Source organism: Carassius gibelio, chromosome A12, assembly GCF_023724105.1.
Source record: "Carassius gibelio isolate Cgi1373 ecotype wild population from Czech Republic chromosome A12, carGib1.2-hapl.c, whole genome shotgun sequence".
NCBI classification, from domain to species: Eukaryota; Metazoa; Chordata; class Actinopteri; order Cypriniformes; family Cyprinidae; genus Carassius; species Carassius gibelio.
This window is the reverse complement of record NC_068382.1, coordinates 10,684,118-10,756,014: the sequence shown is the minus strand read 5'-3', so window position 1 is coordinate 10,756,014 and position 71,897 is coordinate 10,684,118. Positions and strand designations below refer to the sequence as shown.

The 71,897-nt window shown below is 37.1% G+C and overlaps 2 protein-coding genes and 2 long non-coding RNA genes across 4 annotated transcripts; 2 read left to right on the top strand and 2 right to left on the bottom strand.

Moving 5' to 3' along the window:
• Window positions 1-13,869: 13,869 nt before the first annotated feature.
• On the bottom strand, window positions 13,870-21,131 carry LOC128025748 (uncharacterized). The gene is made up of 5 exons (XR_008186215.1): window positions 20,938-21,131; window positions 20,607-20,665; window positions 20,453-20,518; window positions 14,344-14,478; window positions 13,870-14,228 (listed from the first exon to the last, which is right to left on the bottom strand). It is a non-coding gene; the product is annotated as an uncharacterized LOC128025748 (long non-coding RNA).
• LOC128025749 (uncharacterized) lies at window positions 15,742-18,688 on the top strand. Its single transcript, XR_008186216.1, has 3 exons — window positions 15,742-16,169; window positions 16,543-16,710; window positions 17,213-18,688. It is a non-coding gene; the product is annotated as an uncharacterized LOC128025749 (long non-coding RNA).
• A 12,502-nt stretch (window positions 21,132-33,633) lies between the features above and the next one.
• On the bottom strand, window positions 33,634-54,082 carry LOC128025635 (1-phosphatidylinositol 4,5-bisphosphate phosphodiesterase delta-3-A-like). The gene is made up of 7 exons (XM_052612129.1): window positions 54,074-54,082; window positions 53,436-53,586; window positions 52,916-53,032; window positions 52,639-52,817; window positions 44,028-44,163; window positions 37,522-37,671; window positions 33,634-37,439 (listed from the first exon to the last, which is right to left on the bottom strand). The coding sequence occupies exons 1-7, from the start codon at window positions 54,080-54,082 to the stop codon at window positions 37,315-37,317; spliced, it is 867 nt and encodes a 288-aa protein (XP_052468089.1). The 3' UTR covers window positions 33,634-37,314.
• A 748-nt stretch (window positions 54,083-54,830) lies between these two features.
• Window positions 54,831-59,882, top strand: LOC128025707 (uncharacterized). Its single transcript, XM_052612216.1, has 2 exons — window positions 54,831-56,341; window positions 59,135-59,882. Exons 1-2 carry the CDS (start codon window positions 55,223-55,225, stop codon window positions 59,561-59,563), a joined length of 1,548 nt encoding a protein of 515 aa, XP_052468176.1. The 5' UTR covers window positions 54,831-55,222; the 3' UTR covers window positions 59,564-59,882.
• Window positions 59,883-71,897: the final 12,015 nt, after the last annotated feature.

Here is a 71,897-nt window from a genome sequence, read left to right as displayed (position 1 = left end):
GCCGTGTTTCAGTTGATGGACGTTTGAAATCAGTACTGTGTCAGTTGAGTTCTCCTTCACGGAGAGAAGACAGATTCATAATTTCATGGATTAATAAATTAAATTCTGCTCTGTACCCTATAAAAACTATTACCTCCAGAGAGAACTGCGACTGGAACTCATTATCATTTGAACTACTTTTGTTACCACTTTTGATATTTTCGCAAAAAATAAATGATTAACATTACGTTTGTCTGTTATTCATTTATTTATAACAGTAACGTTATGTAGTTTTAAGAAATGGTTATGGGTAGGTTTAGGGGTAGGTGCAAGATTAACGTTAGTGGCTCAAAAGAACGTTTTAATGTTATATTTTTACTAAAATTGTCATTTTCCTACAAATTTCTGTCCGTTATGTTTTATTCTTTTAACATTCTGTATAAAATGAGTAGGTTTAGGTTCGGGTGGGGTTTAGGGATCTTACATTTATCAAAAAAAAAATATAAAAAGGGAAAATATACATAAGTATTAAACAAATTAATCAGATACGCATTGAAAAGCAGCTTCATTAGCAAATTTCTATGGATAACTGACCGGTCAGAGAACACGTTCTATCTGTACCTATTTGAGGTTTTTTTGTAATGTAAATATAGATATGTATCTAACCTTTAATTACGTCCAGATAGTACGTAAACGACATTGTAAATACGTAAAGGCACATATTATTGGACAGTGTTAATTTACGTCTAAATATGTACGTTTTGATTGTGAGATCAGGCTTCAAACTCAATTGTTGCACTTGCACTTTTTCCCATTTTCCAACATTCATAAAAAGGGATCCTTTATAGGTTTGCTCATTTTTTCAAGTCATATGTATTCAGTGACCCTGACTATCACTGTATTAATTTTCAAGGCATTTTTTGGAGAAAACTAAAAGCAAAATCACCCGAAACATCAAACTGCATTGTTGCACTTGCACTTTTTCCCATTTTCCAAAATTTATAAAAAGGGTTCCTTTATAGGTTAGCTCATTCTTTCAATTCATATGTATTCAGAGTGACCCAGATTATCTCTGTCTTCATTTACAAGTCAGTTTTGGAGAGAATTTAATGCAAATTCACCCCAAGCATGAGTGCATAAGCACTTTTACATCACGTCCCATTTTCAAACACTCATAAAAATCTTTCATTTATAGGTTTGCTCATTCTTTTTTCAAGTCTTTTTACTGTATGGTTTTGTAGAAAATTACTGGCAAATTCCCCCTTTATACACCATGTCCCATTTTCAAACACTCATAAAAGTCTTTCTTTATAGGTTTCCTTGTTCTGTCAGTTGATTACTGTTCACAGTCCCCCTTACTATTACTATATTCATTTTCACATATTTTTTCATTCATAATTTTGGAGAAAATTAAAGGAAATTCACCCAGAATCTAAGTGAATAAGCACTTTTACATCATGTCCCATTTTTGAACCCTCATAAAAATCTTTCATTTACAGGTTTGCTTGTTCTTTTGATTGATTCCTGTTTACGGTCACCCTGACTATTACTTTATTATCATTATTATTATTTAACATTTACATTTAGTCATTTTGCAGATGCTTTTATCTGAAGCGACTTACAATTGTGGGATACATGAAGTGATTCTTCTTAGAGGCAAACAGACACAGGAAGTGCTTATAATATTAAGTTTTAGACATTGTTCAAATAAGTACAAGCTAGAAAAAGAAGGAATATATAGAGTTGTTGTTGTTGTTTTTTTTTTACGATGAAGCCAAGTAGCTTTGAAAGAGAGGAGTTTTCAGCTGTCACTTGAAAATTGTCAGGGATTCAGCATTCCTGATAGGGGTGGGAAGATCGTTTTTTTCCCCCTTTTTTTGACTTCATGGTTTTGAATAAGATTAATGGCAAAATCACTTAAAAAAAACTAAGTGCATTCTACCAGTTGCACCATTACCCATTTTCAAACACCCATAAAAATATTTTCTCTGTAACTTTGCTCGTTCTTTCAATTGATTACTGTTCATGGTGATCCTGACTATTACTGTGGTAATTTTCAAATATTTTTACTGTAAAGTTTGGGAGACAATTTATGGCAAATTCACCCCAAGTATCTATGTGCACCTTTGCATTATTACATCACGTCTCATTTTCAAACACTCATAAAATTCTTTCCTTTATAGGTTTGCTCATTCTTTTATTGATTCCTGTTTAAAGTGACCCTTACTATTACTGTATTAATTTTCATGTCATTTTACTTTACAGTTTACAGAAAACGCAAACTCACTTCAAAAATGTTTTTTATAGTGTATTTTTGCACTCATAGCCCATTTTCCAACGTAAATTTTCAGTTTCTGAAGGAATTATTATGCAAATGTACCATGCTTATTACCACATGAAACTGACTCTTATTTCATACATAGTATTGGTAAAAATTGCTAGGAAATACCCTCCTGATACGCTCAACCTCTTCTTAAATTTTAATTTTTATTGTCACATTTAATTAAGTTAAAATCTTCATTTTAATCGTAGGAAATTATTAGGTTAATTACGTCTTTGATCAGTCCTTATTCGTGTCCATGGATTATAATTTTTAGTTACATTTCTTATGTCTTTGCTTTTATAGCCCTGAGATTGATGTATTTGTTAATGGTGATTATGCTTGAAAAGCTATTATTTGTTTTGCTGTGTTTGTTTACCATAATCATAAGTCTGTTGAATAAGCCTGCTTAGCTGCAATTTCTTGTTTCTCCTTACCTGTAACTAATCAATTACAATTGTATCAATTACAATTGATTTTAGAATAATCAATCTCAATTAAAATCCAGATACAACAAGATTACACTTGGTAAATTGGTTGACAACACAAAGTAAAAATAAGTAAAATAGTATCAGTGCCGTTGTTTGAAAATGATCAAACTTTTATTTTAACTTTACTAAACTTGATTATCCTATTCTATGTACTTTTAAAAACATGCATTTTATATAAATACATGCCATTTATATATATTATATATTTATTTTATTTGTGTATTTTTTTGTTTTGTTTTTGTTTTTGCTTTTCTTGTTTCTTTCAGAAAACAACTTTGTGCATCTTAAGGAATAAAAGCACTTTGGGAAAACTGTTGTTTATACCATCAGACTGCACAACAGTGCCTTCAACACCTGTGAACAATTATTGACTCTATTCTGCACACTGATGCATACACCTTAAATCATCTTCTCATATTAGGCTTTTGTTTCATTGCATAAATATTTACATATTTGCATTTGTATCTGTGAAATGTCATAACACAGGTTACATAGTCCTTATCACATCTTATTTCTGTATTTCAGTCTTAATAAAACTCTTGTTTAAATTCCATTAGGTTGTATTGCTGTCACGATCATTAGCTCAGGGCACTCCACTCAGGACCATTCCACTCATCAACCAACAGATGTCACCATATCACTTGGACACTAGCACCTCTCACCTGTTGCACCACACCCAAACTACATCTCCCATGAGCCTCTGCATCACTATCACCTTGCAACACCTGCACCTCATTCATCAGCTAATCTCCTTGCCACACCTGCACCTCATTTACACACACATATAAGCAGCACTCACACACAGCCACCTTGCGAAGTCTTGTTTAGCCTGTCTGACATTTCAGAGTGTTTTTCCTTGTGTTTGTTCCTGCCATACCCGACCTTTGGATTGTTTTACCTTCTCTGCTGCCTGCCCTGACATTCTGCTCGTTTCTGTTATTGATCCTGGTTATCCCTGACATACCTGACGCTGTTACTGATTATTGCCTGTCTGACCTTTCTAAATAAAAGTTCTGAATATGGATCCGAACGTCTCTGGCTCATTGTTACAATTGCAGTCGATCAGTCAATAGCCTACTGTTATTTCAAGGTGTCATTGAGTATTGAAAAGTGCCTAATAAATTAAGCAGCAGCAGCAGAGACTGTGGAAGAATGACGTCAGGGAGTTCTGCAGAGGCATGAGGACTATAATTGGTTACAAGCTTTTTGTACAATAAAAACAACAAATAAAAATAAAGGAAAGGAAACCTCAACAATTATTCCCATCTAAACATGAACATAACTGTTTTCTACAATTCACACTGAAACAATGATAGACTAATATTAATAATAGCAAATAATGTTTGTTATATAATACTCAATGTGACAGAGCCGTGGGAACAGAGCGAGACCGGTGGAGTGGTTGGAGAATGAGCGACATCTGCTCCACTCACCGGTCTCGAGTCCCATGGAGGAGATCGGAAGGATACAAAAGAGGATCGATGACAGTGAAGGACAAGAGAGGACCAGGCCTGGGCTTTATTTTGTGTTTAGTTTTTGTTTATGCTCGGCAGTACTCCACAATGGGCTGTCGAACTGTTTTGTGTTTATTTTATTATTAAAACTTAATTTGAATGTCCGCCGGTTCCCGCTTCCTCCTTCCCAGGATTGTGAATTTTTAATAGTGTTACACTTACTATGTGTATCTAATCTCAAAAGATAAGGTAAATGTTTCAAATTAGGGCATTTAACAGGATGCAAGAGCTAAATTAGTTTAGCTAGGTCTCATTTTAAATGTCATCAAATAGAACTTCCCTGACTTCTTTTTGTGCTCTTAATTACTTATTATTATTTGAATTGATACAGTTATAATAGTCAGGGTGACTGAACAGGAATCAATTGAAAGAACAAGCAAACCTATAAAGGAAAGATTTTTATGACTGTTTGAAAATAGGACTGTCACGATCATTAGCTGGAGTGTCCATAAACTCCAATAGAGGGCACTCCACTCAGGACTCAAACATTTTTTTGTCCATCCCCTTTTTCGAACTCCATTTCCTATCCTGCCTCATTCCTGGGACTTATTGCACACACACACACCTGCATCTCATTACACACACACACACCTGCAGCTAATACACAGACACACATATAAGCAGCACATTCAATCTCAGTCTAGAGAAGTCGTGTTTGGTTCTGTCTTGCATTTCCGAGCGATTACCCTGTGTTTGTTCCTTCCGTGTCTGATCTTGGATTGTAATACCAACTCTGATTCTATGATGCCTGCCCCGACCTCTGCTTGTGACTGTTACTGATTCTGGATATCCCTGATGCCGTTCCTGATTACTGCCTGTCCGACCGTTCTTATAATAAAGTTCTACATATGTGACAAAATGAGAAAGAAGCGTTTTTTTTTTTCAAAATTGGTGATTTTCGTTTTTTTGCAGAATCTGTTAGTTGAGATCACAAAGAAGCCTCTCCGTGTTTGATATAGCAGTATTGATATATTTAAAAGCGTACATTTTGAGGTTGAAATCAGCTTGTTTGTCGCAGACATTGTCTGTCTGTATTTCCATACTGGATAAGCCGGCTTTTTTTTCTTTTGTTATTGCCCCCGCCCTCCGAGGGAAGCATGGCTACTTAGTATGCAGCGCTCTGGCCGGCTCTAGCTGATATCAAAATTCAATGAAGATGGATGCCGCAAAGATGAACACAGACGAGCTGAACCGTGGCCGTTACACCAAAAATGTTTTGAAGTACTTCTTCGACATGCCGGATGCTTATAAACAAGCACTCACTGATTCTGAAGACGATCTGAGCGACGATGAAAGCGGCATAATAAGACTGTATAATATCCCTAATCTACAACTGAGCGAAGATGACGACGAGGAAGAATGTATTGGACTGGCTGGCATCAGACGAGTTGGACCGTAAGATATCAGAGGCTATATCGATAGTAACATTTGATGGGGATAAAGACAGAGAAATGGGGAAAATCCGTAACATTTAGAGGCAAACAGACGCACAGTGCAAACTTCGGAGATGGTTACATCCACAAAGAAGACCCCGACAAAGAGAAAGTGTGCCAGAACTACTTATTTCATTGGGAGGCATCGAGATCTGCAAGAATACTTTTGTTTCCTATGGGGTGAGTTTCCATAAACATCAAAGTTTGTCGTTTTGTGTTCATTCTAAGAACACGTACACGTTATCTCATGTTTAGACCTTCCCATATCTACCTATTGTTATTAACTAGCTCATCGGTTATCACAGAATCCTGTTAAAAAAGTCCTAATGCTACACAATGAAATCAATTCACCAAGTTTTATGTAGAAAACCAGCAAATAACAAATAAAATTGGCATCAATATGTACTTTTTGTTTACATAAACATTAAAATAATAACATTAAAAATGATGGCCACATTTGAAAGATTAAAGTCACATATTTCAGCCTCTAAATCATTTTTATAAGTCAAAAAAGATAAATTACTGACATTTACAATGCACATTCTCCTTTATTATAAATAGTATGCGGTCCGATTTTTCCCGTTGTGTCTGTCGTTGCTATGCAGGGGGTATGGCTTATCTAAATGAGATGTAAATGACCCCCATTGTCACTCGCAGCAGTGAGAACAGGTGAGAACTGCACAATCTTTAGAGGCTATTTTCTGCTTTTTGAGCTTTTTTGAGTGCCTACCTTCAAATGGCCACAACTTCTCCAAATATTATCAGATTTCCATGTGTTCCACATCGTTGGAAAGCTTGGAGACTACACTTTCAGAATCTGCGAATAGCTCAAAATGCCCCAGAACCGACTTGTGTCCCTACTTTCCGTGATTGGTCACATATGGATCCGAACGTCTCTGACTCTCATTGTAACAAAGGACAGTGTAAAAGTGTTTATTCACTTAGACACTTGGAAATTGTGAATTTGCCTTTAATTTTCTCAAAAATTATACAATAAAAATATTTGATATTTTTTAAAGTGATAATCTGGGTCCCTCTGAATACATATGAATTGAAAGAATGAGCTAACCTATAAAGGAACCCTTTTTATAAATGTTGGAAAATGTGAACAAGTGCAAGTGCAACAATGCAGTTTGATGTTTTGGGTGATTTTGCTTTTAGTTTTCTCCAAAAAAATGCGTTCAAAATTAATACAGTGATAGTCAGGGTCACTCTGAATACATATGACTTGAAAGAATGAGCAAACCTGTAAAGGAACATTTTTTTATGAATGATGGAAAATGGGAAAAAGTTCAAGTGCAACAATTGAGTTTGATGTTTTGGGTGAGTTTGCTTTTAGTGTTTTACAAAACTATATAGTAAAATGCCTTGAAAATTTATACAGTGATAGTCAGAGTCACTCTGAATACATATGACTTGCAAGAATGAGCAAACCTATAAAGGAACATTTTTTTTTATGAATGATGGAATATGGGAAAAAGTGCAACTACAAGAATTGAGTTTGATGTTTTGGGTGAATTTGCTTTTAGTTTTTTTCCCCAAAACTATACAGTAAAATGCCTTGAAACTTAATACAGTGATAGTCAGATTCACTCCGAATACATGTGACTTGAAAGAATGAGCAAACCTATAAAGGAGTGCTTTTTTATGAATGATGGAATATGGGGAAAAGTGCAATTGCAACAATTGAGTTTGATGGTTTGGTTGATTTTGCTTTTAGTTTTCTCAAAATACAATACAATACTAATATATATATGTAACCCTTTTCGTCTGTGTGCTCCCCCAAATGGCTCTGCGTTGTGTTTGGGTGATGATTGAATGAGGAGGACACAAAGATCGTTGTCGTCACAGCAGTGAAGCTTATTTATTGGGCTCTTTATCTGCATCAGCCACTTTTTACAAGGAAAATAGAACTGTTAGTTACTAATATCAAAACTAAAATGCATATAAAATCATAAAACAAAACAATATAGTTTTAGCTGCTGTTATATTAAACCTTAAATCAGGGGGGTTCTCAAAGACTGGAAAAATTGCTTTCCACATAGAACAATCAATGTTGAATGCCACATGCATCCCAAATACAAAGAATAAAACTCATAATACTTAGATAAATGTTAAATACAATACAATATAAAGAAAAATATACCACACCACATGGAAGGTACAATCCATTAAATGATATCATGATATATATATTTTTATAAGTGCCCTTTATAAAAAATAACAATATATGACATTTTAATGTGTTTCTTTGTATACAGTCCTTGAAAATGTCATACGGTAAAACGAAGTGATTTTTAGAAATAAATTAATATTGATATTCATGACAAAATAAATACAACCAAGAATGTAATAGTTGATCTGTAAGTATTCTATAACAAGTTGCAAAATATAAACACCTACACCACAAATACTACATATTTTGTTTTTTAACGACTACAGCATGTCATCTATGGAAATTTGTTCTATTTTTTTCTGCTAGAAATTAGTCAAAAATGCCTTGAAGTTATGTATATATATATATATATATATATATATATATATATATATATATATATATATATATCATACTAGCTCTCCTCCATTATTTTCATGAACCATGTAAACAAACAAAGTATTTATTTTTATTTCTTTTAAAATTCGATGTTTTACCATATGACATATTTTGTTTTACTGTATGACATAGTACAATTTCAATGTTTCATTGCATTTTTAATGTAATAAATTGATGTAGGCCAATTCAGAATGATTTCAAAGAAACACAAGGCAACTCAAGTGAACCTTTTATTAACAGTAGAATATATATTCCCAACACTTGGAACATTTCTTTTCTCAACTCTCTTTCAGAACAAGGAACACATAGGCGGTGCTATACAGTCATGCCCACAAATATTGGCACCCTTGGCAAATATGATCAAAAAAGGCTGTGAAAATTCATCTGAATTGTTAATCCTTTAGATTTTTTATTTAAAAAATTCACAAGAATGTATCCTTTCATTGGATAATAAGAATTTAAAACGGAGGGGAAATATCATTATGAAATTAATGTTTTTCTCAAATACTCGTTGGACACAATTATTGGCACCCCTAGAAATTCTTATGAGTAAAATATCTCTGAAGTATATTCCCTTTCTTATATAATTTCTTATATAATCACAATTTTGAGCACTCTAGCATGATTATAAACATGAAATTATCCAGCCATTGCTTCCTGTTTCACAGAAATATAAAGTGGAGGGAAAACAAAGCCCAATTGCCCTTAATCATCCATCACAATCAGAAAAACCAAAGAATATATTTCTGATGTGCAGCAAAAGATGATTGAGCTTCAAAAATTGGTGAAGTGGCTTTAAGAAAAGAGCTAGAGCAGTGACAATTCCCATTTCCACCATCAGGACAATAATTTAGAATTTCCAATCAACAGAAAATGTTACGAAACTGCCTGAAAGAGGACGTGTGTCTATATCGTCCTAATGCAAGGTGAGGAGGTCAGTTTGAGTGGCTAAAGACTCTCCAAGGATCACAGCTGGAGAATTGCAGAAAATAGTTGAGTTTCTGGTTCAGAAAACCTTTAAAAAAATGTTGTTTGGGAGGGTTTCAAGAAAAATTCTCCTAGCTCATCCAAAAACAAACTAAAGCATATTCAGTTATCAGACACGACTGGAACTTCCAATGGGACTGGCTTCTATGATCAGATGAAACAAAAAATTAGCTTTTTAGCAGTAAACACTCAAGATGGGTTTGGTGAAAACAGGGATAAAAAGTACCCCATGTGTACAATGAAATATACTGCTGTATTTTTGATGTTATGGGCCTATATTTCTGCTGGAGGTCCTGGACATCTTGTTTAGACACATGGCATCATGGATTCTATTAAATACCAACAGATAAAAATCAAAAAGTGACCGACTCTGTTAGAAATCTTATAATGGGCCATGTTTGGATCATTCAACCGTACAATAATCCAAACACAAACCTCAAAAACAACACCGAAATGTATCACTGAGCTCAAACCCAAGCTTCTGCTATAGCCATTCCAGTCCTCTGACCTGAACCCTACAGAAAATGAGAGGAGTGAACTGAAGAGGAGAAGCTGGGAATCTGAAGGGTCTGGAGTGATTCTGGATGAAAGAATGGTCTCTGATCTCTTGTCAGGTGTTCTCTAACCTCATCAGGCATTATAGGAGACAGTTTTGAGCGGTTAAACTGGCAAATGGAGATTTAAAAAATAATTCAATAAAAGGGTGTCCTTAATTGTGGCCAATGTGTATTAGAGAAAAACATTTATTTCATAATGATATTTCCCCCCATTTTAAATTCTTATTATCCAATGAAAGGATACATTTTTGTGAATTTTTCAAATAAAACATCAAAAGGATTAACAATGCAGATTAATTTTCACAGCCTTATTTGATCATATTTGCCAAGGGTTCCAATATTTGTGGGCATGACTGTATGTAATACATGACAATATCAGATTTACAACAGTGAGATAACTTGTGAAAAATTCTGTTTTTTAACATTCATTTAAAAAAGAATTCATCAAAAGGTTATGAACAACCAAATCTCATATAATTTACAAGTTAGATAACTTGTGAAAAATTCACAAGGGGTCCTCTGAGTGATGTCATCACATGTCACATGACTTAAGTCATTAATATTCAGTTCCAAAATGGCTTCCAAACTTTGTTTTACCGTATGACATAGGGAAAATGTGTTTTTGCGGAACAATTTGTTTTAGATACTAATGACATTTCTTAAAGGTCTATCTTACTGATACTTTAATATGCTTATCTTAAGACTTGAAAAAATATGCCAAATGAAAAATTTTATCATTTTTAAATATTTTTAATCATTTTAAATGCAATTGTCTTAAATAACTTTAAGTGAATTCCGTTTGGCCGTATGACATTTGACCACATTAATAGTCTAAAAGTTACCTATTTTTGAATATTTCACACAATTATGAACAGTGAGGAGGACAAATGATGTGAGATTAAAGCATATATATAATTTTAAACCTATTTTATATAAATATATAATATTTATTGCTTGTGGAAGTCCAAATCAGTGCGGCACGTCACTGACCCATATATATATATATATATATATATATATATATATATATATATATATATATATATATATACAGAATCTGAATTAAAATGTGTTTGATTTAAGCCTACATTTCAAAATTTTTCTATTCCCAGTTCACCAGCCACTTACGTTTAAGTAGTTCGGGAGAAGTGGATGAATTCACCTGTTGTAAACACAGAGGTTGTAAATCCAACAGATCCGATTCTCTGAACTGCGTCTGCGGCACAAACTAACATGGCGGCGCCCGTCGCGCATACAGCTCAACTAACGCGAATCGCGATCGTTATAAAGGGAAAAATGACATAAAAGCAGATCATCATTCATTCAGCGCTGTTGCTGCTGCAGTGTGTCACGTGACAAGCAATGACGCGTCACCATGGAAACGCCCCCCCCCCCCCCACACACAATATAGTTCCCACGTCCCTTTCTAAAAACACATATTTGTGGCCATTATTGGAAATGAAAATGTTTTAAAATAATAAACGTGAAACAAAAATAAACAAATAAAACCAAAAACACACATGATCGTTGTCATGTGGCGAATCTGGCCAATTGTGAGACAGCTGTTTCATAATCAGCACTCCTGCAGTTGCTCTGGAGAAACTGCGCCAGCGAGGGGGAGGCCAAGGTGGCAGCCGGTGTTCTGTCGATTTGTCCTACGCTGTCAGATTTTCCTACCTCCCACCAAAACAGTGGGTAGTACAATTCCACAACGAAAATTCTACTGTAAAGTTATGGTTTATTAATGTCTACACCTATCACAACCCTAATCATACCCTTACAGTACTGCAAATACAGTAATTATATGTTATATTCACGGTTGTAGCTAAAATGGATACAGTTACAGGAAACCAACAATAAATATTATTTTCTACCAATTAGATTGCGTTTTTATTAAAGTCTACAACTACCCCAGCCCTAAACCTACCCTTACAGTAATGCAGATACATTAAATATCGTTGTTTAGCATGAGACAAAGGACGCTATATTGATGTGCGCGTGCGCAGTAAACCCGCGTAGGAAAATCTGACAGGGTAGGATAAAATGTCAGGACACCGGCGCGGTCGCAATTTCATGCATCTGATTCAATTGTAATTTCTATCCCCTACATTTTAACTCTATTTAAACCCGGACGCATCATAACGTTCAAATTGCATTAGGGCACTTTTCTGTTTTGTTTAAGCGAAGTAACTTGTTATTTAAGTTTAATTTCCTCCTTAAGTTGGCGATCGTTAACTGATCTCAATGTACATGGAAACCAAGGATAGCACGATGAAACAAAAAGGAAAAAATAAGAATTCTACTTCAAACTTGCTTACAGAAGAAATGGAATTAGATGTTCATGTTGCTGTTGTTGGGTCTGCTGCACAAATCGAGGTACACCATCAATAGCCTACGGCAAAAAAAAGTCCCGCTGTCAACCGGTCTGAAAGCCCAAGTTTCGAGATTGTCCATGACTCTGACTTAGATACGCCTGTGAAAAATCAGCTAAAGAAATCTCGAGGTGAAATTTCTCTGACAGAATTGCAAGATAATGTCACTGAGGCATTGACATCCAGGATTAAAGAGTTCAAATGATCTTGGCAAAATGATTACCAGCAACACGGTGAGCATTAAAGGTCTTAATAAATCAAGTGACTTTGTGTTTGAAGAAGTAAATGCTTTAAAAACAGATTTGAAAAGTTGCAAAACTACCACCAACTCAAACTGCACCAAAATCCACAAACTTGAGCAGAGACTGAACGATGCCGAACGCTATCAGTGAAGATGGAACCTCCATTTATACGTTTATACGGTATTCCTGAACATCATGAGGAAAACGTCAAGCAAAAAGTCATTAGGTTTTTTAAGTTGTTCCCGACTCAAACATTTCTTTCAAAGATGTCATAGATGCAGTGCATCGACTGAAGCTAGAAAGTTTGAATAGGAGATGATAATTTCTAAAATTACGTCTTTTAAATCACCAAACTTGTCAGATAATTAATATATTTAATTATTCACATTTCAAAGCCAATTAGATGATATGTATAAAAGGATGGCAGAGGGTGCCTTCATTAGATCTAGACAGAGATGGTTGGAAAAAAGGTGAACAGAATTCTGCATTTTTCTTTCAATTAGGAAAAAAAAAAAATACAGTTGTGAAATTGAATATTAATGGTACAATAAAATGTGATTCAAAGGACATTGCAGATTACTGTTCAACCTTTTTTAGCACTCTTTACAATTCAGGATTTAATGAGGATAATTTGTCTGTTTTTATAGAAAACTATGAATGAAGATCAAAAAGAACGTTGTGATGGTTCTATAAAGGAAGTCCTTCAAGCTATTACAGAGCTCAAGTTGAATAAATCCCCTAGTATAGATGGCTTAAACTCTGAATTCTGTAAAATTCAAAATGGTTACGTAGATAGTCATGGAGTACCTTGATTATATATCAAAATTATATATACATACATATATATATATATAAATATATATATATATATATATATATATATATATATATATATGTGTCTGTGTGTGTGTGTGTATATATATATATATATATATATATATATATATGTGTGTGTGTGTGTGTGTGTGTGTGTGTGTGTGTGTGTGTGTCGTGTGTGTAACAAATTGTCACCAGTCTCTGAACGTCACCAATAATATTCTGAACATTCCCTTGGCCCCTACGAAAATTTACCATGGTTCTGCTACAGTAACTATAGTAAAACTATGGTGTTTTTATAATTACAGCTCACAGTAATTAATGTGCCAACAAATATTTTTACTACTACTACAATAAATCCATGGTTACTTTTGCAAGGAAGGAACTATACAGGTTCTAAAGAACTTGCCCAAAAACACTTGTCACTTTCTGTTATTTGTTTTCTGAACTGCACTACTGAAAACCTCATTAATCCTCACAATCCTGTCACAACTAAATTAAGAATCCATTATGAGCAATGCATAGCAAATTATGTTATCATCAAATATGAGAAACCTTAAAGAATGATAGACTGATGTAAATGACTGAAACCTGTTGTCATGCACGTGTTTTCCATAGCTTTTTTATTAAAATATTATACAGTGCAAAGTTTAACTTTAAATTACATCAATTAATACATCAAAACCAGTTGATCTTAGCCCATTCTCTATTTCCCTTCAATGAACTTAACACACAAATGTGTTTCATGCCGCAAAAAAAAAAGAAAAAAAAGAAAAAACAGTCCTTGGAACAAAATCCTGTGTAAACAAAAGCCCAGAAGATCACCACGCCGGTCTCTTCCCTGTACCCTGGTGGGTTAAACTTGAAAAGGGCTCTGCACTGCAAGTGTTCCCTGATGCTGTACATCCGTCTGAACTCGTTCCAGTCAGTAGACAGGAGGACAATTCTTCCAGTTGGCCACAACTTATAGTGTAAAGACAAAATACATGAAAGATAATAATAATAATACAAAAAAAGTTTAACAGCCTTCTACTACAAAATTCAATTGGAGAATGAGCATTAAACGGGGAAATCTTACTGTCTAGCCAGGCAAACTGCCGCTTTCCGAAAAACTTCGGAGCACATCCCTAAACCATCTGCAAACCAGAGAAAGTGTCAAATATGCAGAGTCACCCGCCGACAAAATAACTTCCCTGAGGATTTCCAGTGGAAGCTGTTGAATCAAAAACATACATAGGTTTATTTATATATGTATATAAAAGTTATTAAACATTATATAAACACTGAATACAGACAACCTTGCTTTAAACAAACTCTATACACTCTTAAAAAAAAGGGTTCCTCAAGGTTCTATATTGAACCCTTGGGTTCCGTACTTGGCCAATAGAACCTTTTACCAAAAAAATGGTTCTATTTAGAACCCTTGCATGCAAAGAACCCTTTTTTTTATTAAAATGGTTCTATTATTCATGTTTTATGACTGAAGTGTAAACTAAAGATTACACTATAATTATCCTTACTCAACACATTCACAAAGCATTTTGAGTCAAGACCCATGAGAATGACTGCTGTAGTCAAAAAGATTAATATCTACTCAATGTATGATTTGAGCTGTACATTAGCATGAAAATTATATTACTTTACATTATAGTTTACCTTTTTGACGAATCAATTTGTGAAGAAAAACAAACTAACCAGGAGTTTTCTTTATTTTGTTTACCATATTGTGATTGTTTTAATCTACCTAAGGGAACATTAAAAAACAAATAATCATAAAAAGACCCCCTCCCCGGTGGCATATATGCGTTGCGTCATCCTTGATTTCCTATTGGTGGATGGGCGAAGATGAATCGCGAGAGGAGTCGGGGCAAGTGACAGTTAATTTTTCAAACTGAGGAGTCCGCCATTTCTGCTCGTTCATACCCTAAGGTAAGTTAAGTTTTTACATTTTTGAAATGATTTTACCGAAATATTTTGTATTACAGTTAATATTTATATTTGTTAGAATAGCCCTTGTGTTAAACACTGATACTAGAAGCAAATTTGACCTCAAAAACACTGGCGTGAAGCACTGAAGGGCTTCGTCAGCCATCGGTTCTAGCCCTGTTAAATTAATTTTGCTCCGGTTTTTAATTTAATTAAGATACAGTCTTCCTTTATTTCCTTGTTAATGTTAATGGAATTGTTAACTACAGTAAGATAGCTGTGTTATAAGGAGACGAGCTTCGAGTCAGAAGCGTGAATTTGAACGTTCATTTCAATGAAGCGAGCGCTCGTTGTTCAAATAAACGGCTCCGATTCAAATAAAAGTCAGCCGGGTGGAAGACGGAGGTGAATGATTATGTGAAAGTGTGTCGCAGTTTCACATACAGGCCTACTCATTTTGCGGTGAGTATTTTCCCCAGGCCTATGTTAACAGGTGTAACGTTAGAAGTTCTTAACTTTGGCCGGCAAGATACTTTCGTGCCGTTTTTTAACTCCAACCCAGACCAAACGAGGATCTTGATTAGCTTGTTCAGGTGTGTTTTATCAGGGTTGGAGCTAAACTCAGCAGAAAAGTGGACACTGCTACAGTTCAAAACTTCCGGCCGGTCTGTCGCTATTAAAACTGTTTAAAGACACAGTTGCAGTGCAGCGGTTTTTTATGTTTACTGTGACGCATGCGCTGGATTAAAGTGATGATAGCACAAGGTTACATTTTAGTAATCAAATATTCTAAAGCCAAAAATGTTACGTGTGTGTTTAACGTTAGGTGTGTTTAATGCATAGTTGGTTTACGAAGTGTTATTTATGCTTTGTTTTTTTTTAATCCCCAGATAACCATGGTTGATAAATGGTCAGTAGATGACACGTGCCACTGGCTTGAAACTATAAACCTCATTGATGCAAAAGAAAGTTTCAGAGGTAACGTTACAGATGAAAATGTATAAATGTTCATTTTGTGATGTTGTGAAGTTTCAACTCACAAAGTTTCTAACTCACCTGCAAGTGCAACATAATCACCAAGCAGATTTTAGATTTACCTGTGACATTGAGGGATGTATTAGAAGATATAAAACTGTTGCAAGTTACAGAAACCATATCTATCGAAAGCACAGACAAGTTTTGCATCATCCCCTATTTGAAAAGGCTACTTTATTTGAAGAGAACAATGAAAGTGAGGAGGAGGTTCCTGAAGATGATCTGCTAGAGAACAACTAAAATTCTTTGCTTGGAATTGATTTAAAAACTGTGTTATTGGGACTGAGACAGCATGTACTGTTGTTTTGTATTTAAGATTCTGCATGAAATGACAATGAGGTTTGAACCGACTTGGCGAAGAACATGGAAACATCTCTGAATGAAATGGCCCCAAACATCATCAGGAGTGTAAAAGAAGGAAGTCAAAAAAAAAAACAAAAAAACTACGCCAATCTCATTGGACTAGCAGAGGAAACCACAGAAGGTAACTACACCATATATCTTTCCCCATCTAACCTATCTGTTCCATGCCCAGTGTAAAGTTGCATTGTTTGCATTGTCAATGTAAAGGTTGTATCTCCTATAAATTGTATAAGTGAAAACATGTATTAAAATAATGCAAATATTAAAGGAACAGTTGACCCCCAAATAAAAATCGTCATCCTTTACTCACCTCTTGTCATTTCAAATCTTTATGGCTTTCTTCTTCAGAACACAGTAGAAGATATTTTGAAGAAGGATGGTAACCAAACAACGACGGTGCCCATTGGTTTGGTGTCTATATAATAAGAAGTGAATGAGTACCAGCATTGTTCGGTCACCAACATACTTCAAAATAATTTTTTTGTGTCATGCTGAAGAAAGAAAGCTATATAGGTTTAAAATGACAAGAGTGAGTGAATGATGACAGAATGTTCATTTTTGGGTAAACTATCCCTTTAATTGATTTCTGTACCTAATATACAATAATTTGTATCTGTTTGTAGGTCTCGTTAGGAATGCTGCACTCATTTTATTGCCAGCACTATTTAAAGAAAACGCCAGCTTCCTCTACTGTGTAGATAGTGTAAGTATAGTCTTCTGTAGTTTCATTAATATTTGATGCACTTGACTTGAATTAAAGGAACTGTTCATGCAAATATAAAAATATTAGTCCGTTTACTCACCCTTATGCCAAATTTGTAACAATTAAAAAAAAAATTACATTTACCCTATAATTTACTCACTCTCTTCCTTAGTCATAAACTTTGTACTGTTTGCACTGCTTTGCAATGTCATTGAATGGCACCCCAATTTAAATCATAAAAGAAATCTGTACAACTCCAGGGTTTAATACTTGTCTTCTAAAGCAAAATGGTATGTACAAATGGTACGTTAGTGAGATTACATTTGCCAAGATAGGTTGCTATAATTAGACTATAATTACTTATAAAGCCCTGAATGGTTTAGCACCTCAGTATTTGAATGAGCTCCTTTTACATTATACTCCTCTACGTCCGCTACGTTCTCAAAACTCAGACAATTTGATAATACCTAGAATATCAAAATCAACTGCGGGCGGCAGATCCTTTTCCTATTTGGCTCCTAAACTCTGGAATAACCTACCTAACATTGTTCGGGAGGCAGACACACTCTTGCAGTTTAAATCTAGATTAAAGACCCATCTCTTTAACCTGGCATACACATAACATACTAATATGCTTTTAATATCCAAATCCGTTAAAGGATTTTTAGGCTGCATTAATTAGGTAAACCGGAACCGGGAACACTTCACATAACACCGTACTTTCTACATCATTAGAAGAATGGCATCTACGCTAATATTTGTCTGTTTCTCTCTTGTTCCGAGGTCACCGTGGCCACCAGATCCAGTCTGTGTCCAGATCAGAGAGTGACTGCAGTCACCCGGATCCAGTACGTATCCAGACCAGATGGTGGATCAGCACCTAGAAAGGACCTCTACTGCCCTGAAAGACAGCGGAGACCAGGACAACTAGAGCCCAGATACAGATCCCCTGTAAAGACCTTGTCTCAGAGGAGCACCAGGACAAGACCACAGGAAACAGATGATTCTTCTGCACAATCTGACTTTGCTGCAGTCTGGAATTGAACTACTGGTTTCGTCTGGTCAGAGGAGAACTGACCCCCCAACTGAGCCTGGTTTCTCCCAAGGTTTTTTTCTCCATTCTGTCACCGATGGAGTTTCGGTTCCTTGCCGCTGTCGCCTCTGGCTTGCTTAGTTGGGGTCACTTCATCTACAGCGATATCGTTGACTTGATTGCAAATAAAAACAGACATTATTTCAACTGAACAGAGATGACATCAATGAATTCAATGATGAACTGCCTTTAACTATCATTTTGCATTATTGAGACACTGTTTTCCAAATGAATGTTGTTCAGTGCTTTGACGCAATGTATTTTGTTTAAAGCACTATATAAATAAAGGTGATTGATTGACTATGTATAGATAAGGGAATAACATCCAATGGGGTGGCACATCAGCTTTACATCGATAATTATGAGTCTTGTTGGTTCTTGCGTGTCACGTTTTTAGCTGTCATATCTGTGTTGTGTCATGAACTATTCATTTAAAAGAACGAAAGAACCGATGAGATTCAAAGTAATCAAAGTGGAACTGACGTGGTAATGTTGACATTCAAACACATTACAAAGCTTTTTATTATTAAATATATCTCAGATTGTGTTAAACTGGAGAAACAGTCATATACATCGGTTGTTTTTTTGGTAAGTAAATTATGGGGTAATTTTTAAGTCTATTTGATGACTTCTGTTAATTGGTGAAAAGCACTCAAAAGGTGAAATGTTTGTTTTACAGGAACCCAAAGGTACACCAACCATAGTGTTTAACGGCTCTCCTGATCCCCCAAGGCTGAAAGTGTCAGCATTATAATGGACAATGTGAACATCATAAGAGAGGCAGACATTGACATGACACAGGCTGTGGAATGCCTATTTGCAGTCTATTTTCTCTTCAATGTGCAGTACCCGGTTGACATTAAGCACACAATGACTTTTATTTAAAAATATATGCGCAACAGCAACAGCAACAGCACGGCAAAAGAACACCAATACCTGTACTGAAAATGTATAGTCAACTTGTGTAAATTGTAGAGCTATTTAATAGTTGTTTTAACTGTTTATGTATTGATTTTTATCTGCACTGTTAAATATAAAAAATGATTTGTTTTTCCTCATTTCAGAGATATGTAAAAGTGAAGTACTGTATATGCACGTAAACAAGCTTATGTATGTTTATTGCAAAGTGAAAATGCTTAAATGAAATAATTCAAACTAAATGGTTAAATGTAATTAAACATCTTAAATGTGAAATTTGCTGTCTAACACAAGAGTATACAGAGGTGTAATTTTAAATGACACTACATTTTTTGTATAAACAGTTGAATAAATTGAAACATTTTAAATTTTCTGGATTGTTTATATTTTCTTATTCAATAATAATTTTAACTTGTTTAATAATAAAGAACCCTTAAATGGTTCTATATAGAACCATCTAACTTGGATTCAAAGAACCATTTGGGGTTCTTTTTATGGAACCCATTAAAGTGGTTCTATATAGAACCATTTTGGAGTTCCATATATGAAGCGGGTGATAGAACCATTTTTGGTTCTAAATAGAACCATTTCTTTTAAGAGTGTAGATTGTTGTCACAACTGCATACTCATTCTTTTATAATACCACTAATAAAATGTTAATATATACAGTACTGTGCAGAAGTATTAGGCATGTTAGTATTTTCACATTGAAAAAAAAACTGTTTTAAGCCAATTATTTATATCTTTTGCTGTTGTGTGTCAGTAGGATACAGTATATTAGTTTACATTTCCACACATTCATTTTGCCATTAATTGTAATAATGATCCACATGAAGATCTTTTACATTGAATATAAATATTCCTATCTTATATGGTGAACAAAATCCACATTAGATCGCAAACAGAAGTTATTTAAAAAACTTGCTGCTGTCTGAAAATGAATTAAGCTGAAATGTTTTTAAATGTCTTTGATGCTGATGTTAACTGATAGTTATATATTAAATAATCCACAGTATTGACCAATATAGTACTTGTACATAATACCAATTTCACATCTGAACAACTATGTAGCTGTAATAACTAAAATACCTCTGCATGTACACACATATGTAATTATTAGTTCTTAATGAATGTATGTGCACAAATAACCTGCTTTGCTGGACTCTGCCTGAAGACATGGTGAATGGTGAAGTTCCTTCCCTCAGTGGTTGAGCTCTAAAAGAACAAATGTCAAGAGGTAGGTATATTGCTAGATATAGTACAGAGTAATGTTTCATGTAGCAACATTCAAACAGCTACATACATTTGCGGAGTAAAGCTGTCCAGGAGAACAGAACACCACCACCTCCTGATCATGTCATCCTGAAAAATAATAATTATAATAATATACACACAAAAATCATGCATGTCTGTTCAAATAACTTGACAAATATGATGCCATACCTCTGTAATATCGAACCTATGAACTAAAGCCATGTACAGAGTGTACTGTTACAATCCAAAAAGAACAATAAAATGAGCAATTTATAACAATTATTAACAATAATTATTCAAATTGAACGTACCATGGATAAATAAATGATCGAACATCGCATTTCATATTATAAGATATTTACACAACCACTTTTACTCACCTCAAGCAATCAACGGAATAGCGTTATTACTCTGCTGCTGTAGTTGCCACCGTTCTGTTTGTTTCAACGCAAACTGCCCCTGCTGGCTCGGAGGAAAATGTCAAAGGCGGGGAAAACAAATATGGGCGGGGCGACACGTGTCGCTCCGCCTCGAAGTGTCGCCCCGCCCCATCGTCCAGACTGCACTCTGGGGTTACTCGTTCCAACACACGATCGTGACCCTTTTTCATTGGGATTGCATCATCCTTAAGAAATAAACTAGGGGTGTAACGATTCACTCGTTTTCTCGATGCATCGATTACAAACCCTGTCGATTCATATGCATCGATCTTGAAACATGATTTTTGAATCGTGAATCGCCCAATCTTGAACAGCAATCGATTCAAAATGCTAAGAATCGAATGAATCGCGATTTCTATAGCGATTCAATGCTTTCAAAATGTATACACATTAAATTACTTCAGGCACAAATTAATGGAGACCTTGAAGAGTGTTCATGAATCGTGCCTCTTATCTGTCCTTCACGCGCTCCACCGTTTACCGCCTGAGAGACTGTCACAGGATTGCGCTCGCGCTCCGTTCGTCTCTGACGCAGCTGACGCGTGATCTAGGACTCGTGGCCAGTGCCAGAGCCGTCAACAGCTGTATTTATTGCATGGACGGAGCAGAAATGTAAGTGTCTAAATCATACGCACAGATCCATTGAATGATAAATGTTTTTAAACAATGCGGATGAACCGAATATACGAAGGAAACTTTTAAAATTAACCACAGCATTAACAACGACCTTGAAATAAGAGCGCGAGATTTATCTGATAATCAGATGCATGAAAGTAGCGTTTGTTTCATTAGCGTTTTCTCTCAGAATCATTCGCTGATGGAGAGGAAAAGTTAAATAGAGATGAAGACGTTTTCACACTGAAAGAGAAGCGATCTCGCTCTTATAGACGTGCCAGGCTATATCTGCAGCTAAACTGAATAAAAGCAGAATGAACTGATGAAACAAACAAAAAAATAAAAAACACAAACAATTTATGAATGATGCAGTGCTAATTGACATTTATTACAGTACAGAAACTATAAAGTATATTTTCTACCTTATTCTGTGCAGACAATTTAAATAATTGCCAATTAAATGTAGCCTAGTATATAAAACAATCATAAAATTGCCATTAGGAAAAAAAATATCGATTACAAATGATTGATTATTGTCCAGCAGTGTATTTGATTTATTACAGCTAATTAAAAGTAATTAAAAAAGAAGATAATTCCTTGAAAATAAAAATAATAATAATAATAATAATTATTATTATTATTATTATTATTATTATTATTATTATATAGGCTACATACATAAAATGATTGTATTTGACATTTCTGTCACTTCTGAAATTATGGCTATAATACTCTTAAAGCTCTTTTTAAAAAACTTGGCTTAGATACATTTTTACGTATGCAATGTCGCATCATTAAACTAGCATTTAACAATGGACAAAAGTTTTTTTTTTTTTTTTTCTAACCTATGGTTCTCTAACCATAAATGCTACTGTAATTTGCCCCCTGACTAAGCATTTAAAGAATTTGGAAGAAACATTTAAATAATCCCGTGAATGCACTTAAAGAATGCAGAATCGATTCGTTATAATCGAATCGAATCGAATTTAATTGTGAATCGAATCGAATTGAATCGTTCTAAATTTGCAAAAATCGTTCTTGAATCGAATCGAAAACCTATGAATCGTAATCGAATTGAATCGCTGCCTTGACAAAGATTCACAGCCCTAAAATAAACGATATGCAAATCCGTCGTCAAACTGGGCCTTGTTTGTAAAACAAGCATCTTCAAAATGCAGGGAACAAACACAAACACTTGCACAACTCCGTTGATGCTCTGTAAAAATAAACTCCATCCACTGGTCCCTTAATGCTGTTTTTTTTTTTTGGTAATCTGTGCAGGGTTGTCTTGCCCTGGCAACCAAAAATACACTTCTTTTGTGACATTTCGCGACGCTCTTGCTCTGATCAGTGAATGTCTGTGCTCAGCCTCTCAGTGCTCTGCTATACGGGAGTGCGTGCTCTTCTGGCAGAAGTGCCCTTAGGACCCATAAAAAGGAAATTCCGCTCCATCTAACGTCACACAGAGCCATACTCGAAAAAAACTTTCCGAAATTTGTGACAAACCGGAAGGAGTATTTTTGGAACAGAAATACTCCTTCAAACGTACAACTTAATTTTTGAAACTTTGTCCATGTTTAGCATGAATCCAACTCTTTAACAGTGTAAAAAACTTAGTATGCATGAAATAGCATTTCACTCCCCCCTTTAAAAAAAAAAAAGAAACATTAACAAGCTTACTGTTCAAAAACTGTTGAGTGGTAGTATAGGCAACTTTCATTTTTCTATAATTTCTAGCTTTTAATTGGATTAGAAATCTATAACTGCTGGACAAAAACAAATAATAATGATTTGTTTATATACTACAAACACTGTTTATCACATAATAAGGCAGTATAGTTTCTATACTGTAATAAATGCTATGTCAGTTATCACTGCATTGTTAATATACTTTATTTATTACCTGCTGCAGATGACTTGAAAAACCATATATTGTTATAATAGTATATTAATGTCTTTGTGTTTACAAAAGTTCTGTTTTTCTGTGAAAACAACTGTTTTGATAAAGCGAGAGCTGGACACTTTTGTCCATATTAAGAATTTTCTGATATGACTTTATGCACGAGAGCGCCTCCGGCTATATATATAAGATGGTATAGATGGTTTAAACTCTGAATTCTATAAAACCTTCTCAGAAGAACTTGCTCCTTTTCTTTTAAAACTCTTCTTACAATCTATTAAGTATGGTAAGCTCCCGCCTACCCTGAAAAAAGGATGTGTCAGACTATAGATGAATGAATGAAACACACACACACACACACTGCAGGAGTGTTTAGCGCTCTGTGATGTTCATCTCGCGTTATTCTGGGTCTGAATAAAATATCAGGTCATGCGACTACTCTTGTCTCTTTGAGTTGAAATCTATATTTATTCACAACAGCACTTGAAAACCTCTATACGAACAAACTTGACCGACAAAGTGTGGGAAACGAATTTCCGTGATGATAAAAGTGGGGGGACATGTGCTTTCCGCTTCAATCTGCTTCAGTGTTCTACTTTTCTGGCATTTAACCAATAGCGATAACAAATAGGAGATCACCAAAATGGGGTGTGAACTCCAAAATGGGGCTGGGTCTCCTTTCGCAAAGACTTTCACCATAGGCTGTGGCTTCAGCCAATTGTTACTGACTTACATTTTAAAATAAAACGTTATAAATTCCACATTGTTTCTAGTTCATCTAAAATAAAATATACAATATAAATAAATATTCTCCATGAGAGCAGAGCCCAGAGCTTGTGGCCAGTGGTGTTTGGACCCAAGTTTGAACCTCTGCTTCATGATGTAAACGGGAATCACTCAGGAGCCATCCAAGCGGAAGGGAAAGATTTTACTCTATTGCTTTATTCCAAGCAACAGGGCTGTCCCGGGACACGAAATTTGCAGGCTAGGAGGGGGTAGTGATGCTTGGTGTAACTAAAAAGGTGCTATTGTCCCGTGAGTCACATATAGCATAATCTTATTAAATGTTTATCTCTTGAACTTTCTTTAACACACTATTCAGCGCCAATCATTCAGTAAATTTCACTGGTTAAGGTAAGGTGTGGGGTAGGTTTAGGAGTTAGCATTTTATGTTGCATATTTTAAGAAAGACTTTATCTGAAACAACCAATAAAAACTTCAGAATCAGCTGTGGGGGCAGAGTTTGCACTGAAAAGGATTGGGGGAAAAATCTTGAATGCGTATCATGTTAAAATGCCCAACTTTACAGCAGAAAAAAACATGTTTACAGCCTGGTGCAAAAAATTATTTTGGTCTATGTAGCTAATCTGGCCCTTAGTGACAACTGCGAGGGGGTGATTTGTTTTATAACTCATCCGTTTAAATTATATTAAGCCTTAAAGTTCTGCATAATTAAGGGCGTGACCACTTGAGTGACAGGTGGATTGCCACTGCTGTCACCGCTGTTGTGCTAGGTGGGCGTGGCTTCAGCAAGCACCTCCCTCCCCTTGGCCCATTTTCGATTGTCCGGGAGAGTTGCCCGGTATATATATATATATATATCTGAGTCCTGATCGGGAGGTAACGTCCGATACCGTTGAGTCTGAAACCATGTGATCGGGCCCGATTTCCGATCACATGATCAGATCCGGACATCTCTAATAATGATTATAAAATGTTTGCCTCTATGTATATTAGCTTCTAGAATTAAGACAACCCTGGATTCTATTATCGATGACACACAGTCAGGTTTTAATGCGTAATAGACACATTTCAAATAATATTTGCTTGGTATTAGACCTCGTCCATTACCCACATCTATATCCAGATGAGAGTTTAATTATTTTTTTAGACTTCCATGAGGCCTTCTATACCATTGAACATCATTTCATATATTCGGTCCTTAACAAATTTGGTTTTGGTGATTTCTTTATTAACTCCATTAAAACTTTATATTATGATGCAAATTGTTCAATCAAGCTGCGTAATGGCACCTCACCCAGATTTAATCTCAGTTGTGGTATCAGACAGGGATGCCTTATCTCTCCATATTTATTTTTAATTTGTTCACAGCTTCTTGCAGACCATGTTAAACAGAGCACTTTAAGAGGAATCACTGCAGTTGGCAGTGAAATTATCAATTAGCAGACGATACTGCAGTTTTTTTAAAAGATGCAGGAGAAATACCTTTAGCCCTTAATATTATCCACACGTTCTCTAAAGCTTTAGGGGTTAATGTGAATTTAAATAAGTGTGAGTTAATGTCTCCTAAACACAGTAATCTTCTGACAATTTGTAATATTCCCATTAAAGATGATATCACATATTTATGCATTAAGATTGTAAAGAATGAAGAGGAACGATGTAAAATTTTTCACCAGTCATTGACAAAACAAAGAACAAGTTAAATCAGTGGTTACGACCTATCCTTGAGGGGGAGAGTACTGATCACAAAGGCAGAGGGTATATCAAGACTTACGTATGCAGTGCTATCCCTGGCAGTTAATGATAATACTTGTAACATTATTGATAAAATGCTATTTAACTTCTTATGGAAAAATAAAACCCACTATATAAAGAAATCTGTGGTTATGAACTCAACTGAAAATGGAGGCCTTCTTAGATTTTACCACCCTTAATAACACCTTCAAAGTTAACTGGATTAAGCAATTCCTTAAAAAAACAACATCGATTTGGAGTATTATTCCTCAATTCATCTTTTCACAAGTTGGTGGTCTTCAATTCCTTTTACTTTGTGACTACAATATTACCAAACATCCTTTAAAACTATCTAATTTTCACAAACAGATGCTTCTTTCTTGGAATTTAATCTATAAACACAACTTCTTTCCAAACAGGTGTTTTATCTGGATTAATAAGCACATTCTATATAAATCTAAATCTTTATTTCTTATGAATTGGTTTTGTAATTATATAATTTTTGTCAGACAACTTTATAACCATGATGGTCTTATGTTGACCTACTCTGATTTTTTTTCTAAATGTAATATTCCAGTTACTCCTAAGGATTTTGCTGTGGTTATGGATGCCCCCCCCCCCACCACTGGTGTAAAAATTCTTCTTAAAAATACCTGTCCTCTGCTCTCTCCATATTCATTGGATCCTGCTGATACTGAAATAGGCTGGTTCTGTTTCTCTATTCCCTTTATTAAAAATAATAATCATTGTATACAGGCTTTTATCCAAAGGGATATTGTCTCCAGACCCGCTATTATATCACTATGGAATGGATGTGCTGATAATTTGTTATGGTATAAAATCCGGAAACTCCCACATAAATATTTAATTACAAATGAAATCAAAGAAATCTCGCTTAAACTTATTAATAAATATTAACCATGTAATTATTTTCTTGTGAACAGATTTAATTGTGATATTGATTGTGTACATTTTGTGATCTACATGATTAAACATTTTATCATTTATTTTGGAGTTGTCCTCATTCAGTTTGTTTTTGGTCAGATTTATGTTCCTTTAAGGCTTATATCATGCCCAGCTTTCAACTGTGTATTTATTGGGATTTTTCTCTTACGACAAATCTTACCATAAGGAATATTATTTAATTAATCTGCTTCTTTTGTTAGCTAAATTTAGTATTCATAAATGTAAATTTGGAGGAAATAAGCCTTTATTTGTATAAGCCTTTATAAGCTGCAAAATGTGTTTCAATCTATAAACATTTTCACATCTTTGTTTAACTTTTAAATTTGTTTGTGCGGTGCTGCATGAAGTTCAACACACCTATTGATTCATTCAATTATCAATTCCTCAGGTTTGAGTCGTTCCTTCATCACGTGACAGCCCCATAAGCTTTAACTATAGACTGTATAAAAGGCTTTAACCTATCTTTCATTCTTTTGTCAAGTGATGTGACAGCATTGGATAGAGAAATTAATTTACAAGGTTCCTTACAAACATGTCCATAGTTATTATTATTATTATCATCATCATCATTTTCATCATTATTATAATTATTATGTACTCTTACAGTTACTTCGTTTCTGGTATCAAATTGTAGCTTTTAGTTTATAAATGTATAGTTTATAAATGTGTGAATTTCTGTCATGATGGTTATTTTCCATACACTGAAACAAAGGTAACAAAAAGTTATTGTTATTGTTAAGTCTCTTTCTGAATCAGACTGCATAGGTTAAAGCTGATGGGTCTGTCATGTGATGAATGAATGACTTGAGATATGAACTAATCAATTCTCTTTCCGACTCAAGACTGCATTGGTTATGGGTTTGTCACGTGATAAACAAATGACTCTGAAAAATCCGAAGACTCGAGAGATGAACAAATCATTTCTCTTTCCGGCTCAAGACTGCACTGACTGAAACAGGTGCTATTGGAAAAACTACACTAATTCCAGTACAGAACCTATAGAATTTTGCACATGTGCAACTAAACGAATCACTCCCCGAGATGACTCGTTCTTCCCGAGTTACATTAAAGATTACTTAAAAATGAACGAATAGTTCAAGAATGACCCATCACTATTTTGTTGTCATGGAGAGAAAAGCTACTGAATGCATTACTTTATGGATTATTAAATATTATCTGGATGCAGTCATATGTGCTAAAAGGTCTCCATTGTGCATGTATAGTGCTGTGATTTTAATTGAAGCATGTTGCAAAATGGATCAAATTCAGTGTAAATTTCAATAAAGGCAGACAACCGCAAACTGCTTGTCTATTTTTTTTTTTATTATGTATTTAGTCATAATGAAGAACAATGGAATTATAAAGCAAAAACATGAAAAAATAATACAAGTAAAAGCATGACAGACAAGAAGAATGCTCCATAATTAGATGCATTCAAAAAAGGTGAATCAAAAGTTTAACTGGAATTCATGACATTTATTAGTAGGTTAGATTATATTGTGTATGGATTCAGGTTTACTTGTGTCATTATGGCAGCTTGTTTCCACCATGGAAAGAAAAATAAAGGTAATTTGCAGCCTATACAAATCCTTAGCTACTGATTTTACATGTGTACATTTGTAAATAAAGGCTAACACAATTTAATCCACAGCACACACATCTGAACATTAAGATATAGAATAGGACAAAAGCCTTATATGAGTCCTCTCTGGATAGTCTACCAATTTTACACATGCTCCGGCTACATTTTTATTTCCATACATTTGAATTACTTCTGTATAAAACAGTTTAAAATGACATAAAAAAGACACAGGACCTTTAATCGTACAACTCTTAAACCAAATGGTGGATGACAACAGTTTCCAAGCTAGGATTGGATAATAAAATGTTTAAGTGGGGCTTAACAAAGGTGTATTTGCATTAACATTTTAGATATCTACAAAGGAATTTTGTATAGATTGTTAATTCCAGATATCAACATTGAAATTCTTACTAGTCACAAAGCTAAATGCAGATATCTTCAAGCAAAGCTCTCCCTAGTCAAAAATCAGATTGTGATATATAAAATTAAATTGCAGATATATTTTAATAAGATTTGACAAGGAAGAATGCCAATTCAGTATATCTCTTAAGTTCTGCCTTTTCAAAAATCCAATTCAAGATATCTACAACTGTAATTTGGCTAGTCATAAATTACTTTCAGATATCTACAGATGTATCTGGATATAACTTTAAGAAATCATGAATTTATAATATCTGTAATATGATTGTGACTAGTCATACACCAGTTATAGATATATTGTAATTTTAGATATCACTAATTAGAATTATGTGTAGTACAAAATAATCTTTAATTACAATTTCTACTAGTCAAAACTCATTTGTAGATATCCGGAAATGTTTTCCAATAGAAGTCAATGGAACAATATGACTAGTCATAACAGCATTGTAGATATCACAAATTTATATTATGATTAGTCAAAATAACATTGTAGATATCTCATCCGATATGTATCAAATTACAAATATCTTAATTCTAATTATGACAAAATTGCAGAATAGATATTTGGAATAGGAGTTTTGACTAGTCAAAACTAAATAATGACTAATACAGTAAAGGGTATTAAATGCTAAAACAGCTTGCAGTATTGTACCTTGTTGTCTAGCCGCCATTCTAGGCACAGCACTTGTCATTAAATTATGCATATATCCAAAAAGGAATTCATGATCTCAGAAATAACACTAGTGAAATTACAATTACATATTTACATGTAAAACTTATGTTATTACTAACTGTAATTTCATTTTTTATATCATAAATGTATATTTGGGAGTGATGACGTCATTTTTATATCAAGAATTTGTGTAGGTACTAGTGGAAATGTAATTCCTGTTATCAACAATCAACAACTGATATCCTATCGAAACCGATAACCTATCGAAAATCGCTTTCTTACTAGTAACAATCACATTCATGATATCAGAAATTAACATTGTCACTAGTGACAATCGAATTATTGATATAAAATAAATAATATTTTTTACTAGTAACAATTCAAATTTTGATATCAAGAATAGTCATTTGCACTAGTAACCATATAATTACTGATATTTTTACTAGTAAGAATTGTATTTCTGATATATCTTTTCTGGTAGTAAGAAATATATTTTTGATGTCAACAATTGAATGTGAATGGAGGCCTAGACATTGAACTAGTGAAAATAAATTACATATCAACAATGATAGTTTTTACTACTTGGAACTGAATTCCTGATATCAAGCATTTTTAATAGTGGAAATGTAATACTTGGTATCAAAAATAGTCATTTTTACTAGTAAATTTCCAATTCCTGATATCAAAAATTTGCATTTTAACTTGTGAAATTTGAATAGTTGATATAAAGAATTATTCCAGTGAAGGATTAAAAGTCAACACGGCTTTCCATACTGTGGCATCACTTCCTTACATTTATGAATAGCCGTTGAAATGGTCTTATAAAGTAAAAGGATTGGTAACACTTTCTATGAAGCCTGTATTTATAATACATTATAAGGGTATTCTTGAGGCATTATAATGAATGCATGATGCATAGAAAAATAAAATAATATTATTATATGTTGTATCATCTCATGACTATTCATAAGAACAGTAATATTTACTTATTTGTGGTTATAGCTTTTAAGAGTATTATGATTTATAACAATGAACTTGTTGCACCAACTTTTACAATGGATTATATTTCTCATAGTTATGTGTTATGAGTCTCATATCTTGCCATTTTTCTTATGCTACTTAAAGCAGTCAAAGACTGTTTATAAGTAGCAATAATAATAATAATAATAATAATAATAATAATAATAAATCTCTCAAATAGCCATAAGATCAAATATTAAATCAGATGAATGTGTAATATGACACCTTTGCTTTGAACTTTTTTTATTGTAATATTAGTATGATTATTTTGATGGGTATACCCTTTAGACAGCTGTTGATAAGTAACTGCAACTACATATGAACTAGCGGTAATTAGAGTATTAGTATGTCTGTTACTGTAAATATATGCTAACACTTTATTTTGATGGTCATTCAACAGATAAACTGACTATAAGTGTCTTTGCATGTACATCTACCATTAACGAACTACTATTCTAATGAGGGTTAGTTGGCATGTAGTTACAAAGCTGCTTATAGTTGATTGATTAAGGGGACCATAAAAATAAAATGTAACCATAAAAACATTCAATTTTTTTCAGTTGGAGTATTAAGCTCACATCAATTAATTAACATTAGCTCCACAGAAGCACTGAAATAACACTCAATATCTAACCACTCACAAGCTGTAATAAGATACTGTGCAGATCTTAAATAAACAATATCAATATATGATTCAGTCCATTATACTGTATATGAAGTAGATTTAATATGCTGTTGTGTGTTATAAATAATCATACTCATAAAAGTTATAACCACAAATAAGTGTTTAATGTATCATAATTGTTGTTATTTATTAATTATTTTTATTTGTATAATGCATTATGCATTCATTATAATGCCTTAAGAAAACCCTTATAATGTGTCATAGAAATGGGCTTTATAAAACATGTCACCAAAATTAATTTTATATAAACCTGCAGCCCTCCTCATCTTTCTCCAGGAACCACTCTGTGACAATTAACAATAATACATTTAAATTACGCTACTAGTGTCATTTAGCGGAAATACAAAAATAAAGTACATTTTCAAACAACCTTTGCAAATGCCTCTTTGATGTGTAACACTTCAACTAACTCAAACAACATAGCCCTTACTGGTCTATAAAAGTAAAGGTATGCCTCAACTTTCAATAAAAGGAATACTTTTACCTTAAGTTTCCTGTTGAGAAAAATAAAAATAAACTAGAAATTCAAACATTTCATCAAATCCCTCAATCTTTGTTTACAAAACATGATGTTTATGAAATACAGTATCAGACTTTTATTTAATGTTTCTCTAGGTTAATTCATATAATGCACCTTATACTGCACCAAATGGGAGTTTCTTTACCTAACAGTAGTATTGTGATTGATGGACAGAAATAAGTTGTTCAGAACACACCTTCTTGATTACATAAGATGATGACCCAAGTTAAGGGGTGTGTTGAGGATAATAGTGATGTCACGATTTCAGAAAGGTCGAAAATAAGAATTCTTACTTGGCACTTAGTATGAGTTCTGAAACTTGCATTGTGTTTTTAAAAAAATCTTTTTATTTTTCATTTCATGACACTTTAGCTTTTTTTTAAATACTATATGATAGAGCACTTGGCATTGATTATGTTCATTAATATTAATATCAAATTGGCCAATCAGGTAACATGCATATCAAAATAAACAGATCATAGCATTTTCAAGCATTTCTAAATTGACTAAAATGACTAATGACTTGTCCTAAAAGCCAGAATTGCACTTTGAGACCGAGAAATATGGTTAAAATAACTATTCTAAAAATGTGTGATAAAAAAAAAAAAAATTGAGAAACTAAATAACTTTTACACAAGTCGATTGTTGTAAATATTTTAACATAAAAGTTTCAAAGATTTTGGAATTAACTTGGCAATATGACACACATCAAAAAAAAAAAAAAAAAAAAAAAAATATATATATATATATATATATATATATATATATATATATATATATATATTAGAGGTGTAACGGTTCACAAAATTCAAGGTTCGGTTCGATACGATTCACTGGTGTCACGGTTCGGTACGTTTTAGATACAGCAAAAAGAAAATATTGGCAGATAAATTTCCTTGATTTTTAAAAAATGTTTTATTTATTAAAACTAACAAAGTATGTTTTTTTTTTATTTTTTACATTGAACAATGATGGAGCTATTCTTTTCCCATATTCTATGGTGTTTTCTTAGCAGCATACTGTATAAACAAAAACAGCTCCTTATAAAAAAAAAAAAAATGTTATATTGTTGTAGTAGTTATGAACAAATACAAAGATGTAACTTTTTATATGGAACTCTATAACTCTTTATATTGAGTGTGTTTTTACTCAATTGGTTCTCTAAAGGGCTTATGTTTTTTGGAACAAAGCAGGAATTACTGTCTGGCTGAAATGGGCTCCTGAAGGAATATTGTAACGGGGCTCAATTACATTAAGCATGTTCTTAAAACCTGTGTTTTCCACTACAGAGTAAGGCACTCGCTCACTCAGTACACGCTGAAGGCTCGTTGGAAAATGGCCAAAGGGTCTTTCACACAGGACGCGGTAGTATGCGCGGCGCTGGACCCTGGGCTCAGCGTTGCCCTTCAGATACAACACGATTTGCGCTGCACCATGCCAAGAGCAAAGTAGGTGGAGTTTTCAAAACTGCCCGTGCATACGTTCTATTTATAACAGTTCTTCTATCTAATAACGTGCAGGCCTGTTAATTGTATCGTATTGCTCAGGAAATTCTGACACAGTACAGTACTAGTCCATTTTAATTTCCGTGTTTGTTTGGATGCCCCGATCGATTGGTAAAGTGCACCCAAACACCAGACCTGTTGGTAACGGTTCAATACGAATACGCGTATCGTTACACCCCTAATATATATATATATATATATATATATATATATATATATATATATATATATATATATATATATATATATATATATATTGTCTTTGTGTTGACATCTAATTGCGGTATTTTTAGAGAGCTTTTTTTCTGTTCTAACAACATAAGGATTACACTGGCTCGACTCTCAACACATATGTGACCAATCACGGAAAGTAGGGACACAAGTCGGTTCTAGGGCATTTTGAGTTATTTACAGAAAGTGTAGTCTCCAAGCTTTCCAACGATGTGCAACACATGGAAATCGGATAATATTTGGAGAAGTTGTGGCCATTTGAAGGTAGTTACTCGAAAAAGCTCAAAAAGCAGAAAATAGCCTCTAAAGATTGTGCAGTTCTCACCTGTTCTCACTGCTGGGAGTGACGATAGGGCTCATTTACATCTAATTACATCTCATTTACATAAGCCATACCCCCTGTAAAGCTGCATGTTTGCATAGCAAAGACAGACACAATGGGAAAAATTGACCGCATACTATTAATAATAAAGGATAATGTGCATTGTAAATGTCAGTAATTTATCTTTTTTGACTTTTATAAAAATGATTTAGAGGCTGAAATATGTGAGTTTTATCTTTTTATAAAACCTTTTTTGTCAAAACTCTATTTGAACTTGTGCATTGTAAATAACGTTGCAAGACACTCCTTTAAAATCTGGCCATCATTTTAAATGTTATTATTTTAATGTTTACGTAAACAAAAAGTACATATTGATGCTAATTTTATTTGTTAATAATGTTTATTTGTTATTTGTTGCTGGTTTTCTACATAAAACTTGGTGAATTGATTTCATTGTGTAGCATTAGGACTTTTTGAACAGGATTCTGTGATAACCGTGATCATTTTGGTCACTATAATCATGAAATGAAATTTTCATGCCATTTCATCTCTAGTTATGATCAACTATGATAAACTAAAATTCCAGGACTTAATATGGGGACACATTTCGAGTGAGAGCAAGGTTACATCATGTTACCTTGTAAAAAGCATTGTTACACTTTTCATGTGTCAAAGACAACTATGCAAAAAGTCTTTTTTTTTTGCATTTATTTTTGGCCATATGACAGAGGTCTGATATTCTATTCGTCATATTTCTGTTTTGCATAAAACTGAAGAATATTCGGTACATCCTATACTGTTTTCTAAAATGATCTGATATTAACTTTTGCATGGATTTTATTGAAAAGAGCTTAGGCTCATGTAACCAGTCATTTCACAGTGCGTCTGTGAAATGCTGAGGTAACGTAGTAGTTTTGTGCACGCGTGAACACCATGGCAACGTACAACAAAAAATTACCTCACGCGGGAAACACTAAACATAACTCGTAAATGCAAGTAACTAACGTGAGGTCTAAACATGGATTAAATATGAGATAATGTGTATGTGTTCTTAGAATGAACACAAAATGACAAACTTTGATGTTTATGGAAACTCACCCCATAAGAAAGAGAAACGTATTCTTGCAGATCTCGTTGCCTTCAATGAAATAAGTATCTCCAAAGTTTGCACTGTGCGTCTGTTTGCCTCTAAATGTCCAATAATTTGCATGTCCTGCCACTCTTTTTCCGCAGCTAAAGAATCCAGCCGTATGTTGTACATAATGTCTGGAGAAAGCTTCTGGCTACCCTTCTCCTCGTGTAGCATTTACAGTCAAAGTCACGGATTTTCCCCATTTCTCTGTCTTTATCCCCTTCAAATGTTGCTATCGATATAGCCTCTGATATCTTACGGTCCAACTCGTCTGACGCCAGTCCAATACATTTGTATACAGCCGGACAGAGAGCTGCATAGTAAGTAGCCACGCTTCCCTCGGAGGGCGGGGGCAATAACAAAAGAAACAAAAGCCGGTATTATCCAGTATGGGAATACACACCCGCCCCTACTGCGTGCTAGAATCTCCTAAAAACTAGCCGATTTCAACTTCAAAATGTACGCTTTTAAATATACCAATACTGCTATCTCAAACACGGAGAGGCTTCTTCGTGATCTCAACTAACAGATTCTGCAAAAAAACGAAAATCACCAATTTTGCAAAAAAAAAAAACGCTTCTTTCTCATTTTGCTCGAAAGTTGTGCTGCCGACTTGTGTCACTGGTTTCCGTTACGGGTCATATATACAAATACGTTTCTTCTCTGAGCCAATTCCACTCTCAGCTGCATGGTAAAACGTTTCATTAGGAAATGTAACAATATTTATATAACGTGGGCTGGTGCATATCAAATGTATTGCTTTGCCATTTTAAGACATTACATAACAGCATTATATATCTGCACATATATATTTATATAATAATAACAATTTTCTTGAACATATAACCTTGTTCTCCAGTAAAATGATATACATACTTAAAGGGGTAATATTATGCAATTAAAATTTTTTCCTTTCTCTTTGGAGTGTTACAAACTCTTGGTGGATAAAGAAGATCTTTAAAGTTGCAAAAACTAAAGGCTCAAATCCAAAGAGATATTCTTTGTAAAAGTTAAAAGTCAACCATGTCCACCTAAATGCCTTGTTCAAACGCCCCCCACATGTCTACGTCACGATGTGGGAAGATTTGCATAACGCCACCCAAATGTTCATACAACGAAAGAAGATGTAACTTTGATTCTTGCGTGTAGTATTTTTGCTGCTGCCATGTCGTGGAGATGCTGTGTGTTTCATTGTTGCAGTGAAACTACTTTGTTTGGCCTTCCAAAAGAGGACACAACTATAAATCAGTGGTCAAGTTGTATTTACAACACAGTTCCAAAACTGTTCAACACAAATATTTAGATGTGTGCAGCGCATTTTATGTAGGACGAGAACTGTTTCCTGAGAGAGTAGCCTACAGTGCCGATGTCTTTTCCTATAAAGTGGGGCAATAACAACTTTGCAAGGACAGTCTGGTGCATTTGACTCAGAGCCTGTAAGTTTTCATATTTAAAGAATTTGCCACTGACAATTCAAACGTGAGTTTTGAGCAGTGTAGAGTAGCGCTTGTTGTTTGTTGTTCTCTTTTTGTTTTTCACAAATGCAGACATGGTTTTATGTTTCACAGTGTAATATGCAATGCAATGCGTAAAAAGACATTATAAGTCATTATAATCAATAATTATGTCTCCAATGGATGCCCAAATTTTCTCGTTTAAAATGAGTTTTACTGGTTTTGTCTCATCACGCAGGCGGACACTGCATCGGAGTATGGTAAAGGGAACATTTCTGTCACACTTGAGGTATTTGGCCAATCACAAAGCACTAGATAGATGGCCAATCAAAGAACAGCTCACTTTTCAGAACGATGAACTGTGTAAAAATCGATAAATTTCAGAAAGGTGGGGCATTGAGGAGAAACAATAATTTACATTAAGTGGAAATAATAATGTGTTTTTTTAAACTTAAACCACATAAACACATTGGATGTACTACACTGTATTACACTAAATAATAGCAACATCATATGACCCATGTAATTGTCTATAAGTTAACTTAATTCAAGACAGGTCTAGCTATTTTACACTGTATTCCATCTTGGCATTCTGATTCTATGTAAAATTAAAATTTTGAGGATATCTATTATTTTAACTGGAAAACAAAACAAATATATTATTTTTTTAAAGTGTGAAATGGCTTCTGCATCATTTTTAAAGAAATTGTAACTTGTCTCACACTCGGTGGAAGCAATTTTGGCTCTCAAATTTTGATATAAAACATGTAATTTTCTGAAATAGGGGGCATTTCAAGTGCTTTAACACATTGCTTCATTTTCTGTCACCCACTTGTCCAGCAGGGCTGCTGTAGGATGGTGTGATTTTAACGTGAATGAAGAGACTGGAGGGAGACATGCTAGAGCCGTCTGCCTGCAGCAGATGAACATGTCTGTAACCTGCAGAACAGATGCTATAGAATGAGTGTGCAGTCACAACAGAGCAGTTTTGTTCAGTAAGAAAAAAATTGACAATGCATACCTGTACGCATGCTTGTGAAAGGAAGTGTAAACTGGCCCAGAAAATCATTTTTGGTGGCGTAGTCATGGTCTTCAACCTTAAAGCGTACTAATACCAGCTCTGGCACATGAATCTGGAACTTAAAGGTGCAGTCCCATCTGGGGTTAAAGCCTAAGGAGAATGAGAATTTTGTATTCACATATAATAAAAACAAATGATATATATAATATATATTCAGCATTTATATATATATATATATAGGTACATTTTCGGACCGTTTCGGTACAGGGCTTTCGGTACGGTGCACGTGTGCACCGAATGACTGAATGCAATATTTTGTGTCCGTAACATAGGTACATAGGTACATTTTTGTGTTTCCACATGAACATATAAGTTGGCGGAAGTCTCTACATTCAGCAATTCCTACCCGGCAGCTGATTCTAAAGTTTTCAAAAGGCATCACGCGAGTGTAAACATCACTACAACTAGGAAAAAAAATGACCGTAATTCAAACGCAGCTCCCGTCTGTATTTAAACAGACCTTTGCTCTTAATTCCGATCGGGCCAACAAAATAACGAAATCTGAGCAGGTCTAAACACTGAAACTGTTGTTGCTGCACTTTACACTTTGGAAAAGTTATATATACACACATATATACACACACACACACACACACATACATATATATATATATATATATATATATATATATATATATGTTTAAATATGAGCAAGCCTACAAGCTGGGATTGGTAATGCTGCACTGTAATCATAGTTATTTATTTATATTTTTCATTATATTTTATTATGTAGTATTGGTTTGAGACAGAGTATTTTATTTAGTGGAGAACTTTGCAGTATTATTTTATTTCTAATTCATATAATTATATTTTATTAAAAAGTGTTTAAAAAATGTTTTAAGTAATAAACAACCTGCAGTTTAATGTTTGCATTTCTTTCCCTTACTGTACCGAAAATGAACGAACCGTGACTTTTATATATATATATATATATATACACACACACACACACACACACACACACACACACAAACCCAATTCCAAAAAAGTTGGGACACTGTACAAACTCATATTTTATTTACAATAGAATATAGAAAACATATCAGATGTTGAAAGTGAGACATTTTTGAAATGTCATGCCAAATATTGGCTCATTTTGGATTTCATGAGAGCTACACATTCCAAAAAAGTTGGAACAGGTAGCAATAAGAGGAAGGAAGAGTTAAATGTACATATAAGGAACAGCTGGAGGACCAATTTGCAACTTATTACTTCTAGGTTAGTATCTTTAAAATGAGTTAGCTCTGTTTTGTTATTTGTTTTGGCTTTTCCCCCTTCTGTAGCTTATGTTGCTCCTTATCTACTTCTGTCTAATAAATTTACTTTTTCACTTTAAAGAGTGTTTTGGGAGTCTGTTGATTGGCTCCATGTTTATTGTTATGAATGTTGTTTTTGTTGTTGTTTTAAATACTCTTTGAGTAGAGATTTGACCTCATTAGTAACAAATGGGAGCAGAAGAAATTTGTCACACATTTTAAAATTAACGAAATTATAAAATACATAGGCTATATGAAAACAGAGAACAAAACAATTGTTTTTTTTTTTTTTTTTTGCTCAGTGGAAACATCTTAAGATACGCAGTCATTTTTTCTCATATGGTAAGAATAATACATCAACAAATTATAATGGCCTGTAAAATGTTGTCCTATAATTGTATAGCTTTTTATAATTTTTTCTGAATTCCTTAAAATTATTTATTAGCCTACATTGTTTTTGATTTTATCCATGCAGCAAATGCTTTACAAACAGCTTTAAAATTACTTTATTGCATTCCAGATGCCTTGAATGCAAAACATTGTCATGAATATGTTGTAAAGTGCCTCGATTTGCTGTATCACGTATGTTTGATTAGGGTTAGAGCTGAACTCTGCTGTGTTATATATTATTTTTTAACCATTAGGTGGCACTGTGCTGAAACTACTCATGTTACCTTAGGTCATGCTTGGTTTAACACTGAACAAGTTTGATCAGAATCTGTTAAACTGTTACAGAGATAGAGCCTCTTACAGTTCAAAAGTTATTAGCAGAAACACAAGTGCAAATTTGGCCTGTTGGTAGGGCTAAAGGGTTTGGAGAAAAGATATTCTAAATTTCATATGGTTAGCATTGACACTGTCCTCTATTTGTGTGCCAATTTTCATAACTTGCCTGCAAGCGGTACCATAAGATTTGTACACTTAATAATACACTGAAGTCTTCATAAAATATCATGTTATTAAAATAATAATAATAATAATAATAAATAAATAAATCTAAATGGTCTATGCTCAAAATGGCCGATAAAGGAAAACTGGGTACCATTCAATTTAGTATGCTGCTCCAAATCTGATGATCAATCTTATGATTTTTACTAACTGTTCAGAAATAATAAGCAAAAATTTAGTTTTTATATCTTTTGATCAGTAGGTTGCGCTATGCCGAAACTAATTGTATGCCCTCATGCCATGCCTGGTATAACACATAGCAAGTGTTGTCGAGATATAGTGTCATGTCCATTTTTGTGTAAACTTGTCAAATTCGTTGATATGCTTTACAAAAATGGTTTGGTCTTTTGAAAATCTTTTGCTATTTTTCGGCATGGTCTGAAGATGATCTGAGCCAATTTTGGTGAAAATCAGACAAACTGCTTTGGATGGGTTTGGAAAAAGTAAACCTTTAAGAGAATTCTAAACTGATCTTGATCAGTAAACTTTTAAATTATGGTGTCTTGATTTGGCATTCGCCAAGGAGGAAGACATTTAATAAAATAATCTTATTTTTAACCCTTGCAGTTCATAAGTTATTAGCAGAAACGTGAGTGCATATTTGGCCTGTTGGTGTTGCTAGGGTGTTTTATACTCCAAACTTATTATGGTTAACGTTGAGACTGTCCTCTATTCGTGTGGCAAATTTCATAACTTCCATCAAGCGTTTCTATGGACTGCCATAGACTCAAGTGAGGAAGAAGAAGAAGAAAAGGAAGAAATATAGCTGAAAGCATAAATTACAGGGCCAAACACAACAGTGGCAAAATGATGAGCTAAGTATGTAAGTTAGTGTCAGACCAACTGCAGCAATGAGTAACTAGATAAAAAAGTTTGTCAAGACAAGACCAGAAAGTTTGAAAAGTTTACAAAGTTTGAAAAGTTTGAAAATGTGAAAAGTTTAAGCTTAGCATGTTTCTAGCATTATTAGCATGCGACTAGCATGTTGCTAGCATGCTTCTAGCATGATTAGAATGTTGCTAGCATTTCTCTAGCATGATTAGCATGTTGCTAGCATTTTGCTAGCATGTTTCTAGCATGTTTCTAGCATGATTAGCATGCGACTAGCATGTTGCTAGCATGATTTTAGCATGATTAGCATGTTGTTAACATGTTTCTAACATGACTAGTATTCGACTAGCATGTTTCTAGCATGATTAGCATGTTTCTAGCATGTCGCTAGCATTTATCTAACATGATTAGCATGTTGCTAGCATGTTGTTAACATGTTGCTATCATTGTTTCTAGCATGACTAGCATGTGACTATTATGTTGCTAGCATGATTAGCATGTTGTTATCATGTTGCTATCCTTGTTTCTAGCATGACTAGCATGCAACTAGCATGTTGCCAGCATGATTTTAGCATGATTAGCATGTTTTTAACATATTCTAGCATGTGACTAGCATGTTGCTAACATGATTAGCATGATGCTGGCATGTTTCTAGCATGATTAACATGTTGCTAGCATGTTTCTAGCATGATAAGCATGTTTCTAGCATGATTAACATGTTGTTAACATGTTTCTAGCATGATTAGCATTCGACTAAATGTTGCTAGCATGGTGCTAGCATGATTAGCATGCGACTAGCATGTTGCTAGCATGATTAGCATGTTGCTAGCATGTCGCTAGCATGTTTCTAGCATGATTACCATGCAACTTGCATGTTGCTAGCATGATTAGCATATTGCTAGCATGTCGCTAACATGTTTCTAGCATGATTAGAATATTGATAGCATGTCGCTAGCATGTTTCTAGCATGATTAACAAATTTGGTAGCATGTTTCTAGCATGACTAGCATGTGACTAGCATGTTGCTAGCATGATTTTAGCATGACTAGCATGCGACTAGCATGTTGTTAGCATGATTTTAGTATGATTAACATGTTTCTAGCATGATTAGCATGTTTCTAGCATGTTTCTAGCATGATTAGCATGTTGCTAGCATGTTTCTAGCATGACTAGCATGCAACTAGCATGTTGCTAGCATGATGATTTTAGCATGACTAGCATGCGACTAGCATGTTGTTAGCATGATTTTAGTATGATTAGCATGTTTCTAGCATGATTAGCATGTTTGCTAGCACGTTTCTAGCATGACTAGCATGCGACTAACATGTTGTTTGCATGATTTTAGTATGATTAGCATGTTGCTAACATGTTTCTAGCATGATTAGCATGTTGCTAGCATGTTTCTAGCATGACTAGCATGTTGCTAGCATGTTTCTAGCATGATTAGCATGTTTCTAGCATGTTTCTAGCATGACTAGCATGCGACTAGCATGTTGCAAGCATGGTTTTAGCATGATTAGCATATTATTAAGATAGATAGATAGATAGATAGATAGATAGATAGATAGATAGATAGATAGATAGAAATAGTCAGATAGTCAGATAGATAGATAGATAGATAGATAGATAGATAGATAGATAGATAGATAGATAGATAGATAGATAGATAGATTAGATGAGTTTGAATGAGTTTAAATTGATTAGCATCAAAGCTTGATTGAGTCTAATGGGATTTGGAGCTTGGGTCATCTGAACATCCTGTCAATGAAAGTCTATGGGATTTTTATGAATTTTTAAAATTATTTTTTAAGAAAACCGTAACTCAAACCAGTCTGAAAAGATATAGCACACCAAGTCAGAACAGTATGAAGGTCTGACCCGAGTTTGGAGTATGTAGCTTGAACGGTCTAGGAGGAGTTAGTGTCCAAAAATTTTGCGGCCAGAAAAATAATAAGAAGAAGAAGAAGAAGAAGAAGAAGAAGTTTAAATAGGATTTCAGTAAGTTGGCTTTCTCAAGCCAACTTAATTAAACCCATCTTAAGATAAACATAGTAAAAATGGCTGAAAAATCATAAAAACAATCATTATTAACATAATTTATTGGTTTTACGGTTTACGGTTTTATGGTAACTTTTTTGGTTTATAACCAAATTGTTTTGGTGTTGCTAGTGTGAGGTGACTATGACATAAAGTGTGGTGTTAATATGTCATAGCTTTGCACAGATACAGCCTGCAGTTTGCCATCACACCATCAAATTCATTGACGTCATGCCATCAAATAAAAGAAAAAACGTTTTGTCTATCAGCACAAGATCCATTACTTTTTACAGACATGGTCTGAAGATGAGCTGAATTTGGGGAAATTCAGACCAATCATCTAGGAGGAGTTTGAATAAGTGGGTTTTCAAAGTAAATCAAAATGGGGAAAACAGGAAGTTTTGCTGATTATAGGAAAATTCGTATTGATGTTCTCTGCATGATCCAAGGAATCTATAAAAACCAGTCTCATAATAATAGGCAAAAATAATCAAAGCCATCATCATTTTTGTTTTTATTTTGTAATGATATGCCAAAGCATTCATGAAATTTCAAAATGGCTGACGTCCAAAATGCCTCACATTGGAAAATTGGGTATTGTTCAACTTGATGTCACATTCACTTCAAAAATAGCTGTTTTATATATCCTGCCGAAAGAGTGCAGGTACCTTCAGGTCATGTTTGTTATAACACACATCAAGTTTGGTTTAAATACACCAAAGAATTGGAGACATAGCCTCACAATCATTTTGGCATGGAATTTGCTCATGTTTGAGAATGGTTTGACTTGATGTCCATAACTTTTTAACAGCATGGTCTGAAGATGATCTGAGAAATTTTGTGCAAATTACACAAACCTTTTAGGATGGGTTCGAAAAAGGTTTTTAGAAAACTTCAAAATGGTGGAAAAAGGTTAATGACTGATGACATCATTAGGTACAATCAAATCATCTTGTGGCAAGGAATCAGAGGGGGAAAAAAAAACCCTTACAGAAGTTAAAAGCATGACCTAGACAGCAAGCAGTTTCGGGCCAGAACCGGCCCACATCTGGCCAACGTGAAATCCATGCGGCCCAGATGTGGTCCGGTTCTGGGCCGAAACTGCTTGCTGTCTGTGAAGCAGGATTATAAATTTGAACTGTTGATGGCACTAGAGGTTTTGAGTTAGAGACTCCAAATTTGCTGTGTAATGAGTGGTATGGTTCAAACTGTCCTCTATCTGTGTGCCACATTTTATAACTTTCCCACAAGTTATTCTATAGGCTGCAATAGAAGAAGTAGAAGAAGAAGAAGAAGAAGAAGAAGAAGATGAAAAAGGAGAACAAGAAGAAAACTAACAGATACAATATGTTCCCTCTAATAATTCTGATGTACCATTATTGTCGATTCGGTGCGTCTTCTTTCTATTGTTATCTATGGGAGCCCCATAAGTCTGCACCCATACAAGAGGGTCTACAATTGAGCTGAGCTTCTCTTTGTCAGGTTTAGGCAGCTGCTGGGCTGAAATCACCTGAAACGAGAGAAAAAAAAAAAAAGAGCATGTATGCCAATATGAATATGGTAAAAATATGGGAATGGATGCTGCCACAGATTTATTGTAATGTAATTAAATATCAGATTGTTTTCCATCAAAAAAAAAAGACTGAAGCACTTGGAAAATTATCAGTGAGCCCAAGTAGCTGTTGTCACACTCTGTGACTAAAGACCAGCCAGCAATGACATGTGGGGCCCAGATGGGTTAAGTTCGGGTTCCATGGTTACTGTGTGGGCATGGGCTTTGGCTGGGTGAAATCAGCAGGTCCCATGTACGTTTTGTAGTATGAGTCCCACATAGGAAGCCCATATGAGCTGATTACATGGGCCCCATAAGGGACAGGCAAACGGCCATTTGGGCATGGGTTTGAACTGAGAACACATATATGGGTCCTGCATAGCATATTTATGGGCCAAGTGGCCATGGGTTTGATTTGGGAACACATATATGGGTCCTGAATGGCATATTTATGGTCCAAGTGGGCATGGGTTTGAACTGGGAACACATATATGGGTCCTGAATGGCATATTTATGAGTTTAGTGGGAATGGCCGGATAGGTTTAATCTGGGAACGCATATATGGGTCCTGTGTGGCATATTTATGTGCTAAGTTGGGTTTGATATGGGAACACATATATGGGTCTTGAATGGCATAAATATGGTCCAAGTGGGCATGGGTTTGAACTGGGAACACATATATGGGTCCTGCATGGCATATTTATGGGCTGAGTGGGGATGGCCGGAAAAAGGAGCGTCCACCACACAGACGCCATGAGTATATTCTGTATTAATGTATTTTTTTTTGAGAGATGTTTTTTTTTTCAGAGATTTAAAAAAATATATATATTTTTGATTTGTTTACCAAATTGGTTATAAAAACGATGTTGTGACATTGAAATTGTTTTTAAAGATTATGTCTGTTGTTCAATTTAACAATATATTTCTTGAAGTTCAAAGCTTCAAATGTCTTGTATTCATCTTGGACTTTCATTCTTTATTTTTAGTTTTTCTTAAATTGTTTCCTTAAACCATTTGGCATGGTTGGGCTTAGATAGGCCTTGCATGAATTGCCCAGTTAGGACCCACACAAGATCCTTACAGAGCCCACTTTAAGCTCATAGGGACATTCACGGTTGAAACTTGGTGCAAGCCCACTTTAAACCCCTTCAGGCAGGTGGGGCCCAAATGGGTCTGACATGAATTGCCCAATTAAGACCCATGCAGTACCCTTACAGGTCCCACTTTTAGTACGTCCCCATAATGGGGCCCACATTTGCCGTCCATGAAGCCCGTTGATTAGTATTCTGACAATTCTGACAATTAGTATAATGTCATAGTATAATTCTAAATATACTAGCCTACTGTATCATATTAAATTTGCACATTTCTAGGGCCTATAATTTATCAATACGCCAAAAACTTTGCTAAAAAAAATATATATTAAAAAAATGATCCTAAACAACACAATCTACTTCATGCCTTCTGTCCCCTGTGTCACAGTTATGGACTTCTTTTGCAGTGTTTTCATTTATTTTCTGTCGACCTTTGATTAGATCATTCAGTTCACCTGGGTTTTATTAGTTATCATCCTCAACTGTCTGTCCCTCATTATCTCATCCTACTTACCCTAGCTGCCATCAGTGGTGGACGAAGTACACAAATCAAGTACTTGAGCAAAAGTACATATACATATGGTAAAATATTACTCCAGTAAAAGTAAAAGTACTCCTTTTTCAATTTTACTCGAGTGAAAGTACAAAAGTACTCAATTTTTTATGTACTTAAGTAAAAAAGTACTGCAAGATAGATGTTTGCAATTTTATATAGGCTACTTAATTTAATTTTATATTAGCAATTTTTTTTTTATAATCCTACTGCTCAAAATACCTGGGATTTATTCCAAAATAACCACTTTATGGAGTCAAGATATATTTTTATTGTTGATATGGACTACGCTGATGAGAGTAATGTTCACTGTGAAGCTTACACTGTGATGTACCTGAGAGAAAACAGAGATGACCATCTGATTTTCACCAGGTGGCTGAATAAAAATATTTGGACATTATTTATAAAAATTACATCAACTTAGCACCAACAAGCTAACAATATTTACTTATTTTCAGTACGATGAACATTCATGTCTGTCTACTCATCTAGTTAATCCAAACAATATACATACGTATAACATTACTGTCGATAAACAATATGAAAATAGACGTCACATAGGACATTTTAATAAAACGGATCTATTGTATAAAACACACATTACGGCAGCGGTGAATTTGAACGTGCATGAGTTATTGTATTTAATCTGTGTTATTTTAAGTTTTTTTTGTTGTTGTTTTTTTTTAACCTAAAATTGATGTGTCTGCATCATCGGCACTCGAGCATTTCAGTGGGCTTAAATAGATCACTCTTTACAACGGATTTAGTTCCCAAACAACTGACAGTTTTGACCTAAATATGATTTTCAGTACAATAATTAATCCAAAATTTCGACATTGATAACTTTAGCATTTAGCAACATCAGACGCACGCGCGCTCACAAGATCTCCCGGTTCATAGTTCTGAAGACTCGCACTAAACGGTTCATTTGAATCAGTGAGTGGTCGACTCCAGAACAGCTGCAATAGGATCATTCTAATTCCTAAACGAATCGTTTGGTGCGATTTGCGATCCGATTTAAAAGTTTATTTTGAAAAGACTCAGTTCGTACATGATGAATCACACACCGCTTCTGCGTGTCGGAGCACGTGATATATTATATCGAGTAACGATATGTTTTATGAAATGTAGTGAAGTTAAAAGTACGATTTTATGCTTTGGAATATAGTGAAGTAAAAGTAAAAGTTGCTCAGAATAAAACTGCTCCAGTAAAGTACAGATACTTGAAAAATTTACTTAAGTACAGTAACGAAGTACTTGCATTTTAAATCTAGATTAAAGACCCATCTCTTTAACCTGGTTTACACATAACACACTAATATGCTTCTAATATCCAAATCCATTAAAGGATTTTTAGGCTGCATTAATTAGGTAAACCGGAACCGGGAACACTTCCCATAACACCCGATGTACTTGCTACATCATTAGAAGAATGGCATCTACGCTAATATTAGTCTGTTTCTCTCTTATTCCGAGGTCACCGTAGCCACCAGATCCAGTCTGCATCCAGATCAGAGGGTCACTGCAGTCACCCGGATCCAGTACGTATCCAGACTAGATGGTGGATCGGCACCTTGAAAGGACCTCTACAGCCCTGAAAGACAGCGGAGACCAGGAAAACTAGAGACCCAGATACAGATCCCCTGTAAAGACCTTGTCCCAGACAACCACCGGGACAAGACCACAAAAAATGATGATTCTTCTGCACAATCTGACTTTGCTGCAGCTGGAATTGAACTGCTGGTTTCGTCTGGTCAGATGAGAACTGGTCCCCCAACTGAGCCTGGTTTCTCCCAAGGTTTTTTCTCCATTCTTAGTTGGGGTCACTTCATTTACAGCGATATCATTGACTTGATTGCAAATAAATGCACAGACACTATTTAAACTGAACAGAGATAACATCACTGTATTCAATGAAGAACTGCCTTTAACTGTCATTTTGCATTATTGACACACTGTTTTCCTAATGAATGTTGTTCAGTTGCTTTGACGCAATGTATTTTGTTTAAAGCGCTATATAAATAAAGGTGACTTGACTTGACCTTCCTTCAACAAGAGCATGACAGAATAACCGGCCCAACAAAAAGTTAAGTGGCGCATTTTCCCTCGTTTGTTTGCTTGTTTGCTGGAGCAGGTGAAACTTGCCCTTGAGGACCACACAATACTATTTGTGGACATTGCCAACAATACCAGCTACTCGCTCTGCTCATTCAATTTAGTGAGCCTTGACATCACATGCACAGCGTGGTTGTCCGAAGACGGTCCTCGAGGGGATTTTGTCGCCTTTGTGGAGTTGATGCTGTGAGGTGCAACTCACCACTGACACCTTATTACATTGAGGAGGACTACTCTACCAGCACCACTCTGGACCCAGAGCCCAGCCAACCATAACCCCACTATGCGGAGGGCTTTCCCTGAGCCCACCGTGGACGAAGAGTCATGAATCATCTGACCAGGTGCGAGAGCTGGCAAAGGTGGATGATACAGTGGAGAGTAAGGGCGCAGAGGAAAGCCCCGCCCCCTGTTTCACTGCTGAGGGTGAGCTTAAGCAGGACTCAGGGGTTTAATAGACTATTCGGAACTACCCTGTCTTCTCCCATCATCATCTGAAATCTCTGCCAGTCCTGTTATGGCCAAGGAGGGCACTCCTTAACTGTTTGTTTGCCCTAAACTATCTGAACTGTCTATCTCTAACCCTTAACGGTCTGTCTGCCCAATCCAGACCATGGAGGTCATGCCCAAACTGTTTGTCTGCCCTGAACTGTCTGTCTGACATGAACTATCTGTCTGTCCTGTCTCGACCATGTAGGTCATTCCCCTACCTGTGGTCATCTGGGGTGTGAGAGCAGCACACACAACCCCCGTACTGCTCAAAACTCCAATCCAGCCTCCCTTTCTCACCACCTCTGCTTCGGTCCTCACCACCGCATCCCTTATCTCAACCTCCAGTCTCTGAGACCCAGACTCCGCCTCAGCCCATTTTAATCCCTAGCTCCCTCCTCTCCATTGTGGCCTTCATTGACCCGCCATCACCTCAGGACTCCTTTCCTCAAGCTACGCCTCATAGATCCATCCCATCGGCTCTGTAGGGCACCTTTCTCCATCAAGATCCACCTTGGTCTTTTGTCTCTCCATATCCACTGAGGCCTTCCGGAACCATCTGTTCTGCCTTGGCCCTCCAGATCCTTTCGTCGCCCTGGATCGTTGGCTCTCCGTCTCTGCCTCAGGCTCATCTCCCACCTACTCTGCATATTTTCCACTTTCAAGCTGAATAAACTCAAATGCTTATTGGATTTAAGCATATCAGCTGATGTGTATTTGTGTAATGAGGGAGAGTGTGGCCAAAAGAGATAAACACCCTATATAAAGGTGTGCATAATTATTAGGCAGCTTCTTTTCCTCAGGCAGAATGTGCCAAAAAAAAAAAGATTTAGCTGACTCAGAGGGATGCATCACTCTTGAAATTGGAAAGAAACTGGTTTGTGTTCATAGAACCATCAAACGTTTTGTTGCAAATAGTCAACAGGGTCACACGAAAAGTGTTGAGAAAAATCTTTTGTCAAAGATTTGAGATGAATCTAACATGAAGCTACCAGGAACCCATTGTCCTCCAGACCTGTCATATTCAAGAACTGCAACCTATCTTGATTGCCCAGAAGTAGTACAGAGACATGTCCAAGGTAAGAAAGGTTGAAACCATACCACCACTAAACAAGACACTTGAGCCCCTTTCACACTGCACGTCGGACCTGGCAAATTTCCGGAACATTGCTGGGTCGCCTTCTGTGTGAAAGCAAACATGTCACGGGACTAATCCCGGGTCGGGGACCTAGTAACATTGCCAGGTTCAGTCCCGGAACGAGCGATGACTGAACAAAAGCCAGATCTAATGCCATGTCGTAGTGATGACGCATGTTATCACACAACTCTTTTACCAGGTATTTTGAAGACACATCAACGTTCGCGACAAAAAAATATGTGCAAACTGTAATGAAGCAGAGATCAGGTAGTTCCTCACTTTCCATGCTGATGCTGAGATCGTTTGCTAGCTTCAGTGAAAGTATAACGTGCCTAACGTTTTCGACTCGTACATTACACATCACACCCTGATGTCACGTGTCGTTACGGCACCTTTATGGGTTGTGTGTGAAAGCATGTACATATTCCTGGTAGAGCTGAAGATCTTTGCCCGAACCCGACGGGTTATTTCTATCATCTTACGCGGGCTCGGGCCGGGCTCGGGCTCGCGCTGCGGTTTGCAAAGTAAACGAGCGGTCATGTGATGTGTTTCGATTAGCGCGATAAAGATGCGAAAATGAATGCTGAGCAGGTGTAACGGAGGCTTGCCTCTGGTGATTACGTTTTGGTTGCACCAGCAACTAAAGCAAAGTCTGAGGTGTGGAAAAGTTTTGACCATGCTTATAATGAGATTAATGAGTGAATAATGACGCACCATCAGTGAGCGCAGGAGCGCGCTGAAGACATCTACAGTGGATTCATTCATTTCCCTCCACAAAAACATGTAGACCTAGCCTAATCTCTGTGAGTAAAGGTTTTTCAAATGATAACTAAATATTCATTGAGTCTTAAATGCATAATGTTGACAGAGTATTTACGCTAATGTTGGCATTATTCTTTTATTAAATAAAGCAAATCCGGCGGAGCCTTTATCTTAATTTCGTTATTGCCAAATACCCATCTTAATTTAAAATTTATCTTAATTTAATTTTTTTTTTTAAATGACTCATTTTTATTGGTGCGTTGGTCTATTTATAGGTTAAATGAGCCTATGTCTAGAATGCTGAGATGTTACGATGTGACACAGGACTTATTTTATTTCTTTATTCCAACTTCCAAGTGGTCTAGTCTACGTTAGTTATGAGTAAATTATGTTAAAACATGAATAAATTGCTCATTGTTGGCAAAAGGCAAAAGAGCTGTGTGCGTGCGCACATTTGAATAATGTCGGGCTGTAAACGGGTTCGGGCTTTAAAAAAGCTGTCAATCAAAATGTACTTGTCGGGCTCGGGCCGAAACCTGTCGGGCTCGGGTCCTGTCGGGCCTAACTTTTAAGGCCCGATTACAGCTCTAATTCCTGGTAATCACTGGCAGTGTGACAGTGCAAAATCTAGCGACCCGGGAACAATTGCCAGGACACATTACCCTTGTATTTGCCGGAATTGCAGTGCGAAAGGGGCTATAAGTTGAGACTGGGCCATGGAATATCTGAAGACAGATTTTTCACAGTTAATATAGACTGATGAGATGAGAGTGACTCTTGACGGACCAGATGGATGAGACCATGGCTGGATCAGTAATGGGCACAGACTTCAAGGTGGAAGTGGGGTACTGGTATGGGCTGGTATTATTAAAGATAAGCTAGTTGGACCTTTTCAGGTTGAAGATTGACTCAAAATCAACTCCCAAACCTACTGCCAGTTTTTAGAAAACCCTTTCTTCAAGCAGTGGTACAGTAAAAAGTCTGCATCTTTCAAGAAGACCATCATTTTTATGCAGGACAGTCCTCTATCGCATGATCCGAAGTATTCCACTCCACAGACAGCCAGTAAAGGCCTTAAAGAGGAATGAATAATGGCATGGCCCCCTTCTTCACCTGATCTAAACCTTATTGAGAACTTGTGGCTTTTCTTAAATGGTAGATTTATGGTGAAGGTAAACAATACACCTCTATGAACAATGTGTGGGAGGCTGTGATTGCAGCTGCACACAAAGTTGATCGTCAACAGATCATGAAACTGACAGACTCCATGAATTGAAGGCTTATGACTTTAGCTGAAAATAAGGGTGGCTGCATTGGCCAATTTTATTTATTTATTTATTTATTGATGACAATAATTTTTATTTGTACATTTTGAGTTGTTTATTACTTTAACTTTTACAGATGAAAATTAACAAGATGTGAAAATTTTAATTTTTCTTTTAGTTAGGACAATAATTCTGCATACTTATAGCTGCCCAATAATTGTCCACACATAGAAATTCACCTAAGAAAGCCAAAACCTCACTTTTAATTCATTAAATAATCAGGTTTGAGGCTTTTTAACATTTTGGATTGACCAAGAGCACTGTAGTTGTTCAGTAATAAAATTAATCCTCAAAAAAAAAAAAAAAAAAAAACATTGTCTAATAATTGTGCACATGGAGTTGACCCAAGAAATTTGCATATTAAATATGATACAGTAGGATAATATATTCAGAAACTGGCATTATAATTATTTTTCAACAGAATATTACACAGAAAGTTTAAATTATGCGAGAATCAATGTTTTAAAAATGTTTATACAAGATTTAAAGCATTATTTTTTCAGTTAATTTATACCACCATAGGGTGACATATCATGGGGGATACATTTACAATTACATTTATTCATTTAGCTGACACGTTTATCCAAAGTGACTTACAACTGTCAAAAGGTTACATGCCTCTGGAGCAACTAGGGGTTAAGTGTCTTGCTCAAAGACACATTGGTGTCGCACAGTGGATTCGAACTTAGGTCTCTCACACCAAAGCATGTGTCTTATACACTGCTCCAACACCACCCCAGATACAGATTTTGAAAAAAATCTTGAACCCAAGAAATGAGAACTACACTCACTCCACAGCCTCTCAAATGTTTGTGCCCCCAGGATAGGTCACCCTTTTTAGGGTTAAGTATATGTGTAATACATGTCAAATGTGAAGTCAAATGTGTAACACTGTGACATCATTGAGCGTTGTGAGGTTTTGTTTTAATAAAGACCTCTCTGTTTAGTGCTACAGTATACCTTGATAGTAAGCAGAGTTGGATTGTGGCCAGGGCCTCCCCCAGTGTTTTCTGGGTTAAACTCTGAATCAGGCTGGCACATAAAGCTCGGTTTTAGCAAGTAGCCACAGCAGCCATTTGGTAAAAAACGGCCTCTGTTTAGATCCATCTCTTCACATTGGGTTTGGAAGTTCAATGCCACTGTAAAATAATTTTTTGTCAGTTGTTTATAAATGTGAAATACACACTCATTTTAAAAATGATCATAGTCTGCATGTTTTCTTTGCTTAAATGTTTACCCATCTGACAACCAGCATTCCACATGTCTTGAGGGTTGTAGTTGGAGGATTGCACACGCTGACCAGATGGGTAGATCCTGCTCAACTGCATGCTGTTGTGACGTACAAACAACTTCCCTATGAAAAAAAGAGAGAGACATTTTGGAACCATTAAAAAAAAAAAAAAAAAAAAAAAATCTAATAAATAGGAGACAATGTTTATCTTTGATTTACTGTTAAAGTTACATTAGTTTTTTACTGTAGTCGTGTTGTTTATGTGTGAAAAAAGGCAAATATAACTTCTGTTTACACATCATTTCGTTAATTATTCAATTAATTATGCCAAAAAAATAAAAATAATAATAACAATAATTGTGTGTAGTTAAAGATACATAAAATAATACATAACATGACAATAAACACAATATATAATTTGAAATGTGGAGGAGATTACTCTGTAATTTATATTTTAAGTCCACAGGGAACAAAGTATCTGTACACTGAATAAACACACTCCCAAACATGCACTTGCATATAGTACCTGATTCTTTGATTAGTTTCAACGCATCACTCTCAGAAAACGAGGATATTTCATTGGGAGGTTTCTTGGCACATGGGTCAAACTGTTTGAAAGCAACACTGTGGGTGTACACCACCAGATCAGACAGCTCTGGACTCAATTTGCAATCCCTCTGAGGAAAAGCAAATACAAAATGTAACTTAGTAATCTAAAAATTCAAAAGTGAGGATTATGATGTTCCTGATGATGATGAAATAGCATGTGATAGTGATAGCAAACCAAAGTAACATGAAACCTATACTCGGAATTTGTCCTCTGCATTTAATTCATCCAAGATAGTGCACACACAGTAGGAGCAAAGAGTAGAGAACACATACACACATCGTGGTCACCCATGCACCAGGGGGGCAACCATTATTGCTGTAGCACCTGGGGAGCAATTGTAGGTTAGATACCTTGCACAAGGCCACCTCAATTGTGGGTTTTGAGTGTGGAAAAAATTGCTGATCATTCATCCCCCATGTATACAAACATACATATCAGTGATTCTTAAGTGCCTGGAGCCCCCAAACACTGCACATTTTGCATTTTTAGTCTTTATTAATGAGTTGATGGCCTGAATCAGGTGTGTTGATTAAGGAAACATGTAAAAGTAATACCTGTGTCATACCCATGCCATTGTACAGAGTTGTGTCCTGATATGTCACAAAAACAAGAGCACACACATACACAAACACGTCTATGTTACTAAAAGGGGACTGATGGGACCAGTGTTTCTGGTCAATTTGAAGAAAAGAAATTACACAAAGTTTTCATTTAAGGTCTTTTTTCATAATATAACTGATTTTTTTTTAATATATTTTTTAAAACATTCCAAGTGAGTACCATATGCTCTGAGCGATGTCTACCTATCCAACAGGAGACCTCCATAGAATGCAATGCAACTGTGTGTGGAAACACAAGGGCAATTGTACCAAAGCATTGATTCGTCTACTATTTGGGGTCACCCAAATAGTAGACGAATCAATGCTTTGATTCTAGGAGCCTGATTCGACTACCAATCTAACAGTGGATTATTCACAGGGTGTTATTGATTATGCCATTTTGACTATATGGGGGAGCTCAAATATCTGATTTCACATAGAACTACCGGTTTTATCCCAATAAGCTAATATACAGCCTATTATGATTAAGCTGTAAGAATCAGAAAAGAAAGATGCTTCAAATTAATATTTTAAAGTGCGTGAATAAATCCAACCACCCCTATAGATTTATGTTTCACTTTCCATAAAACGTGACCAACAGAGGAGCATCTTTGTTGCTCCTCTGCTCCATCTTTAATGTCACAGAAGGTTTTAATATAAAAAATGAATCTTGCAAACATGAAGACTTTAAACATACAATTGCGACAATATATGTTTGTGGCAGGGGGGGCGTGGTTTAGCGAAGTCTGCAGCGGGAGAGAGAATCAGGAGACGAGCGGTAAGTGAGTGGTTTGGGCAAAAATTATCATCACCTGTTTCTCGTTCTAGTAATTGGCGTGGAGAGAGTATAAAACGCCGGGAGAAACGGATGCAAGCGAGAGAGAGACGGACTGCTGACCCGAACCGGAAGGAGTGAACCGGAAGTTTGACGGAGTGTCAGAATAAGAGTCCCCGTTTGGGTGTTTGTGATTTTCTTTGTTCTTTGTTTAGTTTTGGTTAAATAAACACGTCAGCAGTCCAGCCGACCCCTTTGCCCTCTTCCTTGCCACACGAACTCACTACACTGGTGCCGAAACCCGGGAAGGAAGAAGGACCGCCGCCGCCATGCAAAGCCCGTCCTCCACGCCGCTTGCGGATATCATCGCTTCCCTCGCGGTCCTGCACCAAGAACAACATCAGGCCCTGCTGGACCTGAGGACCGATCAGGAGAGACGATTCCAGGCCATCGTTCAGGCCCAGCAGGAGGACCGCGAGAGGTTCCGGAGCTGGATGGATCGGGAGGTTCGCGCCGAGGCCGCCGGGCCGCCCGCCGCCCCCATGCACCTGCCGCTTCACAAGATGGGGGCCCAGGACGATCCGGAGGCCTTCCTGGAGCTCTTCGAAAAGTCGGCGGAGGCCTGCGGGTGGCCCCGCGAGCAGTGGCCGGTACGCCTAATACCCCTGCTCTCCGGTGAGGCCCAGGTGGCCGCGCAACAACTTCCGGTGGCGAACCTCCTGGTCTTCGACGACCTCAAGAGGGCCATTATCCAGCGGGTCGGCCGGTCGCCAGAGCAACATCGCCAGCGCTTCCGGTCCCTGGATTTGGGCGAGGCCGGCCGGCCCTTCGCGATGGCCCAACAGCTCCGGGACTCCTGCCGCAAGTGGCTACTGGCCGAGGGAAGTGACGTGGAGCATGTCGTCGACCTGGTGGTGCTGGAGCAGTTCATCGCTCGGCTTCCCAAGAAGACGGCCGAGTGGGTCCAGTGCCACCGCCCCACGTCGCTGGACTCGGCCATCCATCTGGCGGAGGACCACATGGTGGCGTGCCCAGGGGTCGGCGCACCCCCACCTGCTAACTCTCTCTCTCCTTCTCTCTCTCCCCCCTCTCTCTCTCGCCCTGTCCCTCTCCCTAGGTCCCGTCCACCCGGCCCTCCTCGTGTCCCGCCCCGGGGGCGGGGCGGGATCGACCATGGACACTTCGGGAGCCCAAGGGCCCCGCCCAGGGGGGCAGGGATTGTGCCTGCTGGGGGGGACAGTGCTTCCTTTTCTCCACTCTCTCCGCGCCAATTCTCCAATCCACTCCCTGCCACTGGGGCGGCGGGTAGGTCTGGGCTGGCCTGTTGGCGTTGCGGGGACCCGGAGCATTTCGTGGACAGGTGTCCAGCGATGGAGGTGGGGACAATGATCCGGGTCCCGGATGTCCCACAGGTCACCCCCGGTCAGGCTGGCGAGTACCAAATACCCGTGAGTATCAAGGGGGGTACATATCCGGCCTTGGTGGATTCGGGATGTAACCAAACCTCAATCCATCAAAGCCTGATTTAACCGGGGGCATTGGATACAAGCCGCGTGGTTAAGGTGCGGTGTGTACACGGGGATGTGGTGGAGTATCCGGTTGTCCCAATTAGTATTCATTTCCGGGGACAAAAGCATAGTGTAGAGGTGGCGGTTAGTCCCCACCTCCGGCATCCGGTAATTTTGGGAACGAATTGGCCTGCGTTTACGGTTTTATTGGGGTCGTTATGTGCGGATGCCTCTTGGGGAAATAAGGCACGGAAGGAGGCCGTGCGGGTACAGGTGGGAGAAACTGAGCCAGGGTCGCTGTGGTCTGCTTCAGGGGAACTGAACGAAATCGGGAGACTAATTCTCTCGGAGCGTGATGACTTTCCTCTGGAGCAGTCTCAGGATGAGACACTAAAACATGCGTTTCAACAGGTCCGCGCCATCGATGGCCAGTCTCTCCAACCTGCCCTCCCGCTCTCCTATCCGTATTTTGCCATTTTAAAAGACCGGTTGTATAGAGTGACCCAAGACGCTCGGACAAAATTGAATACAACCCAATTGTTAATTCCAAAGAGCCGCCGGGAAATGCTTTTCCAGGCGGCTCATTCTAATCCTATGGCGGGCCATTTGGGACAGGCCGCAACACTAAATCGCCTCATGGCCCGCTTCTTTTGGCCGGGCATTCATGACAACGTGCGCAGGTGGTGCGCGTCTTGTCCGGAATGTCAATTGGTAAACCCACCGGCCGCCCCAAAAGCGCCTTTGCGCCCTCTTCCCTTAATGCAGGTCCCCTTCGAGAGAATTGGCATGGACCTCATCGGGCCATTAGAGCGATCGGCACGAGGACATCGCTTTGCATTAGTCATAGTTGATTATGCAACACGATATCCTGAAGCGGTGGCCCTCCGCAACATTTCCGCTAAAAGTGTTGCGGATGCCCTGTTTCGTCTTATCTCCCGGGTGGGGGTTCCAAAAGAAATCCTCACCGATCAGGGCACGGCGTTTATGTCACGTACGCTACGCGAACTGTACGGATTGTTGGGCATTAAATCGATTCGAACTAGCGTCTATCACCCACAAACCGACGGCCTGGTCGAACGATTTAATCGCACACTTAAATCCATGATTCGTAAGTTCGTTCACGAAGACGCCAAAAATTGGGATAGGTGGCTAGAGCCCTTGTTATTTGCTGTGCGAGAGGTCCCACAAGCCTCCACGGGGTTTTCCCCCTTCGAGCTTCTCTATGGACGCCAGCCCCGGGGGGTGCTCGACGTACTGAGAGAAACTTGGGAGGAGGGACCGTCTCAGGGCAAAAACGAAATTCAGTATGTGCTGGACTTGAGAACAAAACTCCACACATTGGGGCGGCTATCCATGGAGAATTTGTTACAAGCCCAGGACCGCCAGAGCCAGCTGTATAACAGGGGAACTAGGTTACGCAAATTTGCACCGGGAGAGAAAGTACTTGTATTACTCCCAACGTCGAGCTCCAAATTAATGGCTAAGTGGCAGGGACCGTTTGAGGTCGCACGACAGGTCGGAGATCTCGATTATGAGGTAATACGGTCCGATAGGAACGGGTCCCGTCAGATATACCACCTCAACCTCCTTAAAAAATGGAATGAGGCGGAATCAGTGATGTTGGCAACGGTGATTGGCGGAGAGGATGATCTCGGGCCAGAGGCGAATATCAAACCCCAATCCCTCGCCCTGGCTCCTGGTGGAGACCACCTCTCGCCGTCCCAACTCACTGATGTAACGAAATTGCAAGCAGAGTTTGCCGACGTCTTCTCGCCCCTGCCGGGCCGTACTAACCTAATTCAGCACCATATCGAGACCGAGCCGGGCGTGGTAGTTCGCAGCCGGCCGTATCGTTTACCTGAGCACAAGAAACAAGTAGTTCAGGCTGAATTGGGCGCTATGCTTGACATGGGGGTAATAGAAGAATCTAATAGTAACTGGGCGAGCCCGATAGTTTTAGTTCCGAAAACGGACGGCTCAGTCCGATTCTGTGTAGATTACCGCAAGGTGAATGCTGTGTCGAAATTCGACGCGTATCCAATGCCGCGGGTTGACGAGTTGCTTGATCGGCTAGGCACGGCTCGCTTTTATTCGACATTGGACTTAACAAAGGGCTATTGGCAGATCCCCTTGTCTCCATTGTCCAGAGAAAAGACAGCTTTCACAACGCCGTTCGGATTACACCAATTTGTTACCCTTCCGTTTGGCTTGTTCGGGGCCCCAGCTACCTTCCAGCGCCTCATGGATCGGATTCTACGGCCCCATGCTGCATATGCTGCTGCCTACCTAGATGATATTATTATATTTAGTAATGACTGGCAGCGGCATATGCAGCATCTGAGGGCTGTCCTGAGGTCGCTGAGGGGAGCGGGGCTCACGGCCAACCCAAAGAAGTGTGCGATTGGGCGTGTGGAAGTAAGGTATCTGGGCTTCCACTTGGGGCATGGGCAGGTGCGTCCCCAAATTGATAAGACTGCCGCTATTGCGACCTGCCCACGACCCAAGACCAAAAAGGAGGTAAGACAGTTCTTGGGGCTGGCGGGATATTATAGACGGTTTATTCCTAATTATTCGGACCTCACCAGCCCTTTGACTGACCTTACTAAAAAGGAGGTACCAGATACGGTCCAGTGGACGGAGCCGTGTCAGCAGGCCTTTACTCAGGTCAAGGCTGCTCTGTGTGGCGGGCCGCTGTTACACTCTCCTGATTTTTCTCTCCCTTTTCTGTTGCAGACAGACGCATCGGACAGGGGGCTGGGGGCAGTCCTGTCCCAGGAGATAGAGGGGGAGGAACGGCCGGTGCTGTACATTAGCCGGAAGCTCTCGAAGAGAGAGGCTAAGTACAGCACCATCGAGAAAGAGTGCCTTGCCATCAGATGGGCCGTCCTCACCCTCCGCTATTATCTCCTGGGACGGGAGTTCACCCTCTGTTCGGACCACGCTCCGCTGCAGTGGCTCCACCGCATGAAGGATACCAACGCGCGGATCACTCGTTGGTATCTAGCTCTTCAGCCTTTTAAGTTCAAGGTGATCCACAGGCCGGGTGTTCAGATGGCGGTGGCCGACTTCCTCTCCAGAAATGGGGGGGGGGGGCTGCAGGCCGGATGGCTCCCCGGCCTGAGTCGGGCGGTGGGGGTATGTGGCAGGGGGGGCGTGGTTTAGCGAAGTCTGCAGCGGGAGAGAGAATCAGGAGACGAGCGGTAAGTGAGTGGTTTGGGCAAAAATTATCATCACCTGTTTCTCGTTCTAGTAATTGGCGTGGAGAGAGTATAAAACGCCGGGAGAAACGGATGCAAGCGAGAGAGAGACGGACTGCTGACCCGAACCGGAAGGAGTGAACCGGAAGTTTGACGGAGTGTCAGAATAAGAGTCCCCGTTTGGGTGTTTGTGATTTTCTTTGTTCTTTGTTTAGTTTTGGTTAAATAAACACGTCAGCAGTCCAGCCGACCCCTTTGCCCTCTTCCTTGCCACACGAACTCACTACAATGTTTTTTCAAGTCATCTCCAGCAGGTGATAAATAAAGTATATGAACAATGCAGTGCAAATTGACAATTTATTACAGTATAGAAACTATTCTGCCTTATTATGTGATAAAAAGTGTTTGTAGTATATGAACAAATCATTACTATTTGTTATTGTCCAGCAGTTATGGATTTATAAGCCAATTAAAAGATAGAAATTAGAGAAGTTGCCTATAGTATCCACTACCAGCCAAAGGTTTTTGAACAGTAAGCTTGTTAATAATTTTAAAGAAGTATCTTCTGTTCACCAAGCCTGCATTTATTTTAACATAAAGTACAGCAAAACGGTAACATTTCGAAATATTTTTACTAGCCAATTTAAAATAACTGTTTTCTATCTGAATATCTTTAAAAAATGCAATTTATTGAGATTTCAAAGCTGAATTTTTAGCATCATTACTCCAGTCACAAGATCCTTCAATAATAATTCTGAAATCATTCATTTTTTAATCAATTTAAAGAATCCTTGCTAAATAAAAGTATTAATTTCTATAATTTATTTTCCAAAAAAATAAAAATTATACTGACTATAAGCTTTTGAATTATATAGTTTATAATGATGCAAAAGCTTTTTATTTCACATAAATGCTCATCTTTGGAGCCTTCTATTTATCAGAGAATACTGAAAAAATGTACTCATCTGTTTTAAATATTGATAATCAGCATATTAGAATGATTTCTGAAGGATGTGACACTGAAGACTGGAGGAATGATAGTGAAAAAACAGCTTTGATCACAGGAATAAATTACATTGTAAAATATATTCAAATAGAAAAGTTATTTTAATTAGTAAAAATATTTCACAATATTACTCATTTAGCTGTACTTTTGATGTAGCTGTACTTTTGAATAAATGCAGGCTTGGTGAGCAGAAGAGACTTCTTTAAAAACATTAAAAATCTTACTGTATAAAACGGTTGGCTGGTAGGCTATATAGATTACAGCAATGTTATATTGTAATGTTTTATATTATATTGTAATGTGTATATATATATATATATATATATATATATATATATATATATAGATCTGACGCTATCGGTTCTGCTTTTGGTACTGGAGGGGAAAAAATTAATCTACTATGTATTTTTGCTTAATAATGTTATCGTGCACATTTTATCTTACCAAACATTTCTAATTTGCGATCATATTAAGACGTTTGTCTGTGAAATCTGCGAGATCTCTCATGCGCGCCACGGAGGCTGTCTGTCAGTCACACAAACACACCACAAAACCGAGCGCGCCGCACACACACACATAAAAAATCAGAAAGCGGCGTGCCTAGAGTTTTCCGCGCGTTTTTAGACGCGATATGTGAACGGCCCCTTACAGTACGAAAAATCCTGCTTAATACAAAGAGTGACGATGGCGGAGACAGCAAAACGTTCCCAACTGTGGTTATACTTCACTAGAGTTGATGCAGACAACACTGGTTGTCATAAGTCAAAGCATCTTTCAAAAGTGCATTATGTGCAGACAGAGAAATGCAAAGATTTCGATTGCCAACACAACACAAAGTAACAAAACACAAATTACAGATAAGAATACCGTTAAAGTACCGGACCGTTAAGCAGTATGTAAGCGTAGTAATACCGTTAAAACCTTAACGATACCCATAAATAAGTTACAATGGTAAAAGCTTGTGTAATTAACTGCCATACTCGTACTCATGACCGGCATGGAAAAATAATTTGAATGGAGTGCGGTTTTTCAGCTTTCCCGCCTGGAAAACCGCACCTTGATCTCAGGTCTCCGAGTTAACAAAGCGGCGTCACATGGCTTGGTTAGCAGCAGTAAGAAGGAAAAGAGGGATTGTCCCTTTGGTCTGATATATACACACGTATGTATGTGCATATATATATATATATATATATATATATATATATATATATATATATATATATATATATATATATATATGTATATATATATATATATATATGTATAAATATGTATATATATGTATATATGTATGTATATGTATATATGTATATGTATGTATATGTATATATATGTATATATATATATATATATATATATATATATATATATATATATATATATATATATATATATATGTATATATATATGTATATATATGTATATATATATATATATATATATATATATATATATATATATATATATATATATATATACAGAAATGTACGTTATATAAACGACTTTTTTTTTGGATGTGATTAATAGATTTGACAGACTTACATTAAATGTTACCTATGCATGAACCACATCTCCTGCATTATGAGTGTTATGCATATTGCATACCACCTGTTACAGTAATAAACGGCAAAATTGATCAATTCTGTATCTCTTTATTTGTGCATCATAACACACTGAGGTTAATTTGTACAGTTTACAATAACGCATATTAAAAAGTAAAGGGGCAGTGTAACACATAAAAGGTAATTAGGTAAACAAGTATCAAGACCACAGGTAGGGCAGTGAAAATTGGAAAAAAAGAAGATTATTTAATTTATACGTTCAGTGCACTTCAAGTATCCTTCAAGTATAGTACAGTAACCTTCAAGTATCAAGAACATAGATAATGTAATAAGTGAAAAAGGTACATAGAAAGACAATTGTTAAAATTGATTAATTCAAGACCTTTGTGCAGACAACAGTTTTCCGCTCGTTGACGCGGATAATTTGAAGGTTCTGCACCCATCCATTTGTAAATTGCAGGTGAGACTCGAGAGATTTATTAAACTGATCAGAGGTGTATGCTCTGACACTACAAACAAGTTAAGAAAACACATTGGGGAAGGTTACGAGCGGCAGCTCTTTAAGATCATCCGACCACTCTTTGTGTTCGTGCTTGTCTTGATTTTTTTCTAAATACCGCATCTTTGCTTCCTTGTTGAGTTTTTCTTTATATGTAATCTTACACTTGATCTGTATGTCATGTCATGTCACTTTCACTTTCACTTTTACTGATGAGCGTGTCCCCAAACATGGCCGCGACTACCCAGAATGCAATGCGCATTGACGTAGTTTCCCAAGCTCTATACTGTCCATGTCCAGAAAGGTAAGAAAAACATCATCAAAGTAGTCCATGTGACATCAGAGGGTCATACATTTTGGTCCAAAAATAGCAACAACTACGACTTTATTAAGCATTGTCTTCTCTTCCGGGTCTGTAATGTGCGCGTTCTCTGCAGTATGATATCCGGTTCAGGAACGAATCATTCGATGTAACCAGTTCACCAAATCGAACTGAATCATTTGAAACGATTCACATCTCCAATAAGCATTGATCCACAAATGACTTAAGCTTTTAAGTTTTTTAATGTGGCTGACACTCCCTCTGAGTTAAAACAAACCAATATCCCGGAGTAATTAATTTACTCAAACAGTACACTGACTAAACTGCTGTGAAGAGAACTGAAAATGAACACCTAGCCAAGCTAGATAACGAATAAAAGATCGACTCATTCTGATTCAGACATTTAAACATTAGAATTTATTTTAAATATTATCACATCTTTTGAGATTTTAGCTTTAAAGGGGGGGTGAAATGCTCGTTTTCACTCAATATCCTGTTAATCTTGAGTACCTATAGAGTAGTACTGCATCCTTCATAACTCCAAAAAGTCTTTAGTTTTATTATATTCTGTACCGATTTTTCCCAGAAAAACACGACCGGCTGGAGGCGTGACGTGTGGGCGGAGCTAAAGAATCATGAGCGCCAGTAGGCTTTTGCATTGAGAGCGTTTGGAAGCTGTGACATTACCGTGAGGAAAAAAACATCCAAAACAAACCATGGCTAACAGTCAGATTCAGCCGTTTATTTATGATCCAGAATCACATCCCGAGGCTGAAACTGAAGGAGAGCAGCAGCAACGACTCACTCCGAGCGGGGCTCGAACCCGGGTCTCCGGCATGGGAGGCGGACGCACTAACAAGGAGGCAGAGATATTTTAAGAAGTTTTACTCACCGCCTGCGGTTCCAACACACGATCGTGACCCTTTTTCGTTGGGATTGCATCATCCTTAAGAAATAAATGATATGCAAATCCATCGTCAAACTGGGCCTTGTTTGTAAAACAAGCATCTTTGAAATGTAGGGAACAAACACAAACACTTGCACAACTTCGTTGATGCTCTGTAAAAATAAACTCCATCCACTGGTCCTTTAATGCTGTTTTTTTTTTGGTAATCTGTGCAGGGTTGTCTTGCCCTTGCAACCAAAAATACACTTCTTTTGTGACATTTCGCGACGCTCTCGCTCTGATCAGTGAATGTCTGTTGTGACATTCTGAATCAAAACTATTGTATAGAACACACCTGTCTGAGTGCCATTAGTGGTCAAGTTGAAGTATATTTACTTGATCTCAATAGTCTGTACACAAGATTCTATATTTGAATCAGTTTTAGTGATATTTGAAATAAGGAATGTTGTTCATTTTAACAGCTTTGAAAGATTTTAAAGAGAATTTCTAAAGAGAGTGCAAACATACAGTTTTGTAACTATGTTACGACACTGAGATACCAATATCTCTGGGATTAAACCATATACAGCCATAAAGTTAAAATTGACATTTTCTGGTTTTAATATTTGTTCTTTAGACATTCTTGAAATATTATTGAGTATCAACTACTTTAAAAAGTAAAAAATAAAAAGATATATTGAGACATATTCGATATTGCCTGTGTTTTGAGTCACAGGCAAGCAAAATTAGGGAAAACAATAAGTTCCTTTTCCCTTTTTGGAACTGTCAGCATTGGTATTCACTGCAACAAAGCTTGCCAAAATCAAAATATTTTACTATTATATTTTACAATCAGATGTATTATGTATAACTGTTTAGTTCATGGGTCTGTGAGGGTTCAAATGAAATGTCGAAAATGAAGTCAGCACAATAACTATTTATATCTAAAAATATTATCTAAAAAAAACATTGCATTCACATTTCACATTCTGGTTATCTCTGAAACAAGGTTGATAATAACACTAGGCAAGGCAAGGCAAGTTTATTTATATAGCACATTTCGCACACAAAGTGCTTTACATTCTGTAAAAGACAGTAATATAATGAAGAAAAATAATAACAAGAATAAAACAAGCAGTTTTAAAACTTTTACAATTATTAAAATGAATTTAAAACAGTTAGAAAATGATTTTACATAAAATAAAATAAAAAATAAAAACAGTGAAAATATAGTCCAATCAGTTCAGACATTGCACAGTGCTCATTCAATAAATGCACAGCTAAACAGATGAGTTTTAAGTCTAGATTTAAATGTGACTAGTGTTTTAGCACATCTGATCTCTTCTGGAAGCTGATTCCAACTGCTGGCCGCATAGTAACTAAAGGAGGACTACCCTTGTTTTGTGTGAACCCTTGGTATTTCTAACTGACTTGATCCTAATGATCTGAGTGGTCTGTTAGGCTTATAGTGAGTGAGCATATCTGAAATATATTTCGGTCGTAGGTCATTTAGTGACTTATATACGAGTAAAAGTACTTTAAAATCAATCCTAAATGTAACCGGAAGCCAGTGTAAGGACCTGAGGACTGGGGTGATATGCTCAGATTTTCTGGTTATAGTCAGAATCCTGGCAGCAGCGTTCTGGATGAGCTGCAGCTGTCTAATGGTCTTTTTGTGTAGGCCAGTGAGGAGCCCATTACAATAGTCCACCCTGCTGGTGATGAAGGCATGAACAAGTTTCTCCAAGTCTTGGCTGGAAACAAAACACCTAATTATTGCAATGTTTTTTAAATGATAGTATGCTGATTTAGTTACTGCTTTGACATGACTACTGAAACTAAGGTCTGTCTCCAGAATCACACCAAGATTCCTGACTTGATTTTTAGTTGTTGGACCCCTAGAATCAAGGTATGCATTCACCTCGAACACTTCATCTGTTTCCAAATGCAATGACTTCATTTTTTTCCTTGTTTAACTGAAGAAAGTTCTGGCACATCCAACTATTAATTTCATCAATGCATTAGCAGAGGGAGTCAATTGGGCTGTAGTCATTTGGAGGTAAATCTGGGTATCATCAGCATAGCTGTGATAGGCAAATTGGTTCTTTATCATTATTTGACTTAGTGGGAGCATATACAGGCTAAACAAGAGCGGTGCAAGAACTGACCCTTGTGGGACCGCATGTCATGGACGTCCACTTAGACCAATGCTCTCCTATACTCACATAATATCCTCTCCCTTCTAAGTATGACCTGAACCATTTGAGTACCATCCCAGAAAGCCAGACCCAGTTTTCCAGTCTCTCTAGTAGTATGTTATGATCGACAGTGTCAAACGCAGCACTGAGATCTAGCAATACCAGCACCGATATTTTGCCAGAGTCACAATTTAAGCGAATATCATTTATTATCTTAATGAGTGCTGTCTCTGTGCTGTGATGTGGTCGAAAACCAGATTGAAAATTGTACAGTTATCCATTTGAGTTTAAGTATTTGTTCAGCTGATTAAAAACTACCTTTTCTATAATTTTGCCTATAAAAGGAAGATTAGATATTGGTCTAAAATTGCTCAAAATGGTGTTATCAAGATTGCTCTTTTTTCAGGAGGGACTTAACCCTTTAGGCACCAGAGGTTTTTTTCCTAAAACTTTCGCTTTTGACATCTTAATTTCAAAAAGCTATATCTTAAAAGTTATAAAAGATAGTGACTTTCTGTCAGTTATAAAAATATTAAGGATGACCCAATGTTTATGTAGGGATTACATTTTCCATTTAATTTGCATATTATGACGTCATATGTTGGTGGCCATCGTGAATTATAGAATTTTCATGAAAAATCACATGCTTAAATGATAAAATGCAGCACTCACTACCCCCCCCCCCCCCAAAATGTAGAGATTTTCAATTTACTACATACAGCAGGCACTCTGTTTCCATGTCAAGACCCGTTTAGTTCAAAAGCTCTGCCCCGTGTCACATCGCCTCTGCTCCTGCTACGAGCAGCGCGGCCACATCTGCCTCGCGCACGCACTGAGTGTGCATAACTCGGACTACTGTCTTTATCATTGCAACTCCCCACCCTGCCTCCACTATGCCCCCTAACTGTCCAATAAATACTTTGACCTGGTCTAACATACCCAGTGGCATTAGACAAAGTCTCCACTACAATACTGTCGCCGCGATTGCGGAGAGGCACACGGTCAGAAGACTAAGCTACATGTCTAGCGCGGTAAAAATCTCCCGCCTCGTTCCCCGCTAATTTCGCGATGAACACTCCGATCCCGGCAAACATTGTTCACACCACTGACATTGGCCAAAGGACAATCTACATTGGGCAAAGGAAAGGATTCACCTTTTGTGCTTGGTGTAGGGCTATACTTTCACTTTCAGTATCACTGTCACCTTCTGAGTCAGGGTCCGCGAATAGAAGTCCCAACACTTCATTGTGGGTTTATTGAAGCTTTATTGATGCCATTAGATGATGATAATAATAATAATAATAATAATAATAATAATAATAATAATAATCTAATGCCAAGACTCGCTGACGTTGACAATATTGCTCTGATAAAATGGCTCACTCTCACACTAGCTCCGCTTTTGTTCGCACTGATTCAATGTGCTCTAGCTCGAAGATTTTGTATAGAAGCATGACGTTTTTTTGAGTCATAGATGAAGTCTTACATGTTTGCTATCTGGTGCAGGGGAGGTTGCATGAAATTTGACACCCTATTTGACAAAACTGGCCGTTTTATTCAGTGCCGCATCTTCTCGAGTAAACTCGACCATGGCACCAAGACGGTTAAATGGTCTCTCAGTCTAGTTCTGTAGACTACAGAATCATGGGGAAGACTGCTGACTTGACAGTTGTCCAAAAGATGACCATTGACACCTTGCACAAGGAGGGCAAGACACAAAAAGTCATTGCATAAGAGGCTGGCTGTTCACAGAGTTCTGTGTCCAAGCAAGTTTTTGAAACAAAACCCATTCAAAAATGTGGGGGAGATTCACAAAGAGTGGAAAGCAGCTGGAGTCAGTGCTTCAAGAACCACTACGCACAGACGTATGCAAGACATGGGTTTCATCTGTCACATTCCTTGTGTCAAGCCACTCTTGATCAACAGACAGTGTCAGAAGCATCTAAAGACAAAAAGGACTGGACTGCTGCTGAGTGGTCCAAAGTTATGTTCTCTGATGAAAGTATATTTTGTATTTCCTTTGGAAATCAGGGTCCCAGAGTCTGGAGGAAGAGAGAAGAGGCACACAATCCATGTTGCTTGAGGTCCAGTGTAAAGTTTCCACAGTCAGTGATGGTTTGGGGTGCCATGTCATCTGCTGGTGTTGGTCCACTGTGTTTTCTGAGGTCCAAAGTCAACACAGCCATATACCAGGAAGTTTTAGAGCACTTCATGCTTTCTGCTGCTCACCCTCTTTATGGAAATGCAGATTTAATTTTCCAACAGGACTTGGCACCTACACACAGTGCCAAAGCTACCAGGCCACTATCAGAGCAACCTGGGCTCTCATAACACCTGAGTAGTGCCACAGACTGATCGACTCCATGCCATGTTTAGAAGACTGAGGTGCCCTTGAGCAAGGGACTGAACCCCCAACTGCTCCCCGAGCACTCTGGGTGTGTGTTCATGGTGTGTGTTTTTGTGTGTGTTTGTGTATGTTTCTGTGTATGTGTGTGTTCACTACTGTGTGTGTTTGGACTTTGTATGGGTTAAATGCAGTTGATTTTAACATGATTTAAGGCAGGACCAGCAAGGACCTGGAACATTTCCCATCTTGGCTCTGAGGTCCCCTGTTGGAGTGTGTAACCAGTGATGTGCAGGTCAATGTATAAACAACCCACACCCGACCGACGTTTTCAACTAACCCGCCCGCAACTCGGACTGCGAAAAAAGAAAAAATTGTACACTTCCTGACACACATTTTTTAAAAGTAGTAAATGCGTCGCCCCTTTATATTAATTTAATCACTTAAATAGGCTATAGCCTACAGGATAATAAAATATCACCCAAGGTTTCTATAGCTTTTTTTCTATTTCAGAATCTGGAAGGATTTCTGGGCTAACTTGTTACTGCAGTCGGTAGAGTGATATGAATGTGTGTGATGTATGGCATGATCAATGATCGTCACTTTTGCTGCCGAGACTTTGTCAGCCTGTGGGTCATTTGGTTTATTGAAAAATGATTGCCCTGATTTGCATGTTTCTTGATGATGTGCTTTTTTTCTGTTGTACTCACATGCACCATGACGCTTCATGTAGTATTCTCCACCATGTCCCACAGAAAAACAGCTTTCGCATAAAATGCAAAAAAGCTCTCTCTGCTTCGCCATCTACAGGTCTTAACCAAGAGTTGCGGCCCATTCGCTATTAAGAGTGCATCTTCTCTCTTTCGTGGCCAGTGGGCCCTACAAATATCGCGCCTAAAAATGCGTGGAAAACGCTAGGCGCACCACTTTCGGATTTTTTTCCATAGACAGTAAAAGAACAAAAACACGTGGAAAACGTTAGGCTTTCTGATTTTTTCAAATATCCTTCGGCACTTGCGCTCCTGAGGTGCTGAAATTTCAGCAATGGATAAAATGGATTTGCAGCACTAAAAATGCTTTCAGTAGCTCTGCTACTAACGTTAAATTAATAAAAAAAAATGGCAATCCATATACAGCTATAATCAGCTGTTCCTTCATCTTGGCTGAGCTTTCAACGTTGACCCCATCACTTCCATTATGAGCATGCATACAGTAATGATCTTGAGCACGCAAAAGATGCAGGTTAATCAGCCAATAAAGTGTAGGCCTATGTATTTCAAAATTGTGTCTAGTACTATATAAATTACAAAGGTTTAATTGGCATCTTTAATTCAAACGACCCGACCGACTGCGACCCGAATATCATTACAAATATTTTTGGATGACTGGTAACCGCGGTTAACCAGGTGCTCTTCAAAAACTTAATGGCCAAGTTGTTACTGCCAATTGCCATTCGAGAGAATGTTGTTGCTCAATCTTGTAGGGAGCCACAAGGGCTCTCGTCGAGGCTATCACAAGTCTCAACATCTCCGGTCGGGGGTGCCAAATCATGCCCTTCGCATATAAAAGAAGATACCTTTCGTAAAAAATATTGGCTATAGGGCAGCTGCATTAACTAGGGGAATTAAGTTGAGTAATTGGGGCCACCAGGAGGATTGAGCAACTGACTTCCCTGACGTATGTGACCTGAGGAAGCATATAGTTGAGAGCTGGACCATTCGTGGGCCAGTGCGTCTCGCTGTATGGAGAAATAATTGGGCAGTGAGAGTTGTCTTCTAAACCGAAGAGGTCAACCTCTGCCATCCTAAAGACAGACCAGATTGTCTGAACTGTCAGAGGATGTAGTGTCCTTTCTTACAGGGTCTCATTGCCTCGACTGTGCCAAGGTTCAGACTGCCCGGCACATGACCTGCTCTGATAGAGAGGATTCTACTTTGTGCCTAAAGAAGGGGACATCGAGTCATCCTGTAAAGGAAGCCTGATCTGAGACTGCTATGGCCGGACAAATATACGCTACCATTGTCATGTTGGACATGTGCTGAGAGACTGTGCAGTGAAACTTACTAATGTCTTCACAGATATTTTGTCTTATGACTAATCTCGCTTATTCAGGCTGTTGTTCCCACATGCTTCGAAGCTACCACCATCATTCCAGTCCCGAAGAAGCCGTCTCCATTCTGCTTCAATGACTACCGTCCTGTTGCACTTACAGTAGGTGGACAGCCTAAATGGGCATTGGTGCCGCGGCGGTATCTGTAATTCAGTCACGTGATAAAATCATTCGTGTAACTACCGCCAGGTGGCGCAAAAGGACGGATTGCGAAATTAATGTAATTGTAAAATGAGATAAAAGGATGAAGTAAAACAACAATAACATTATGATATAACATTGTAACATCTTAAAAAAATATTTAAAAAATTACAGTGAGTTAATTTCAAAGCGTAGGATAGTCTTAGGCTGCAGTCTACTCATCAAAAATTTAAAGAAGACCTTTACACAAAGGATCATATATGCATGCTATTGTTATGTCTGCTTCCAGGTCAGGAAGCAGACAGACTGGCTAAACCGACCGTCTGCTAGCTGCCTCACGTCACAGAGGTCAGCTAATTCTCAGCACATAGAGACTCTTTCACCTAGATATCACACTATAGAGACTGTGTCTGTTCCCCGAACTAGAAAATACAGAAAATACAAAAAACGTCCAAACCACGTAAAGATTAACAATTTAATTGAGGTTCAACAAATAAAAAACAGAATATGGATAAACAAATGATAAAGCTTGGCTTATTGAATATTAGATCCCTTTCTACGAAAACACTTTTTGTAAATAATATGATCACTGATCATAATATAGAGGTACTCTGTTTGACAGAAACCTGGCTAAAACCTGATGATTACATTATTTTAAATGAGTCCACCCCCCAAAGATTACTGTTACAAACATGAGCTGCGTCTAAAAGGCAAAGGTGGAGTTGTTGCTTCAATTTATAACAACGTTTTCAGGATTCTCAGAGGGCAGGCTTCAAGTATAACTCGTTTGAAGTAATGGTGCTTCATATAACATTATCCAGAGAAACAAATGTTAATGATAAATCCCCTGCTATGTTTGTACTGGCTACTGTATACAGGCCACCAGGGCACCATACAGACTTTATTAAAGAGTTTGGTGATTTAACATCCAAGTTAGTTCTGGCTGCAGATAAAGTTTTAATAGTTGGTGATTGCATTGGGATGCAATGCATTGGGATCAGCATTTATAGACATTCTGAACCCTATTGGTGTTAGACAACACGTTTCAGGACCTACTCATTGTCGAAATCATACTCTAGATTTAATACTGTCACATGGAATTGATGTTGATAGTATTGATATTCAGCCAAGTGATGATATCTCGGATCATTATTTAGTTCTGTGCAAACTTCATTTAGCCAAAATAGTAAATTCTACTTCTTGTTACAAGTATGGAAGAAACATTACTTCT

What these genes read in the sequence shown, in the direction of transcription:
- LOC128025635 (XM_052612129.1), bottom strand. An exon ending in GAAACTAATCAAAGAATCAG is followed by an intron (nt 53,033 to 53,435) that starts GTACTATATGCA and finishes TTTTTTTCATAG; the next exon opens with GGAAGTTGTTTGTACGTCAC. An exon ending in GAATGCTGGTTGTCAGATGG is followed by an intron (nt 52,818 to 52,915) that starts GTAAACATTTAA and finishes ATTATTTTACAG; the next exon opens with TGGCATTGAACTTCCAAACC.
- LOC128025707 (XM_052612216.1), top strand. Translation starts at nt 55,223, where the DNA reads ATGCAAAGCCCGTCCTCCACGCCGCTTGCGGATATCATCGCTTCCCTC. An exon ending in CTGGCGAGTACCAAATACCC is followed by an intron (nt 56,342 to 59,134) that starts GTGAGTATCAAG and finishes TTTCTGTTGCAG; the next exon opens with ACAGACGCATCGGACAGGGG.